The sequence below is a fragment of the Pinus tabuliformis genome, chromosome Q (genome assembly GCF_031772625.1).
Source record: "Pinus tabuliformis cultivar Carrire ecotype Pingquan chromosome Q, CPIR1, whole genome shotgun sequence".
Taxonomy (NCBI): domain Eukaryota; kingdom Viridiplantae; phylum Streptophyta; class Pinopsida; order Pinales; family Pinaceae; genus Pinus; species Pinus tabuliformis.
This window is the reverse complement of record NC_142296.1, coordinates 1,261,942,631-1,262,014,719: the sequence shown is the minus strand read 5'-3', so window position 1 is coordinate 1,262,014,719 and position 72,089 is coordinate 1,261,942,631. Positions and strand designations below refer to the sequence as shown.

At 35.6% G+C, this 72,089-nt stretch overlaps 1 protein-coding gene across 3 annotated transcripts; it reads right to left on the bottom strand.

The window, feature by feature from the left end:
• Positions 1 to 19,817: 19,817 nt before the first annotated feature.
• Positions 19,818 to 35,551, bottom strand: LOC149224393 (uncharacterized). Of its 3 annotated transcripts, none has more exons than XM_089386106.1 (7): positions 34,937 to 35,551; positions 21,982 to 22,795; positions 20,854 to 21,102; positions 20,643 to 20,753; positions 20,482 to 20,538; positions 20,147 to 20,387; positions 19,818 to 20,040 (listed from the first exon to the last, which is right to left on the bottom strand). In XM_089386106.1, the coding sequence occupies exons 1-7, from the start codon at positions 35,191 to 35,193 to the stop codon at positions 20,027 to 20,029; spliced, it is 1,743 nt and encodes a 580-aa protein (XP_089242232.1). In that variant the 5' UTR covers positions 35,194 to 35,551; the 3' UTR covers positions 19,818 to 20,026. The 3 variants fall into 3 exon arrangements, with proteins under 3 accessions (XP_089242232.1, XP_089242231.1, XP_089242233.1); XM_089386105.1 differs by lacking the exon at positions 34,937 to 35,551 and adding an exon at positions 25,448 to 26,071; XM_089386107.1 differs by lacking the exons at positions 19,818 to 20,040; positions 34,937 to 35,551 and adding an exon at positions 25,448 to 26,085 and having other exon boundaries at positions 20,274 to 20,387; positions 20,482 to 20,534.
• Positions 35,552 to 72,089: the final 36,538 nt, after the last annotated feature.

Here is a 72,089-nt window from a genome sequence, read left to right as displayed (position 1 = left end):
TATAACACATCGAGGAATTTAGGGTATCAATGCACCCAAGAATTAAAGGAAAATCATACTGTTGCCTGAAATGTATATCTCCCTAGTGCATATTTATTTTACAAACACAATATGATACCATATTTTATTATTGTAAATATCATTGTCGAAAAACTCATATTCAGAGTGGTGCACGTTAATATACAATGTCCTGGTATCCATTTTCTCTTTTTTAGAAACATCGACTTGTGACAGTGCAATTATTGTGATTTTTAAAATTTGTTATTCATAAAAAAATCAACATATATCTTATAACAATATTCATATAAATTAAATTTAGATTAGTGCATTTGTATATGATATTTGGATTAATTTTTTATATCATCATATTTCACATTTCTTCATTATAATATTTAATCATCCATATATTTAATTAGTGGTGTAACATTTCATAGTGACATTGGACAACACAATATAATAAATTAAAAAGCATTTTATTATATATGAATAAGAGATTCTTTGTCATACAAAATGGGATAGATATTGATAAGCACTTGTCTTTCAATTGTCTTATTTTCACAAACAATTATTTCAAAAGATACAACAACTTGCATTAATATCCAAATAGATCATCATTCTTCATTGGAACTGTTGTCATTGTTTACGCTACTTCCATGAATTGGGTTATTTGGACGAATGTCTTGTTGATTGCATTGATTGTTTTCATCTTCTTCAAGTTTCATTTGCAAAAATTAAAATAAAGTGTAATGAGTGTATCTACATTGTGAAAATAATGAAAATTGAAATAAATAATATTCATCATTGTAAGTAAAAAACAATGTACCATAGCAAGAAGTGAGTCTTGAATTATACATATTCTTTCAAAACCAAATCTCATGCCTTGTTTCAACATCTCTTCTGTTGGCGTAGTTCCATACTTTGTTTCTTGCAAGCTTTATACTTCATAATAAATCATAAATTTAATATAAATGATTTTTTTGTTCTATTAATTATAAACTCACAGAAGTAAAACAACACAGATACTTACAAATTCCACAATTAATTTTTGATATGCCAACAGATACTCACAACTCATATTTAACCCAATGTCAATCAATTCTTTTGATGAATTTTCTTTGTATGTTAAAACCTATTTGAATACATTCAAGGATAGTTGTTGTAAAACCACTTAAAATATATAAAAATGAAACCTTAAATTGTTATAAGGAAATATCAACAATTACTCACAAACTTTGATATCAACCATTTTTTTTCATTTTCATCTTGTTTATGTGTTGAATGAGTCCCTTTTTTTTCTTTTCCACAAGAAATGACTTGATATTAGTTCATTCCTATTGACATGTTTCAGATATTAGCTCATTGATCCTTTGAGATTTTCATAATCTTCTTGAAAAACATAATAAGCTATTTTTATATTGATGTATGAAAACTAAATATAACAAGATTGATAGTAATAAATGAATGATTTGTAGGAATATATACATATAATTCTAGAAAATAATTTTGATTAGGAATATTACTTTTTGAATGTTTATTTTTGTTGTTGTATGTTTTTGCTATTGCAAGTATGACAGGTCTCTTTGACCATTGCTATGGAAGCACTTCCTATAATTTAAATATAACTTGGTTCTTGGAATAATTGGATTGATTTCTCTATTGCAAGTGGAAAGTACTTCTATATATTTGTTCCACTATATCCCTCATAGTTTTGTAAAAGTTTCCTCGCCTTTAATTAACCTCCAACACCACTCCAGATGAATTAAGGACCAATTCATCGTCATTTACATGTTCTATATTTTTTCATTATTAAAATGACATTCTTTTCCTTCATCGTTGGTCCATGTAGAACATTAAAATATGTAATTAATAGATTGTTTGAAACGTGTTATCTAATATTCTTAAGTGTATTATTAATGAAAATATAAAAAAAATCATATTGAATAATATTTTTTCATTCACCTGATTCATCCTTCTGCAGTTTTTTTATCAGACTTTTACGCTCTTCTACACTTAGATTAAAACGAATCTTATCGAGCTTCCTCATTTTGTGGCTCTGCATGACACATACTAACCAATACATATTAGTTAAACTTACATATAGTTCAAACATATTAATTTTGTAAATAATTTACAAAGAACTTGTCTTTTCTGTTTTTTTGGATGTGATATCATTGTGTTGATCAATATTTTGTTACTTGACAACTTCTTAGACATATTTTTATCAATATACAACCAGTACCATTCAATACAAAAGCCATCAAATATATTTTATAAAAAATCACATAATTTGCAGCCAAAAAAAGGTTTGGTAACTGGTGTGGTCATGTGAATAAATGCATCAATGCATTTCATTTAGTAAATGCACCTACACGTTTAATTGTTTAGCACCAAAAACAAATATATATATATAAACTATGACGGTGCAACATGTAACGACAAAAGCATTGCCATCACAATAAAAAACTAAAAACATAAAAAATTAAACACACATTTTTTGGGCTTAACGATGTTATTTGGCAGAGGCACACCAATGTGTTATATTACACATGGCACATCAATAAACATAAGTCATATAAAAAAACAAACAAACAGGGTTGACAAGGTTTGGATCTGATTCAATAAGTGGTCCTCCTGCTTTACATGTCAAACACCTTATATATAGTAACACAAACGCATTTAATCTAAAATGCCTAAAAAAGCCCTAATTGTGAAGTGGTATAGGGAGTTAAACCCTAAGGTGAAATTTTTCGGTCACTTAAGCAAGAAGAAACAAGGTATAAGGTAGGGATTTTTTTTTTTTTTTTTAATGAAATCTAAATATGAATAGAGATTGTAAAATTTTTTATTAGTAAAATCAATAGTAAATTTTTTACTGTGTAGGGTTATTATTTTTGTTTTTGAATTTTGATTAAATCTAACATAAATTGTAATTTTTTTTATTAGTAAAATTTAAAATTTTCACTGTGCAAGGTTTTGAGGGAATCACCATACCTTTCAAATTTTGATCTTCTGAATATTTTTTTTGTTTTAAAATATTCTGTTGCTCCATAGTGCTCCTAGAGTATCTCTTTTACAAATCTCTCCCTTGAAATTTTGGGAAAAATAATGAAATAGTGAATAGCTTCTTATTATTTATAAGACTTTATGAAATTAGATTTCGAAAAATAAATTACAGCTCACCTTCTTTTTCTTTTTTAATTTTTTTTGGAACATTAGTTTGTTTCATAGTATAAAACACCAGTGCGTTTAAAAACAAAGCACACTGATTAAGATGACTTATTGGTGTTTTAAATTTTTTTAACGCATTGATATGATAGAATTCCTTTTTTTATTTTCTACATCCCAAAAACCGGTGCAGTTATTATTTTAACACATCTGTGCGATTATTATTTAAACACATTTGTGTGATTAATTTTATGAGAGCACCGACATGCTTTAAAAGTTATCTAAATTTTTAATTTCACATAAAATGGGATATTCATCTCAAATTATCCTTTATGATACATCACATGAGTTACAATAGTTCACCGTATACATTTTCCGCTTAAAATCGCCTTATTCTTAAAAAATGGTTTGAAAACTATATAAAAATTTGTATTTTGATTATATGGTTTTCAAAATTAATTTTAGGTATGTACACAAACATTTATTGTTGGTTTTGCTCAAATATAGGGAGGAAATATCATAATATGAAATGGTCAATTCTTCAAATGCTAGATCGTTCCATATTGCTCAGAGTCCATCGCGGAGTTCTCCCTTTCCATCTTCAGTAAGTTCAGATTTTATTTATATTTCAATTATTTAATTGAATTGATTTTTTTTTATCCATATCATTTTGAATAAAAATATATCCAAATTTGCAGGATTCTGATTCAAGATTGAGTTCAGGTTCAGAAAAGATTCCACTAGTTCAAAAACATTGGAAGTTCTTATTAGGAGCAACATACTGCAAGCAATTGGTAGATGAAATTAGACAGCTGCCTTACCCTGCCAATTGTAACATGCCATCTTCGAGCCGCAATTCTGGGTCAACAAATGGTAATAATTGTTTAATATAATGTAATTTCAACAAACTAATTACATTATGCTTACTAATATAATTGAGGTACTAATGTTCAATATTTTTCGAAATTAGGATTCTAGTGATGATGAGCAACCCACCTACCATCTTTCGATGCACCCCACTACAATGTCAAATTGAGAGAAGATTGTAGTAAGAAAAAAATCAGAGAGGAAGCATACTAAGAATGGTTGAATCAACCACCTATTAAATTCCCACTACATCCAGATTCACCAATTAGGAATGACTACAACAATAGTAGTTATTCATCACAAGTTGGCAATCGAGGCAATCAAATAAAGGTTTGTATGGATGATTATTTACGAGATATAATGCCATGGAGAGAATGTTGTTAGATGCATTCCATAACAATGAGCTAGGGGGTGATGCTCATATCATTGATACCTTATTCAAAATCCTGAAATCTACTTCCACCACCCCTCTCTTTGGACCTGACAGCCAGTCAAAGTCTACCCAGTTGGGGACAACGATGTTACTGTAAAACTTGAAAGCAAAGTTTGGAATGTCGAATGCATGTTTCTTGACAATATTGAGTTAATTGACCATGATCAAGTCCCTTATATTTTGTCGAGAAATCTTGTCACACAATTAACATAAAAAATGATCAATTTTATGAACATTAAATATTGACATTGTACATTTATATTGCTCACTAACTACAGGTTATTCAAATATAAGGTTATTTCAAGTGATAATGTATTTTGTGGTACCTGTGAAGAGGCAAATAAAGTGTTGAAAATGTTGGGTGTTGAGTACATATGCTATCATGCATGTCCGAATGATTGTATTCTATATAGAGGAGAATATGCAGACAAAGAGATATGTATAAAATGTGGTCATGACAGGTACCATAAATTAAAAGAAGGGGTAAATCACATGGTCCTCCTCATAACATATTGAGGCACATGTTTATAATATCAAGAATTCAAAGGCCCTTTCATTGCAAAGCATTAGCTATGTTACAGGGATGGCATGCTTCACACATAAGTGACTAAGGATTTATGTGAATCCCAAAAGATTCAATAGCCATGAAGCATATAGAGGATACATGGCCCAAAACATTCAAGGATGAAGTAACAAGTCTACAACTTAGCATAGCCATGGATGGCATCAACCCATTTTCCCTCCAAAACACCAACTATTATTTTTTGCCTGTAGTAGTTATCAATAACAATATCCTCCCATGGTTGTCTGTGAAGAATGAAAATTTCATGTTGGCTCTCACAATCCCTAGTAGAAGACAAGTGAAGAATATGGATATCTACTTACAACCATTGGTAGATGAATTGAAGGAATTATGGGAAGGGATACATGTATACAATGTATCAAGACCCATAGAAGAGTTTCATGTTGTATGGCATATGTGCTTACACCACACATGATTATCCATGCTTAATATTTTGCTTTAGTAAATTACATGTTTATTTATTTGTTTATATACGTAACAATATTGTTTCACATATTAATTTAATTCACTGCAATTGTTCCGATCTTCATGATCGCTAACGTGCCATGTATACAATAATTTCGTCTGTCTTGTAACAAAAGGGCATCATAGATGTAAATGTTTTGGACCTTCTCTGAAGGCTAGGTGTTCCAACCACCTATGAAAGCCAATGTATGACTACTTCAGGGTATTCATCTAAGAAGAACACTCTTACAGAATAACAACATTTGCATTCAATGGTAAACTAGAGAGAACCCAAAGGCTTGCAATAATGACACCAGTTGAATGGCTTAAAGCATATGAGAGAGAGAAGGAGGATTTTACATAAATTTTCGATTCAAATGGGAATCCTATGTTTAATGATCCAAAATTCTTCGACACCTATGTTGAGAAATTTCCCATTGGGATGAAAAGGAAATTTTTCTTTTATGAGCTCCCATATTGGGAGCATCTTAAGATTTTCCACTTACTAGATCTCATGCATATATTTAAAAATGTTTAATATTCTTTATGGAAGCACATATCATCAAAATAAAATGTCACATTAGTTGTTAGGATAGATCTTATTTCTTCAAAACTAAAAAGAAACATTGGCTAAGACAAGAAAGTAGAGGGGAGGCTGGTCCCTGTTGGTATTTCTTTAGCAAAGGTTGTTATAATGGGTGTGAGGATGCCTTCTTTATATGGGTTTTCACTAAGACGTTGCTTTACATGTGGAAGACCATTTGTCAGGGTTGAAATAACATGACCATTTGAATCTTCTAAGAGTACGCATGTCAAAAACATGATTTTATTATTTTTTATGCCATGGGATAGAATATGATTAATTTTTGTATGTGTTTACTTTGTAGTTTCATTATCCTCTGCTCGTGTGTAGGTGTGTGAACCATGATTTCCCCCAAGACCTACGACGTGCCATATATAAATTATATGCATTTGTACGATGAATGACATCAAATAAGATTCATATGGCTAGCATTCCATTGTGGCGCCAAGCGATAGCTGAGATTGTTTGTATGTTTGAGAAGGAATTGCCGACAAGTTTCATGGACTGGTAGGTTCATCTTCTAATTCACCTAGTAGACGAGGTTGAATTAGTTGGGTTGGTTTCTTGTTGTTGGATGTTCTTCTTAGATAGGTACATGAAGAAATTGAAAGGTTTTGTTCAACAAAGGGAAAAACCCGAGGGGTATATGACATAGGGGTACATATCGTATGGGTATTTCTATTATGCCAGTGAGTACAACAAGCAAATCAATAACACACCAGGTGCGATGATTTGGGACGACGAGAAAAGAGAAGGGGATCTTCTCAAAATGTATGGAAAATACGTGTAATAAAGAGTAAGCTACTTATCATTGTCAAATTTCTACACAGTAACTATTCACACTGAACTTCGTAATGTATATTTTGATCTCATGCATACTATATATGTCAGTTTGATTTCATCAACGAATTTAGAAATTGAAGCCATCAACAAACTCATTCCTTACAATTCAGAAGTGACACAACCATGGGTTGCATTGTAAAAACATAAGAGGGGGAAATGGGACAATGACATGAAAGAATTCAGACGATTGAATGGTAGAAGTGTGTCTTATACTCTTGATCATTTAAAAGAAAATATGCCAATGCCATGCTCCAATATTTGGGTTGCTGACCATGTCACAGAGAAATACAATGCATCTGGTTGTTACTCGCACACTGAAAAGGATACGCAAAACATAGGGATTGGGAGCAACAACTCAGTAAAATCTAGTTTTGTATATTTTTAACTTCATAATGCACCTTTGAATTGTAACATGTATATTTTATGTTTTAATTATGTTTGGGTTATTAGACACATGACACTGAGATTTTTCACCTTTTTATAGGTGCATTTGTTCCCATCTATGTGGGCATACAGACATCATTTTCACACATAGGATGCCGATGATGGATGCATGACACACGACTGTGGAGCGGAAGTTGAGTCATGCTAGCCACCACAATCAAAACCTAATACAGGGGATGTTAGGTTACGTCAGAAAGATACAAGAGATCATTGAAGTGTACTTCTCTTTGTTTCAATGTGTTATTTTTAGGTGCAAGTGGCAAGACACCTTTGATCAAAATAATGTAAAGGAAGATTGCAATAGTGGGTTGACATCTATCATTTCTAGAATGACGTGTCATGAAGTTAGGGAGCCTTATGTTTTCCCCAAACACTGCAACTAGGTGTTTTTACACCCATATGAGTTGGATAGGGATTAGTGGTTCGTATTAGGACACAACCCCAGATCAAAACATTTTTTTGAGAACAACAATGTTATCATGCCAAGCGAAGAAGATAATCAGGGTGATGACAACAAAGAGTGATATGTACTTGTGTTATTTCATCATTTATACTAATATTGTATGTTTGTGTTGTCTTTATTTCGCTAATTATATTGTTTTTTATTTGTCTTCTTGGCATTTTATATAATTGGTAAGACTCACAAACATTTTTACATGTTTTTTTTCTAGTGGATTTTTTTTTACACTTAAAACTAAATATTTCCAATTGTGTAATTTATAATTTAAAATTGAAAATTTAACATATTTGTTTAATTCTAAGTTTGTGATAAGTTTAATTTGGATTTTGTGATAATTTGGTTTTCAACTTAGTTGTTGGTTAGTTTACATACTTTTATAATTGCTTTTGGAAATATTTAAATTATGCTCCAATGTCCACTAAAACCAAAATTAATGAAGTAATTTAAAATTTTGATAGCAATCAACTTATGAACTAATGACTAATCGATACAATAGAAAAATATTTATGGTAATTTTACAATTATAGTTTCAACCATATTAAACTTTGTAATTTATAAAAATATCTTTGCAAATTTTTATTTAAAATAAGTCTTTTTGCATGTAATTTCATATATATAATTTTGATATAATTTCACCAATATATAATATAATAAATTATATATCATTTCATAAAAACAAACATCATGATGATAACCCTCTAACAAACATAAACATAATCTAAAATACACATTCAAATTCACTAACATCCTCTAATTATATATACCTCTAGCACATATAAACGTAATTAGCTAGCACGCAAATCTAATAATTTAATAGGGCATCATCATCTTGATAACATCTAACAATATCCCATGTTAATAGATCCCATGCTAATAATATTGTTTTTATTTGTCTCATTGGAGCGTTATCTTAATCAGGGCAGGACCTCGGGGTCTGAACCGGAAGGTATAGACAATCTTCCATGCTCTCAGGCCACAACACCCATCAGTTCCACATCCTCAAAAGACCTGCCGGAGTTTCCAAGCAACATGGCTTTTGTTAGCTCCCCAATACCTGAGCCCTTTGAGAATTCATCTGTCCCCCCCACCGACTATGGAAAAAGGTGATTTTGTCGTAGGAACACATCCTATTCCGATTCCTTCCAGGTCTCCATCTCTGGAATCCCCTTACGTTGATAAGATGAAAGGAAAGGAACCCTTGCCTTCGCCTTCCCCGCACAATTCTCCTGTAGGGTCGCCTGTCAACAAATCCAACAACGACCTTGACCTTTTTCTCCAAAGGAACCCCTCGGTTCTAGAACCCCTTACCATTCACAAGCCCGCTTTTCCTCCCCTCCCATCCATCAGCCCCAATTCTGCAAGAAACATCACGGTCCGGAAAAAGCAAAGGGGTGGCAGCAGGCATTTCAGAGGAAGGTCCATCGCCTCTGATTATGGTATTACAAACCTGTCGCTAGTTGAAGTCCCAATTATGGAATCATCTGAAACACAGTCCCTTAGAGCATGGGAGGCTGGACAGCCTTCCACATGACTTTCTTAATCTCCATGAACATAAGGGGCCTGGGCGCTGCCCCCAAATTTCTAGCGCTCAAAAAAATCTTCCTCTCGGCTCTCCCCAAAATCATTTTCATTCAGGAAACAATGCATTCAAGCTCAGTTACTTTGGCTTTTTTCAGGAAGATGTTTCCGTCATGGCATATGGTTGCCACGGAAGCAACTGGCCAATCAGGTGGATTGGCTGTTCTTTGGGACCCTTCATGGATTAATGCGAAAGCTTACAAATGCTGCGCAGGTATCCTCATATCCGCTTTCCACAGGGGTCATCCTCTCTCCATCAACATGTTAAACATTTATGCTCCATGCAGGGATCGGCACACTTTCTGGGAAAAGTTATTTGACTCTGAACTATTGGACATTGAATCATTAATGATTGCTGGGGATCTCAATGTCACATTACAATCTGATGAAGTTTGGGGGACGGGCAGGAGAAATGATCCCCTGGGAGAAAGACTCAGACAGGAATTTTTAAGTAGGAACTTGGTTGATATTCGGCCAAGGAAAAGGATGCCCACATGGGACAACAAAAGGTCGGGTGTTGCCTTCATTGCGAAGAGGCTGGACCGTTTTATTGTAAATTCAAGGATCATTGATGCATGGGGAATGCCGCTATCATTCACCGGTTCTGATTTCACTTCGGATCACAGGCCCATCTATCTGGAATGGAAGGAACTGGATCATCGGTTGGGTTACTCTTTTAAATTCAATAGAGTTTATCTAGAAGATCAAGATTTCAATGATGCCATTCGGAAAAAATGGAAGGAAATAAAAGAATCTGACATGGCTCTTTTTACTACTTTCAGAGAGAAGATTCAGAGTATAAGGGTGGTAGCAAAGGAATGGCAAATTCGCAAGAAAAAAAAAGACAAACAGGCGCTTGTAGATATTCAAAAGGAGTTGTGTTTTTTTCTAAACACCACCAGCCCAGATTGCATGACTTTTGAAAAAAGGAATCATATCAGAGAATTAGAGAAAGCTAAACAAGCGTTATTGCAAGAGGAGGAAGCCTCATGGAGGCTCAAAAGCAGAGCGCTTTGGCTCAGAGAGGGAGATCGAAATACAAAGTATTTCCATAATTTTGCCAATGCCAGACGTAGTAAAAATTCCATCTGGCAAATTGTGGATGGAAAGGGAGGTTTACTTTTTTCTCAGCATGACATCTCTGTTGAAGCCACAAATTTTTTCCAGAGACAATACAGGCGTCAACAGAGTAACATATCTGACATTTTATGGGCCGTAGACCTCATGCCTGAAATGTTCAATGATAATGCAAATGATAACTTCTACAGTCCCATAAAGGAGGAAGAGCTACAAGCGGCAATCAAAGCTTTTAAAAAGGACAAAAGTCCCGGGCCTGATGGCTGGACTATTGAATTCTTCTCTCATTTCTATGACATCTTCAAGGATGACCTGTTAAGGATGGTGGAGGCTTCACGTATATCTGGAAATATAAACAGTGCTATTACCTCTACATTTATTGCTCTTATACCAAAAAAAGACCGGTCAGAATCCTTCCATGACTACAGACCGATTGCTTTATGCAACATCCTTTTCAAAATTATCTCCAAAATCATTGCAGAAAGGATGAAGGCTGTATTAAATTCATTCATCTCTGATCACCAGCATGCCTTCCTTAAAGACAGGAACATCTTGGACGCGGTGGCTATGACCCAGGAATGTTTATTTTCTATCATATCAAACAACATTGATGCTGCCATTTTAAAGATTGATCTGAAAAAAGCTTATGATTGTGTCGACTGGGGTTTTCTTCGAATCTTGCTGGCAAAGATTGGTCTAAGACCTCAAGGCATCAACTGGATAATGGCTTGTGTCGAAAATGTAAAATATGCTGTTATAATCAATGGTATTCCATCATCTTTCTTCCAAGCTGAGAGAGGTCTTCGGCAAGGCTGCCCTTTATCTCCATTACTATTTATTCTTGTGATGGACACCCTCAGTAATCAGATCAAAAAAGCTGTCTCGGAACAAAGATGCAGGCCGATCAAAATCTGTAAGGATATCTCCTTATCCCACAACTTATTCGTTGATGATGTACTCATCTTTGCTATGCTATGCAGAGTTTCTTGGAGATGTTTATATGATATCCTTGCACAATTCCAAGCGGCATCGGGACTGGTAATAAATAAGGAGAAATCCATGTTGTATCATAATGAATCTAATATGGACAACGTCTTATGGATTTCTGATTTATTTGGCATAAATCAGTCTACGATCAGAGAGGGTTTCAAATATCTCGGCTTCTCATTGAAAGCCAAAGGGTACTGCAAACGGGACTGGTGTTGGCTAATTGATCGATTTTTCAAAAAAATCTCAAGATGGGAATCGAGATTTTTATCTCTGGCAGGAAGATTCACCCTGGTACAGACCGTATTATCCCAATTATCGGTGTATTGGGCTCATTTGTATCACCTCCCGGCTTCAATTATAAAAAAAATGTGTTCTTTAGCAGGGAATTTCTTATGGGGTGGAAGATCTTACCAGTCCAAGATTCATCTGGTTAAGATGGATGCCATCTCCAAGACGAAGAAAGCAGGTGGATGGGGGCTCATCAATATGAGAATTTTTGGAAAGGCCCTTCTTTGCAAATCACTTCACAGGGGCATATTTGGGTCTGGACCATGGAGCGGGATCATTCAAAAAAGATATCTAAAAGGACGCAGCTTGTTTTACTGGTATCGTAGATCTTCTTTAGGTATCAAAACAGGATCAGCCATTTGGAACAGTTTCAGGAAAATTCTGCCCTTCTTCATGGAAAATCTTCGATGGAGATTTTTTTCGGGCTCTTGTATTCATATTGGTATTGACCCAATTGTTAACGGATTGGATTTGCTGCTTCCCCGATGTCTAATATCCTATTTTCAAACAAAAGGCATCTTCACTTGGGACAAGCTGATAAAGTCATGGGCATCTTCATCCCCTGTTTGGATGGATGGGGAGGATTTATCTCTGCCTCCTTCCATGAGACCTATATGGTCTTCGGCGATTCAGAACTTTTCTAGCAAAGGTGTTCATCGCTTTGGCAACAAGGACGAGTTGGTATGGACCCTATCGAAAACAACGCAGCCTATTCGGGTCAAGGATATTTACAATGCTATGACAGTATGCCTCCCAGCTGGCACTGATCCAATATATCCTCTTTCTCTATGGAAGGTGACATGCCCTCTCAAAATGATTCTATTCTCCTGGCTGGTCTTCACCAACAGGAACCTCTCTTGGGATGTTCTTCAAAAGAAGGGGTGGAATGGTCCTGGCAGATGTTCTATGTGCCTTTCCAACCTCGAGTCAAATGTCCACATGTTTTTCCAATGCGCCTCAACTCTTCAAATCTGGTATGATTTGTCATTATCTTTTTGTTTCCCTCACCGAGTTTTTTCATCTGTACAGGAAGGCTATAAATGGTGGAGTGAGCAATGTCCACCTCTGCGCTCCATGTTTGTATTGGTTGTCTGGCTTTTATGGAAATGGAGGAATGATAGAATTTTCCAAGACTCCAGGACTCCCCTGGAATCCATACTGCTGCGGGTTACAGAGTTATCATATGATCCTGATGCGTAGGGCTGATGAACACTTCCTTCAGGCTTTTTCGATGATATCATGAACACAATATGTGGCGAGGGCTATCACTGGGCTGTTTCTTCATCCATGTGTTTGCAGTTTCTGTTACTTTTTTCTAAGATCTGAATGAACTATAATATGTCTTTTATCTGGCATAGGCCTCTTATTTCCAGAGAGACGACATGGTGTACAATACTTTAAAGTCTCGTTTTTCCTGGATAGCTGCGGTTTCTAATACGGCAATATGGGTTTATCTTGTTTATGTAATCCTGTTTTATTATATTCTCTTAATATAATCTATCTGGTTTTTTTCTTTCTGAAAAAAAAAAAAAAAAGATATTAAATTTAAATAGCTTGAAAACCTCATAACTTTAGTGATAAATTAAAATTTATCAAAATATAATTTTTTAAGTTATATTAAATCTAAATTAATTATTAAAAATTGTGACTTAAGTTTTTTAAATTTAACAATAGATTGAATTTTATACATAAAATTAAAAGATTATTTATATATATATTTTTAAATAGATATTATTGATAATAGTTTATTGATTGTGTTTTCTTATTTATTAATTTAAACATTAGAAATTAAAAGATAATTATCATTAAAATTTAAAAATTATATTTTAAATAATATTAATAATTAATAAATATATTTTTTTAACGACACTTCTTTCATAATTATTATTAATAAATAAACTTTAATTTGTATGACAAGAAATCTTTTGGTAAAAATCACACAGGAGAAAATTTCGTTGATGCGTTTCAACCAGCGAGTGTGGTTCATCTTCAGGAGAAGATTTCATTATAGTTGATTTTATATACCAATTAGTTATATATTTTAATCTTATTATAAATATTTTGAAAATTTTATTTATTGATTACACGTTGTAATATACATTTTGAAAAATAATTGAAAAAATTAATTAGATAGTATTATAGGTATAAGTAAGAAATTACTAATTTCTACGCTTGACTATGACAAGACAGGTAGTTTTGTTTTTTTTTAAATTTCTATGTTTGCTATAGACAGGGACCTCACAACCCTTGTTTGAATAATAATTTACTTAGAATGAATATGTATGAACTATCTATGCTATAGAAAAATATTTATTGTAATTTTACAATTACAGTTTCAATCATATTAAACTTTGTAATTTATAAAAATACTTTTACATTTTTTATTTAAACTAAATCGTTTTGCATGTAATTTTATATATAAAATTTTGATATAAATTCATCAATACAAAATCTATAATAAATATCATTTTATAAAAACAAACACATGATGATAAGCATCTAACAAACATTAACATCATCTAAAATACACATTCAAATTCGGTAACATCATCTAATTATATACACCTCTAGCACATGCAAACATCATTAGCTAGCACATAAATCTAATAATCTAACAGAGCATCATCATCGTGATCACATTTAACAAAACGTAAGCATTGTTTAACATCATCACCACACACATCCTCAAATATACATTTCATATTGTCAAATAATTGCTATAACATACACATCTATATGCAAGCACAATAAATGAACATATCTAACATGACCTAACAATATACACATCAACACCAACATATAAATTAAGTACATCAACATGAACAAAAAAAATGCAATATATATACAAACAAACAAGTCAAATAACTACATCAAGTCAAATATCTGCTATAAAATATCTGATACAATAGTAGTAGTGACATCTTGGTTTGTAGTAGAAGACGATGGATGGTCAACTACATGGTCAACTCGATGGTCAACATGATGCAATGGGTGACCATGACGTGAATGAGGAGGTTGATTACTACTAGAAAGATCACCAACACCTTGATCATCATCCGATGGGGTAGTACTTCTGGGTGAACACTGTGTATCTGATGCATGGCCATCCCGAGGAGGAGTACTACTAGAAGGATCACCACCCTAATCATCATGATCTAATGGGGTAGTACTAGGTGTTGAAATTTCTAAGTATTACCCGTTAGAATTTTTATATGTATACTCTGGTTTATTTCTCCTACTTATTGATTACGAACAAGTTATTTCAACATATAAATATCGAAATAAACACAATACAGTCTCAACCATCTACAGATCAACAACTGAAAGAAATAACAAACACACAAGTGACACCGTTATTTGTCGGCAACTCGTCCTCAGAAAAACCCAACTTGGGAAAACCAGTGCAACAATTCTGAGGGTTATTTATTATGCAGTATATCCTTGAGTACAACTGGGAGCCAAACTAGCTCACCCAACAGAGAATAATCCGACAGTAATACCTCTCTATTCAGAAGCAGATATTCAGAAAATCTGCCCCACGAAAACCTCTCTAACACACTCTGAAGCTCAACATCAGCCCAGAACCCCATGCGTCAGCCCTTTGAGGCATTGCATAGCCTCTACGACCCTCTGCGTCACTCCTGCAGCCTCTGCGTGGATGGCGCAAACTCTTCTGAGCTTTGCACAATCCCTGCTAGCTCTGCGTGGTTCTCTCTGGCTCAACGTCTGCCTCTCTCTACATCTGCGCTGGTCTCTCGACACTATATCTGCCTCTATGTCTCGTAGTTGCTGCCCCTTGCTACAACTGATCACTGATTCAACTTTTCTTAACAAACCCCACTCTAGAAAATCGAATGACTAATCAATTTGGTGTATCTTCCAACTGACCCTCAAGCCTCTTCTTCTACTTTTCCTATTGGTCCTTCAACGACCGAGATTAAATCTCTAATCAACGACTAAGATTAGATTTGGCTTGATCCTTATCCTTTGGAACCTTCTAATCCAATTTTATATTAATACCCATTAATATTTTATTTTTCCTAAGTTTAGAGTTAGGAACTCCAATAAAAATATTAATTATTTTAATATCTCCTTAACCGGGTAGAATCTGCCCAAACCATTTCTGGGTCTTGAAGATCTCATGCGCTTTAGCCTCTCCACCAATTTTCATGGATAGAGCACATCCGATGCTACGCCAAATCAACACTAGGTGATGAATGTGTATCTGTTACATGGCCATGATCCCTCCTTAATGCTAGTATAAACATGATAGCATCGACGCATAAGACTCATCCTATCACGCAACATGCCTGTCCAGAGTTCCATGAGCCTAGGATTTTCCCTGATGTCTCGAGATGTCGCAAGGCAAACTCCCGCCTCAACCAAAAGTCTAAAGAGTTGGTTGCCCAACTCCATCGCAAATCTAATATCGATTGTAAAAAAATGCATTCAGACATCTAATTGAAAAAAAATATAATCTATATTGTCTACGAAAAAAATATAAAAAATGAGTGGCAAGGGTAAGTTTCTCTATAATTCTCAATGACAAATTGAATTTGATAAACCATAGAATTTAAGCAACTAAACTGTATACTCTCCTCCAAAGCTTTTAGCTACATCATTTCCGATCATAACCCTTAGTATACTAGATGATTCTAAAAATACAATTTAAGTTAAATATGATTCTAATAATACAATTTAGCAATTAGCTCTTAGAACTTTTCTCTCACACTCAAAATTAATTTATTTATACAAAAGAATATTATAGAACTTATCTCCGATCACAATCATTCAACCCCAATCATTCAAGTTAAACTATAATTAGGGCCCTTAATAGTATAATTAATCATTATCGAGATGTCCTATTGATTACTAAAACCATGAAAATAGGACCCTGAGAAAGACATCAATCCCATAACTCATGAATACAAGTAAAGGTGTTTGGTTATGAGTCAGGGTGACTTGTGCATTGACCAGGTAATCATACCTGTAATGAATACAAGTAAAGGTGTTTGGTTATGAGTCATGGTGACTTGTGCATCGACCAGGTAATCATCCCTGTAATTGGCATGGAATAATAGATGAGATATTGGAGAACCAAACTAAGGTGCTAAGGATGATGAGGACCAGAAAATTAATTCGAGAATCATTCGTTGTGTCTACATGAGTTGATGGGATATCAAGGCGACTCGGGTGACCATCCATATAACACGGATTACTATTTGAATTTGGAGTGATGAATACATATACGGATAAGCTTGAGAAATAATAAGAATTATAATTTAGTTTTGGAGTATTGAATACATAGGGATAAACCCTAAGGATTAGGGAAATACCATAGCTAGAACACGGGTGGTAATGGTAACACATGTAGAGCTTGGTAGAGCTTAGTAAAATGCATGGCACACAATTTATCGAGGGAGGATGGAGGAAATCAAGGGAAAGAAATGATGGACGGAGAAAAAGAAGAGGATGATGCGTTAAGCATGGGATTTAAAAGTTGAGGAAGCAATTGAATACTTTGAACAAATATTAATTATACGTCATAAATAACTCCAAAAGTTTAACATCAAATATTAATTACACATCATAAATAACTCCAAAAGTTTAACATCAAACAACATCAAACTTTAGTGTAGCTTAATAGAAGGAAGTCTAAGAGCAAGGAAATCAAGCATATCCAACCAATTTTGTGCAACTTGCTCAAAACATGGTAGTATTAAATGATTTTTTTTGTTAGTTAGGCAATATAAGTTTTAAAATGACTAATATGTCTAATCTGTAGCTTGAGTACCTGCGACTCAAAGGTACTAAGCAATCAAATCCCCGAGGGATCACACCAGACCTAAGCCACACCATCCTTTAATATAGATGGATTTTCGCCCAGAATTAATGACAAAATTACATTAACATAACACCTTATCATCACTTACTTTACACTCCATAAACTCTCAATTAAAAATTTGATCGATGATTAAGATTTTATCAACTCAATATAAATATATCTTAGATATATTCACATTCCTATTATATTTATATAAATATAAATAATATAAATATAATTAAAACATAATAGTAAACCAAAAAAAATCCAAATGCACAAAACAATTTTAACTTTTAAATCATATTAGATGAAAATTGAATATACTCTGTATATGCTTCTGCACAATTTTATTAATATAATTTAACAAATTATTAAAAAGATGTTGACAATGATTGTAAAAAAAAAATGATAGTTTAACAATTACTATAAACAAAATTTATGATATGTCTACAATCAAATTATTTTATGCTAGGATAATGTCTCCCTTCCTTCTGGTTCTTTGTATCAAGAAGTTGGTTGTAAAAAGGAATACATTCAAAGCAGACCAAAAAGGTTTATTGCCATTCAAATTGGGTATAATAAGGTTTACATGCTTTTTCTGAAGTATTAACCAGTCATGTTGGAAGATCTGATAAGTTGTTAGGTATATTTTGGAATATTTTGAATCACGAATCTTCATGCAGGGTATATAAATGTAAATTTTGGAATACGATTAGTTATGTTTACGTATACAAACTGTAAATTTTGAAATAGAGATTAGAGATTGTTAGGTATATTTTGAAATTTGATTAGCAAAATATTTTAAAATTTTATTTTCTGAAATTTGATTAGTAAAATATTTTAAAATTTGATTGGTCATGTAAATGGTAAATTTTGAAAATATTGGTCATGTAAATGGTAAATTTTGAAAATATTTTAAAATTTGATTGGTCAGAAATATGGCAAATTTTGAAAATATTTTAAAATTTTATTGGTCAGAAATATTACTTTTATATAAACTAAATTTAAAATATTTTTTAAAATTTGATTGTTCAGCGATTATTAAGCTTTTAGATTTTTAAAATAAGTTAAAATTTCTAATAAAAAATAAAAAAATCAAAATATTGTTAAAATCTTTCTTCAAAAATCAAAATCAAAATAAAAATAAAATAAAAAATAAGTTGAAATTTTTAATAAAAAAAAAAAAATATTATTAAAATCTTTCCTCAAAAATCAAAATCAAAATAAAAATAAAATAAAAAATAAATTAAATTTATAATAAAAATTATCTTAACCCTAATCCCATCCCATTGAGAAATATTAATATGGGATATTAATCTAATCCCATCCCATTTAGAAATATTAATATGGGATGGGAAATATTAATATGGGATATTAATCTAATCCCATCCCATACCCATTTAGAAATATTAATATGGGATATTAATCCCATCCCATATTAATATGGGATATTAATATGATGGTATTTAGAAATATTAATATTTCTAGAATTTAAATAAAGCCCATCCAATTTCAAAATATTATTGAAATCTCTTCAAAATCTGAAATAGAAATAAACATAATCCTAATCCTAAGACTCAATTAAACAAATTAAAACGAAGTGAAAAGATAATGATAATCCCAAAAAAAACCTAGATTTAAGAGAACCAGAGCATGTATGCAGAGGATGTCAGAGGTGAGATGAAACTTTCCTTAACGATGAAACCCCCAACCAATGGACAGGGCTGGGCACCATGGGACCTCAACCGGGTATGCACAATCATCATAATCTAAGAAAACTCCATTGGCTCCCCAGCGAGAAGGATAGATCACGTTATAACCATAATGGCCTAGACCGGGAAATCTCCAATCAACTGATAACTCTGAGATTTTGTACGTTCCTACACGTGTTGTTGAAATCTTTATCAATCATTTATACTAAACCCTATTTTGTTTTTTTCAAATGAGGGGGGTAGTCCCTCACTAAACCCTATTTCGTTGCCTGTGAAAATTCCCGGACAAAGTGGAATATGAAATTAAATTAAATGATTAGTTTTCAATGGTTTAATATTGCTCCCTACCTTTAAATACTTCTGGAAATTTTGGTACATCAATTCGTTCAAATTTTATTTATTTCAATGAAAAAATTGTAAACTAAAATTACTTATTTTAAGATTGATTTTTGCATACTTGGGAGAAAATTGAATGGTCGTTAAATTTTAAGGTTAGCACAGAGTTGATCAGATCAGAAGACAAAAGGAATAGAGCAATAAGTCCAACATGCGAAACTATGAGAGAGGGTCAAATTTTACAGATCATTCATCTCTTTGTTCTGTCCGAATCATACATTCCAATTGATTCATCTTCTTCAATTTCAATTTCAATTGCTCATACATTCCAAAGGATTCATCTTCAATTTCAATTTCAATTGAAGAGCAGCGCTCCTTGAGAGCCACCATTGGAGATTACTAATTTTTCGACCCTGTCAACAAATACATGTAAAATGTCAAAATTTGCAGCAAAAATCTAATGCTAATGAGAGGGACCTTTACAAATTTTCGCACGTAGCAAATGGATTCGATGTTTACATGCAATTGGCTGTTGGGATTGCGATTTGCCAACTTTGGCCTCCAATTCTGCTACCAGTCTCTCCTCTGTAAATGATGTGGCTTCTGCTAACCTGTTCCCTCCTCCTTTATTAATATTGTTAGAAACTGTTGAAGATTCTTCATTAGAAAACAACGGGGGATTTAGCTGTGTTGGATACAGTTCTTCAAGCAGCTTGGGATCTGGATTAAGCGACCGGAACAACTTCAAACCAAAGCGTCCCTTTTATAACCATAAAAAATATAAGCAGCTAACCAACTTCCATGCATGAATACAATTTAAACTGATAGATAACATGAAGAAGAGTTGTGAATACCTTTGGTGTTATGAGCTTGCAAGCCAAACCATCAATTGCCATGACGGCAAGAACTGTCTGTCACATAAAAATCATGAATAAATAACCAAGGCTTTAATGCTGGACTATCTGAAAAAGTATTGAGTATATGTGGAAGAATATTGAAATTTATCTGTAATTACCTGCATGTAAGCTTCAATAAGGTCGTCCAGTCCTATGCCTACACGGTTAAAATCTCTGCTATCCATTAACAATAGTCTCTCTGTCTCAATCCCCCAAGACCCATCTGGATTCTGTGAATGACATGAATGTTTAACCAGAGATCATCAAACAACGCAAACCAATAGAAAATGAAGAAAATTGGGTGTAGTACAGATGATAATTAGGCCTTACCTTGATGGATAAATTGGTTCCCAGCATATCCCAGGAAGGGGTTCGTCCTTGATCATCGAGTATTTCAGCCAAAGGGAGACGAGCTCTACGTCCATATATAGCAACTGGGAAGAACCCTTCGGGTGAAGATCCGACCATCATTCTCAGGTCTGCAGCATATATGTTTCCTTTGAGATTTGGTATAGTGCCCACATGATACAGTCTCCCATGACGAGACACAGAGCTCCACCCATTGTTCCCTATCAATGCCTGCATATGGTAACCACCCAAATAAGATTTCATGAACCATTATATTTGCCATTACCTACACAAATATCTATAGAAAAGCCACCCATATATCAACCCACCAATCCATCAATCTTACTAGCGATGAACCATTGTGTTTGCCATCACCTACCTGTCAGAGAGAGAACCACAAAACACCCATTGCCTATGGATGACTACGTAGAAGCCAGGCACAAATATTACATAGAGGCGCCGCACAAATATATCGATCCAGTAGGCAATCAACTGTTATGTTTGCATCTCACAACCCAGTAGCCAATCAACTGTTATGTGTACCATTATCTCACAGGCCGCAAACATATAAATCCGACTACCAATCAACAATTATGTTTACTAATATGCATATAGTGATATAGTATTATCCATATAGATGGTCACAAACCTATCAATCTAATTATTGATATATTTGTCATTGTTTTTACCATTCCTATCCATAAATTTGTCATTGGTTTTAATATTCCAATCCATATAGATGTCCAGAGATGTCAACATAGATAATGACAAATATATCAATCAAAGATGGGTAGATAGATAATGACAAATATATCAATCTAATTACGAGTCATTATACTTGCCATTGTTTTTTTCATTGAAATAATACATATAGTATTACTATATCCATATATTTGTCATATAGATTCTCGATTCTTATTGTTATATTGCCAGTCTATTGCTATTGGGATTTTTTTCAAGCCTAGTTCAAGAATTAAAAAAAAAAACTACTGGACCGATTATGATCTGTATTTTACGGTCTAATATGCTCCTAAAGTTCATAATTTTGGCTAGCTTAAGAGTGTGTGTTAGTATGGCATTACAAATTAATAGTTAAACCAGAACATTTACCTGAACAATGAAGCGGTCGTAACGGTGATGGAGGTCCATGAAATCTCCCAATTCTCTTTCGCTGGTAATGGTCCAGACCCCTTGTCCGGCATGAGCATAAGGCACCTTAACCACCGCCAGCCCGCCCATTCTCCGCACCCAGAGCGGGATCTCCGGTTTGGCGACGTCCCAGATAGTTTCCGGCGTATATATGCACAGACCGGACGGTTCAATCTCCGCGTTAAAAAGATCATAAGCCTTGGCCGCCAGCATTTTGTTCCGCCCCCCGGCGAGGCAAGCCAGCACCGGATTAAAAACTAAGGTCCGAGTTATGGGGGGAATCCGAGACCACGGCCTTTGCGTGACGTATCGGACGGCGGCCCTCATCGGTTCCCAGGCGTCCGTACGCTCTGACCCGTCGCCGTCGAAATCATTAGCATCTTGATTCCTCCTCGTACGGATCTCCAGAACGCCGTTGTCTTTGACTCTGAACTTGGGATTCAGATCATCTACGTAACAGGGCGTCAAGAAAACGGTCTCGGCCGCGAGATCCGCCAGGACAGCCGCGTAACCGGAGGCCTCCATTCGATTCTTGTCGTAAAGCACGGCCAATTTTCCCTCCGGCAGCGGGTTCCCGTTGTATGAATTGGCCAGCAGGTGAGGCATGAAGGATTTTTCCAGTAGAGTCCGGTAGCCGGCGTGCTCCATCTCCTCGTTTGCCAGAGGCATCGATTTCTGGCCCGACGGACAGGAGTTGGTCTCCACCACCACCATGCGCTTCTGCCCGCGGTCCGTTGTAGTTAAGAACAGGTCTGCGCCGGCCCATTGAAAATACCTGCATGTATTTTTCACAATTCAAATGCATTAGAGACCACTTAATTCAATTCACTAACAGCAATCAATCTGCACCCACCAAGGACCAATTTCAATTTCAATGGAAGCAGATGGTAATGTCATAGATGCAGCGTCTATTGCTTCAGATTCAAAGGAGCTAACAGATGCAGAATCCAGATGAAGTGTAACCATGTTTTAAGTGTAATATATATATATTCTGGTAGGTCTACTGTTTACACCTTGAAAGCAAGATGTGATACATTCATAAATTCATCTCAACATATTTTTTTAAAATGAAAATTAGCATAAATTCATTTTAATTTCACATAGTTTGCTGGCATCTTTAAAGTTTACCTGGTATGCTAACATATCTCTCCTGAGTAGTTTGGAGTACTTAATTTAATAGATGTAAGTGCCATGGTACAGCAAATTAAATAAACTATTAATACTTAATAGATCTATCCTAGGTTTGGATTATTTAACTTTAGCTATAAAAGTAGATATCGATACTTGATGTATTTAGCTAGCTATTAAACGAGCTGTATTTAGCTATTAAACTAGCTATTGATACTTGATATATTTAGCTATTAAACCAGCTATTGCTACTTGATATATTTAGCTGTTAAACCAGCTATTGATACTTGAGACATCTATGCATGCCCCGTTTTGGAGTATTTAGCTTTTTAAAATGTACAACACAATTTTGGTTTGAAATAACTTAGCTATTGATACTTGATGTATTTAGCTATTAAACCAGCTATTGATACTTCAAAGATCTATGCATGCTCGGTTTTGTAGTATTTAGCTTTTTCAAATCTACAACACAACTTTGGTTTGAAATGACTTAGATTAATATATATGAGTGCAAAAGTACAACAAACTCATTATGACCAAAATTTGTAGGCTTGAAATGACTTAGATTAATATATATGAGTGCAAAAGTACAACAAACTCATTATGACTAAAATTTGTAGTATTTAGCTTTGACTAAAATTTGTACAACACAATTTTGGTTTGGTTTGAAATGACTTATAGATTAATAAGTATGAGTGTAAAAGTACAACAAACTCATTATGACTAAAATTTGAAGTGAAAAGAAATTTAAATTCTACTTGGTTTGAAATAACTTAAGCTTAAGCCTAGCTTAATGCACATGAGTGCAAAAGTGCAACAAACTCATTATGACAAAAGAAATTTAAAATCCACTTGGTTTGAAGTGACAATGAAATTTAAAATTTACTTGGTTTGAAGTGGCAATGAAATTTAAAACTTACTTATCCTTGTTTTGAAGTGGCAAATTTATTGAAAGTTTACTTAGTCCTTAATAGACCTATATTTATCCTTTGTTTTGAGTACTTGTCTTAATAGATATAAATGCAATAGTACAATAAATTAATTGTGAATGAAATCTGAAGGGGCAAAAAAAGTGTAGGCTTAGTAAATTGAAGCGGGGACTATGTATGGAAAGTAGAACTGGTAAAAAAAGATATTCAAGCGTAGCATATTGAAAACTAAGAGTACTCTACTTAACAGATATAAGTGAATCCAATTCATCTTAACCTAAAAGCTAATAAGTTAATAAATCAAACCTAGCCTAATCGAAGGTTAGTACTTAATAAGAGGTCCATCCTTGGTTTGGAGTACTTAGCCCTTAAGAGACATATCCTTATCCTTTGTTTTGAGTACTTGTCTTAATAGATATAAATGCAATAGTACAATAAATTAATTGTGAATGAAATCTGAAGGGACAAAAAAAGTGTAGGCTTAGTAAATTGAAGCGAGGACTATGTATGGAAAGTAGAACTGGTAAAAAAAGATATTCAAGCGTAGCATATTGAAAACTAAGAGTACTCTACTTCAACAGATATAAGTGAATCCAATTCATCTTAACCTAAAAGTTAATAACTTAATAAATCAAACCTAACCTAATCGAAGGTTAGTACTTAACAAGAGGTCCATCCTTGGTTTGGAGTACTTAGTTGAGAGATCTGGATCTAAGTGCTTCGCTTAATATATTCATTTTTAATTTGGAGTAATCTAGAAGATTGGACCAATGTTTAATAAATCTCGATTTAAGTGCTTAGCTTAATATATAGTCTGGAGTAATCTAAGGGCCGACATAGCCTAAGAGATGAACTAATGTTGTTTAACAGTTGACAAATTTCAAGTTAAGTGGCCTTTAACAGACCTGTTAATTAGGCTTCTGTTGAGAGGGCCTGTGGCTCTGTTCTGTGTTAAGAGGGGTATATGTGCCCTCCTCCAATTCCAATTCCCTGGCTAATTTTCCTTGTGGATCTAGATTCTAGACTGATAATAAAACATTGAAATTTAATATGCACAACCCAATCCCTAAAAAATCCAAATAAATCCGACTGATAATAAAACATTGAAATTTAATATGCACAACCCAATCCCTAAAAAATCCAAATAAATCCGATTTGGATTTCTTGCGCCTATTACGGTTTCAACTGTAACATAGTTATTACATTTATTGCATACCATTTATGAGTGTCTTCAATTAGTTAATGTTTTACTAGGGGTACTTTTAGAATCCCATTAACTGTTTGTGAGGCCTGAAAAATCATAATAATTCTTTCTCAATCTTAAGAAAAATCTTGTAATTAACATATAAAAACAGACAAAACCAATATACCGAGTATGGTTTTTAAGAACTGCGGCCACCGCGGCGGGATCTGCTTCAGGATGCAGGTGACAGAACCTCTTGCCTATGCGCTCGTTCCCCAGGTTGAGAAAAGCTCGTACTAATGGATGAATCTGTGCGTTGAGAACCCGGGGATAAAAATGCTCAGACGCCTCGAACGAGCCCGGCTCTATGGTCTCCACTTCTCGGCCGTTGCACCTGCCCGGTGAATATAATGGCGGGAGGTGCTCCTCGCTCTGGCCAGCCATAACAAATAACGCTATGCTAGACGACCCCAGATGGCATCATCTGAGAAGTACGTTCGGTTTCTACAGGATAATGGGTCAAACAAAACTACTCTGATCAAAATCTCTGCACAGTTTTCCGATGGGAACTGGATTGAGTCTCCGTATATTCTCCATTGTTGAACATATCAGAGAAGAATGAATCTTTGTAAGCCAAACCTAAATATGAAAAGTACAAATGCTTAACCAAAGTATGTGACACTTGCCATGAACGTGTCGACTGGTGTCAACAAATGGCCATGGGTTTAAAAGCGTTGTGCTGAGACGACTTAAGAATGATGATAACAGAAGAGCTTGAGGATAATTTTTTAAGGAACAAGACACTGTCGGCTGGATCACTTTGGAATCCTGCATCCTCTCCAGTGTACCCATGCCATCTGCGCTGTGATTGTATTCAACGCATTAACTTCGGCATTCTGCGCCCTATCCAGCGTGTTGTCATTATCAATAACGTTGTTATTCATTAAGGAACAAGACACTGTCGGCTGGATCACTTTGGAATCCTGCATCCTCTCCAGTGTACCCATGCCATCTGCGCTGTGATTGTATTCAACGCATTAACTTCGGCATTCTGCGCCCTATCCAGCGTGTTGTCATTATCAATAACGTTGTTATTCATTAAGGAACAACACACTGTCGGCTGGATCACTTTGGAATCCTGCATCCTCTCCATGCCATCTGCGCTGTGATTGTATTCAACGCATTAACTTCGGCATTCTGCGCCCTATCCAGCGTGTTGTCATTATCAATAACGTTGTTATTCATTAAGGAACAAGACACTGTCGGCTGGATCACTTTGGAATCCTGCATCCTCTCCAGTGTACCCATGCCATCTGCGCGGTATTCAACGCATTAACTTCGGCAGTCTGCGCCCTATCCAGCGTGTTGTCATTATCAATAACGTTGTTATTCATTAAGGAACAACACACTGTCGGCTGGATCACTTTGGAATCCTGCATCCTCTCCAGTGTACCCATGCCATCTGCGCTGTAATTGTATTCAACGCATTAATTTTTTTTTCTCTGTTAATTTAGTTTAACTTAAACCATTTCTAATTCTAATATTAATTTTTTCTATAATTCAAATTTGACGTAAAGAATAAGAATCTATCTAATTAATATTATTATATTATTTTGTTGTTTCATTTAAGCTTTTCTTATTTAACTTAACCATTCATAACTACCTAAATTAAATTTATTTAATTAAATTTTGACTCTTATCAATTTTTTGAATTATTATTAATTTACCAATTGACTTGAAGTCATTCTTTATGGTTTCAACTCTTATTATTTATAATCAATGATCTCTTCATCCTCGTCCTCCCAAATGACTATATTCTAATTCCCACTCTATTTAATTCAGTCCAACACTCTTCTCATCATAAGAAAAACCTAATGTCTTTAAAGATGGGTGAAGCCTTCACTAGAAAAGTCTTCTTCCCTTGGCATACTAGCAATAACACACAACTTTCCATAAAGTTTCATCTACATCGTGTTAATGGCTTTGAAAATCTACATTCTAATATATAGTTTATTTTTTATTTAATATAAAGTTAACAAATAATATAGATATATTAAATTAATATAAGTTTATTTTAAACATAGAGTTATTATTTAACTATGCTTAAATTAATATAAGTTTATTTCAAACATAGAGTTATTATTTAACTATGCCAATTTGGGTGCGCTTCCAAACTTCCTTGTTTCTTTTTGGCATCATTAAGTGTCTGAAGAAATAGGTAATACTCTAGGCAAATTAAATTTGGCATCATTAAGTGTCTGAAGAAATAGGTAATACTCTAGGCAAATTAAAAAAAATAGACCTTGGAAGAACAGATAATGGGCACTTTACATTTTCTAGGCAATGTGTGGAGATTGATCTTACCAAAGGGCTCCCAGATGATATAAACCTAAAACACCACAACTTCTACTAGTCTCAAGTCGACATTTTAATTTTGTGAATGTGTTCAAACTAGACATTTACATAATTCATGTCCACAAGAAAAGAAAAATCCAAGGAAGAAAAAGAGGAAGTCTACTAGAACAAAAAGATGGTAGTTCCCATAACATCGCAGTTCTGAGGATGAAGAATAGGAAAACATGGAAATTCAACCCAAAAAAGAAAGAGGTGAATATTACAGCGAACAAGAAGACAAACAGATTGGGTCGTTGCGTTTTTTCCAGGTATAGACTCCCCTCATCAACAGGGAATGCATTTAGAGGCCTTTCCAACGTTAGATGGGAAAGGAGGTACCGAAAGAGCTCATGTTTTAGAGAGCTTGGATTCTGACAAAGATATCCCTCAAACGGGACAAGGTTTGGCTTTGGGAAAGGAGGTACCGAAAGAGCTCATGTTTTAGAGAGCTTGGATTCTGACAAGTCCTTCAAACGGGACAAGGTTTGGCTTTGGAAAAAAATAAAAGACGAATGCTTATTTTCAATCATAGCTTTCTTTCCTTTTTTGTTTCTTTTTTGTTTTTTTTTCATGGCTCATTCTGTGGGGTTCATTGTGATTTTCTAAAACTTCTTATGATACTTCCTTGTTTTTTTTGCACACTCATGTACTTTTTTGTCTCTATTATGCATAGACACTTTGTTTTTTTTTGCACACTCATGTACTTTTTTGTCTCTATTATGCATACACACTTTGTGTGTCTACAAAATGTAAATTTTATATCATTAATAACAATTACCATTTTTTTTAATAAAAATATTTAAGATGGTTGGATACAATGGTGGAAAGCCAGGAGTTTTTCATCCTTGGTTAAGGTGCAATTCCCACAAAGGTTTAGCATAGACGTCAAGTCACCTTGAGATAGTGGTTGGACACAAGAGAGACGATATTGATTACGTGTCTAATGCACATATAAGTGGATCAAATCTCACCTCTTTGTCTTTTAAATAAGTCAATTAGATGTGTTTCCAATGGTTTAGAGAAATGTTGTTATCTACCCCAACCAGATTCAATTTGCGCATGTGGCATGTTGAGGTCATAATGAGTATATAATTGTAATGACTTTGAGTCTTGACAAATATTATTATCATAGAAGCGTTTTGATGCTTGATTGATGTCTATCAATATTTACCATTTAATTTATATAATTACCCTAATAAATAAATAATAAAATATATATAGTAAAGAAAATAAAATAATAATAATAAATACTAATTATGACTAAAAATAAATAAATAATAAAAAATATAACAAAGAATATATATATATATATATAAAGAAAGAATAATTAAAAATAAATAAATAATAAAAAATATAACAAAGAATATATATATATATATATATATAAAAACAAAGAATAAAAAAATAATAGAAGCGTTAATAAAAAATTCAAAAATTCTAATAATTAATGTGATAAAAATAGTTAATTTTTAAATAAGTATGTCATTTAATTTCTGTTTGGGGTAGTTCAATTGGCAATCGCTGTGGAAATGAAGTCTCACCTAATTGAAAGTCTCCAGTTCAAATCTTGTGCTATCCCCAATTGGAGTGAGAAATTAGACATGGTGAAAATGAAAAATCTAGTGTCGAAATGGTCTCTGTCGGAGAACTGTGGATCAGGAGCTTCGGTGAATGCTCCCGTTTTAGGAAACATCTATGCTTTTGAGGAGGGAGGGGGAGGTTGCTTTGCTTTGTTGGATGGCTGCAGTGGTGCTTTTTTATATCTTGACTCGGAGGCGACGAGGGGAGTGTTATCTGGTGGATTACAGTTGTTACAGACTGCTCGAGGACCGAAAGATAAACATTGAGGCCTGCATATATTTCAGTGTGTCAGCATCGAGCCCCAGGTGGAAGATCACATGGACTTGTAGTGGAAGGTCTATCTCTGCTCCAGGTTTGGAAGAAGAAATGATCGTCGCTCGCTTTATCTTCAACGAAGACTACATTGCAATGCTGAAGGAGGTGTTGGTGGAGATGGAGGAATGCTCCACGATTGTTCTGGACGATTTGTTCGCCAAGACCAATGTCAAGAGCTTCAATATTTCTGGAATGGGTTGCATCACCAACTTGATAGTCGTCGGCATGGCGAAGGATCTCTTCAAGATCTTCCATGACTCATATGCTCTCATTATTGGCATCGAGAACAAGATGGTCAATGCCAATTACAACGACAGTGATAAGGTGATGATGATGCTCACGAATTTTTTGTTCAGAGCTGGGGAAACATCGTGCTTCTGTCGAACAAAGCCAGAGACGCAGCGCGTGCAAAGATGATGTAGATTGAATTTTTTCAACGTTGTCACACTTTTTATACTAATATCTAGGTGATATTTCTGAATATAGGAAGCCTATTTGATGTGGTGCTCCTATTAATATAGGAAGCATATTTGATGTGGTGCTTATATTATAACTTAGTTTGAGAATTTCAAGAAAAAAAAAGGATGATGGTACATATTGAGTATAATCTCTTTCCCAAATCGATAATCTCAACAATGTTTGAGAACTTAAATGGACACATAAAAATTCTTGTTAGAAGCATTATAACATAGCTCGACGTCAAACAAGCTTTCAAAATGGTAGGCTATAATGGCCACCTTACTTAAGTACTGCACATACTGCACATATAGTAAAATTAAGATGTAACAAATTCAATTACAAAATATTATTTTAGCTATGGGATATGTGGAACTAGGGTATATAAAAAGACTTATATTAAGTATAATAAAGTTTTTATTAGCACTAGGTATTCAAGAAAATAGTTAATTTTGGAAAGGATAAAGGGGGAGTGGGGATGTGATTGGTGTGAAAAGCGGGGAATGATTTCCCTAAAATAAAATTTTGAGATTAGAAGCAATGCAAGGGGCTAGCCATTCCAAAAGAAACTTCACGTCGTTTTGTGGATTAGCAAGAATGCCATCTTGTGTAATGAGAAAGCTAGCAAGAATGCCATCTTGTGTAATGAGAAAGCCGTTTTGTGGATTAGCAAGAATGCCATCTTGTGTAATGAGAAAGCTAGCAAGAATGCCATCTTGTGTAATGAGAAAGCCAATATAGCAAACAAATTTTGGGTTATAAGAATATTTTTATCTTTTATGAGGTCAATATGTCATCAATACATATGATACATATGATGATACATATGATGAAACAACTATCTTAATTTAGAATAATCGTATCATAATTTGAGGAGGTGCATAAAAGGTGACAGGATTATTTGTTTCCAAAAGACATATGACAACTATCTTAATTTAGAATAATCGTATCATAATTTGAGGAGGTGCATAAAAGGTGACAGGATCATTTGTTTCGAAAAGACATATGACAACTATCTTAATTTAGAATAATCGTATCATAATTTGAGGAGGTGCATAAAAGGTGACAGGATCATTTGTTTCGAAAAGACATATGACAACTATCTTAATTTAGAATAATCGTATCATAATTTGAGGAGGTGCATAAAAGGTGACAGGATCATTTGTTTCCAAAAGACATATGATACATATGATGAAACAACTATCTTAATTTAGAATAATCGTATCATAATTTGAGGAGGTGCATAAAAGGTGACAGGATCATTTGTTTCCAAAAGACATAAGTAGTCACTCAAAACTACAAATTAAGGCAGTGTCACTTTTGGCCACGTACATATGATAATAGCTAGCTTAGAGAGCTAGCTTGAGCTAGCTTAGTAAAATAGAAAGCACCATCAAAATGATCCAACAAGGATCCAACAAATCCTTGTGTAGAGATAAAATAATGATTTTTAATAGTGATTTATTGAGTGTTTTCTATTAATTACTAGCATCAATTTACACTATTTCTTGGAAATGAAAAATTTACACTATTTCTTGGAAATGAAAAATCTACACTATTTCTTGGAAATGAAAAAAAAACCATAGTAATGGAAGCAGATGGTAATGTCATAGATGCAGCGTCTATTGCTTCAGATTCAAAGGAGCTAACAGATGCAGAATCCAGATTCAAAGGAGCTAACAGATGCAGAATCCAGATGAAGTGTAACCATGTTTTAAGTGTTATATATATATATATATATATATATATATATATATATATATTCTGGTAGGTCTACTGTTTACACCTTGAAAGCAAGATGTGATACATTCACAAATTACATATTTTTTTAAAATTAAAATTAGCATAAATTCATTTTAATTTCACATAGTTTGCTGGCATCTTTAAAGTTTACCTGCTATGCTAACATATCTCTCCTGAGTAGTTTGGAGTACTTAATTTAATAGATGGAAGTGCCATGGTACAGCAAATTAAATAAACTATTAATACTTAATAGATCTATCCTAGGTTTGGATTATTTAACATTTAACTTTAGATAAACTATTAATACTTAATAGATCTATCCTAGGTTTGGATTATTTAACTTTAGCTATAAAAGTAGATATCGATACTTGATGTATTTAGCTAGCTATTAAACGAGCTGTATTTAGCTATTAAACCAGCTATTGCTACTTGATATATTTAGCTGTTAAACCAGCTATTGATACTTGAGACATCTATGCATGCTCGGTTTTGGAGTATTTAGCTTTTTAAAATGTACAACACAATTTTGGTTTGAAATAACTTAGCTATTGATACTTGATGTATTAAACCAGCTATTGATACTTGAGACATCTATGCATGCTCTGTTTTGTAATATTTAGCTTTTTAAAATGTACAACACAATTTTGGTTTGAAATATATTGATACTTGATGTATTTAGCTATTAAACCAGCTATTGATACTTGAGACATGGTTTGAAATGACTTAGATTAATATATATGAGTGCAAAAGTACAACAAACTCATTATGACCAAAATTTGTAGGTTTGAAATGACTTAGATTAATATATATGAGTGCAAAAGTACAACAAACTCATTATGACTCAAATTTGTAGTATTTAGCTTTGACTAAAATTTGTACAACACAATTTTGGTTTGGTTTGAAATGACTTATTAACAATTTTGGTTTGGTTTGGTTTGGTTTGAAATGACTTATTAACAATTTTGGTTTGGTTTGAAGTTTGAAATGACTTAGATTAATATATATGAGTGCAAAAGTACAACAAACTCATTATGACTCAAATTTGTAGTATTTAGCTTTGACTAAAATTTGTACAACACAATTTTGGTTTGGTTTGAAATGACTTATTAACAATTTTGGTTTGGTTTGGTTTGAAGTTTGAAATGACTTAGATTAATATATATGAGTGCAAAAGTACAACAAACTCATTATGACTCAAATTTGTAGTATTTAGCTTTGACTAAAATTTGTACAACACAATTTTGGTTTGGTTTGAAATGACTTATTAACAATTTTGGTTTGGTTTGGTTTGGTTTGAAATGACTTATTAACAATTTTGGTTTGGTTTGGTTTGGTTTGAAATGACTTATTAACAATTTTGGTTTGGTTTGGTTTGGTTTGAAATGACTTATTAACAATTTTGGTTTGGTTTGGTTTGGTTTGAAATGAATTATTAACAATTTTGGTTTGGTTTGAAATGACTTATAGATTGATAAGTATGAGTGTAAAAGTACAACAAACTCATTATGACTAAAATTTGAAGTGACAAAAGAAATTTAAATTCTACTTGGTTTGAAATAACTTAAGCTACAAAAGAAATTTAAAATCCACTTGGTTTGAAGTGGCAATGAAATTTAAAATTTAATGCATATGAGTGCAAAAGTACAACAAACTCATTATGACAAAAGAAATTTAAAATCCACTTGGTTTGAAGTGGCAATGAAATTTAAAATTTACTTGGTTTGAAGTGGCAATGAAATTTAAAATTTACTTATCCTTGTTTTGAAGTGGCAAATTTATTGAAAGTTTACTTAGCCCTTAATAGACCTATACTTATCCTTTGTTTTGAGTACTTGTCTTAATAGATATAAATGCAATAGTACAATAAATTAATTGTGAATTGTTTTGAGTACTTGTCTTAATAGATATAAATGCAATAGTACAATAAATTAATTGTGAATGAAATCTGAAGGGGCGAAAAAAGTGCAGGCTTAGTAAATTGAAGCGGGGACTATGTATGGAAAGTAGAACTGGTAAAAAAAGATATTCAAGCGTAGCATATTGAAAACTAAGAGTACTCTACTTCAACAGATATAAGTGAATCCAATTCATCTTAACCTAAAGTTAATAAATCAAACCTAGCCTAATCGAAGGTTAGTACTTAATAAGAGGTCCATCCTTGGTTTGGGGTACTTAGCCCTTAAGAGACATATCCTTATCCTTTGTTTTGAGTACTTGTCTTAATAAATATAAATGCAATAGTACAATAAACTAATTGTGAATGAAATCTGAAGGGGCCAAAAAAGTGTAGGCTTAGTAGATTGAAGCGGGGACTATGTATGGAAAGTAGAACTGGTAAAAAAAGATATTCAAGCGTAGCATATTGGAAACTAAGAGTACTCTACTTCAACAGATATAAGTGAATCCAATTCATCTTAACCTAAAAGTTAATAACTTAATAAATCAAACCAAGCCTAATCGAAGGTTAGGTTAGTACTTAATAAGAGGTCCATCCTTGGTTTGGAGTACTTAGTTGAGAGATCTAGATCTAAGTGCTTCGCTTAATATATTCATTTTTAATTTGGAGTAATCTAAAAGATTGGACCAATGTTTAATGAATCTCGATTTAAGTGCTTAGCGTAATATATAGTCTGCAGTAATCTAAGGGCCGACATAGCCTAAGAGATGAACTAATGTTGTTTAACAGTTGACAAATTTCAAGTTAAGTGGCCTTTAACAGACCCGTTAATTAGGCTTCTGTTAAGAGGGCCTGTGGCTCTGTTCTGTGTTAAGAGGGGTATATATGCCCTCCTCCAATTCCAATTCCCTGGCTAATTTTCCTTATGGATCTAGATTCTAGACTGATAATAAAACATTGAAATTTAATAAGCACAACCCAATTCCTAAAAAATCCAAATAAATCCGACTGATAATAAAACATTGAAATTTAATATGCACAACCCAACCCCTAAAAAATCCAAATAAATCCGATTTGGATTTCGTGCGCCTATTACGGTTTCAACTGCAACATAGTTATTACATTTATTGCATACCATTTATGAGTGTCTTTAATTAGTTAATGTTTTCCTAGGGGTACTTTTAGAATCCCATTAACTGTTTGTGAGGCCTGAGAAATCATAATAATTCTTTCTCAATCTTAAGAAAACTCTTGTAATTAACATATAAAAAACAGACAAAACCAATATACCGAGTATGGTTTTTAAGAACTGCGGCCACCTCGGCGGGATCTGCTTCAGGATGCAGGTGACAGAACCTCTTGCCTATGCGCTCGTTCCCCAGATTGAGAAAAGCTCGCACCAATGGATGAATCTGTGCGTTGAGAACCCGGGGATAAAAATGCTCAGACGCCTCGAACGAGCCCGGCTCTATGGTCTCCACTTCTCGGTCGTTGCACCTGCCCGGTGAATATAATGGCGGGAGGTGCTCCTCGCTCTGGCCAGCCATAACAAATAACGCTATGCTAGACGACCCACAGATGGCATCATCTGGGAAGTACGTTCGGTTTCTACAGGATAATGGGTCAAACAAAACTACTCTGATCAAAATCTCTGCACAGTTTTCCGATGGGAACTGGACTGAGTCTCCGTATATTCTCCATTGTTGAACATATCAGAGAAGAATGAATCTTTGTAAGCCAAACCTAAATATGAAAAGTACAAATGCTTAACCAAAGTATGTGACACTTGCCATGAACGTGTCGACTGGTGTCAACAAATGGCCATGGGTTTAAAAGCGTTGTGCTGAGACGACTCTAAGGTCTGAATGTGTTTCTCGTAGAGCTGGAAGAATGGTATTTTTTACAATTGAATGTGATAAGTCCGGATAAGGCTAGGTATTCTGATTTGATGTAGCTGCGGAAGGTAGTATGAAGAAAATGCCACTTATATATATATATATTTATATTTTCAGTTGAATTTTAATTTTAATTTATTTCAAAAGATACTATATTTAATTTTAGATTCAAATTTTAATAATGACTATATATTATTATTACAATCTTTCCCATATATATATATAAAATAATTTTTTCACATATATATTATTACATTTAATATATATCTTATAATAAGTAAAATTTTCGCTAACTTTTTCCATCAAATACTTTCTATGCATTCGCAGCCTTTGTTTTTAAGGTTAATTTAACAAATTTGTTAAGATTTACCTTAGAAATGAGTTGTTTATATTTCCATAGATTTAGAATATCCTTATATAGTTTTGTTTTGTTTTGTTTTGGTTTTTTTTTTTTTTTTTGAATTTGACTAATTCTATTATCATACAAAAACAAGTTTACAAAGTAGAGTACAAAGGGCAAGGCTTAAGGATATGTGCTTATCAGCCCTGTCCTTGCCCACTTATCAGCGCCAAAATTGAAGGGATTCAAAATTGGGCATATCGCTGAATCACTGCCGACACTGTTACATGACATAGATGGATGGAACATAGACAGACACGAAGACACCAGGGCCATGGAGTAGCCTGGACAAAGACACATAGACAACTGGACAATGACAATTGACATTTGGACAATTACAAATGACACTGGAACAATATAGCCGACATAATGACCGAGAACAGGCTGCCATATAGCTGAATTACATAACAAGATCCCAACAGAAACAGAAATTACCAGAACGAGTTCAGTCTTCATCAGTGTTTTGGCGTGCCTCAACAATCCTGTACCCGAAATGAAGCGAAGTCTCAGAATCAGAAAGTTGGATGATCTGATCTGGGTTGCTTTTACGGGCCAGCATGCTCGGACCAGGCGGTGAAGCAGCAGCATGCATCGACGGGCCGGCATTCAGGTCAAGATTAGTATCGGGGCAGCCCAGGCCTTTTCCATGTGCGCGCCGAGGCTCCATCCTTTCCTGCTCAGGATCACGCTCAGGCAGAGGCAATCCTATTTCTGCACCGACCGGAGGGCAGGCAATTGGAGAGTCTTCTCTGCTGGAGCGCTGCCCCTCTGGCAGAGGGTCGACTTCCATATTCTCATTATCACCAGGTTCAACAGTAATAGACACAATTAAAGTGGAATTGATTTGAGGGCAGGGGAGCCGATACCGGATCGTGGGGAACTCCCTCTGCCTTTCTTCCGCGATTGGGCTGCTTACCATGTACCTCCCCTCCTCATCGTTGCTGTCCTGAAACCACCGAGGTCGCGAGGTAACTTCAATGGAGGAGGAGGGGGAATAATAATCATCTCTCGGAGGAGCTCTACCCTGAATCCCACCCCTTCGGCTGCCCATTCTCGGCCTGTCCCTTGGCATTGTAACTCTCCTGCTAATTCCAGGCCTCCAAGCTTCAGCAGAGGTCAGAGCACCCACCTGCTTCCAGAATGAACCCCAGCACCAGGTCTTGACGCCACCCTCGAGAAACAAATTCGTTAACACGAACTAGCACCGAGAACCCACCCCAGCATCACACATTAGCACCCAGAAACAATCCCAACAGCACGAGACAGCCAATCCCGGCAGCCTCCAGGCCTTGGTTCCTCCCAGGAACAAACACCAGCGCCAGGCTTTGACTCCCCCTCCGAGAACCAACCTCGGCAACAAGAACCAGCACCGAGACCCCTTCTCTGCTACACGAACCAGCACCCAGAAACAATTCCAGCAGCAAGAACCCACCCTTGGAGACAAACCCGACAGCAAAAACCAGCCCCGACTCCAGAGACTACCTCCAGTCTCCCAAACCCAGCGCCGAGAATTCGCTTCCGTCTCGCAGTCACAGCGCCAAGAGCTACCCTCCGTCAGCTCTGCATTCTTCTTGCCATGCTCACAGACATTCCTCAGACGTGCCATCCTTCGCAGTTTAAACTTCCTCACCACCCCGTCGCTCAACTGCCTCCCTCGAGCCAAGTAGACAGGCATTAATGCCTTCTCCCCTGCGCAATTAATCTTGTTAATATCCCTCCACGAGTGGTACAGCCAGGGTCCGTGGGCGTGCCATCTGCCCACGTGATGGCGCGTGCCATCCCTTTGCCCTTTATACACCCGCATCCGGGAGAATATCCTTATATAGTTAGACAAAGCAAAGATTCATTTTGGTTAATTATATTATTATTATTTATTTATTTAGAGAAATAAAAGCAATAAATCATTTTTGTTTATTTATATAGTTAGATAAATAAAGGAATACATTTTATATAAGTAGACAAAGTGAAAGGTTCAAAATTCTTATCATCCGAAATAAATAAAACGAATAGAAATTTGATAAGGAATTTTTTAATTTTTATTATTTTGATGAATTTTTTTAATAACGAAATATATAGTCTATGATGTGGATGAATTTTTTTGGAAATATTTGTTGATGGCATTTTTGCCATTTGGTTTTATTGTTTTTTAGCTCTCCAAGTTTTCTTTACCTATCTTAATAGCATTTCCCCTCATATCTAGTTCACTATAGAGCCCGAAGATAATCATTCCCTTCTTTTTCTTGATGTTCTTGTCTCTCAACTTCGTGATAATCATTAATTTGTTTTTTTTTGTTTTGTTTTGTTTTGTTTTTTTTTTTCCTATTGAGTTTAACTTAAACCATTTCTAATTCTAATATTAATTTTTTCTATAATTCAAATTTGACGTAAAGAATAAGAATGTATCTAATTAATATTATTATATTATTTTGTTGTTTCATTTAAGTTTTTCCTATTTAACTTAACCATTCATAACTACTTAAATTAAATTTATTTAATTGAATTTTGACTCTTAACAATTTTTTGAATTATTATTAATTTACCAATTGACTTGAAGTCATTCTTTATGGTTTCAACTCTTATTATTTATAATCAATGATCTCTTCATCCTTGTCCTCCCAAACGACTATATTCTAATCCCCATTCTATTTAATTCGGTCCAACACTCTTCTCATTGGAAGAAAAACCTAATGTCTTTGAAGAAGGCTTCACCCCATTCTATTTAATTCGGTCCAACACTCTTCTCATTGGAAGAAAAACCTAATGTCTTTGAAGATGGCTGAAGCCTTCACCGGAAAAGTCTTCTTCCCTTGGCTTACTAGCTATAACACACAACTTTCCATAAAGTTTCATCTACATCATGTTAATGGCTTTGAAAATCTACATTCTAATGTATAGTTTATTTTCTATTTAATATAAAGTTAACAAATAATATAGATATATTAAATTAATATAAGTTTATTTTAAACATAGAGTTATTATTTAGCTATGCCAATTTGGGTGCGCTTCCAAACTTCTTTGTTTCTTTTTGGCATCATTAAGTGTTTGAAGAAATAGGTAACACTCTAGGCAATTTAAAAAAATAGACCTTGGAAGAATTGATAATGGGCACTTTACATTTTCCAGGATAAATGTGGAGATTGATCTTACCAAAAGGCTCTCAGATGATATAAACCTAAAACACCACAACTTCCACTAGTCTCAAGTCGACATTTTAATGTTGTGTATGTGTTCAAACTAGACATTTACATAATTCATGTTCACAAGAAAAGAAGAATCCAAGGAAGAAAAAGAGGAAGTCTACTAGAACAAAAAGATGGTAGTTCCCATAACATCACACTTCTGAGGATGAAGAATAGGAAAACATGGAAATTCAACCCAAAAAAGAAGAGATGAATATTACAGTGAACAAGAGGACAAATAGATTGGGGTCGTTATGTTTTTTCCAGGTATAGACTCCCCTCATCAACAAGGAATGCATCTAGAGGCCTTTCCAACATTAGATGGTAAAGGAGGTACCAAAAGAGCTCATGCTTTAGAGAGCTTGGATTCTGACAAAGATGTCCCTCAAACGGGACAAGGTTTGGCTTTGGAAAAAAATAAAAGACGAATGCTTATTTTCAATCATAGCTTTCTTTCCTTTTTGGTTTTTTTTTCATGGCTCATTCTCTAGGGTTCATAGTGGTTTTCTAAAACTTCTTATGATACTTCCTTGTCTTTTTTTACACACTCATGTACTTTTTTGTCTCTATTATGCATACACACTTTGCGTATCTACAAAATGTAAATTTTATATCATTAATAACAATTACCATTTTTTTTAATAAAAATATTTAAGATGGTTGGATACAATGGTGGAAAGAGAGGAGCTTTTCATCCTTGGGTAAGGTGCAATTCCCACAAAGGTTTAGCATAGAAGTCAAGTCACCTTGAGAAAGTGGTTGGACACAAGAGAGACGATATTGATTACATGTCTAATGCACATATAAGTGGATCAAATCTCACCTCCTTGTCTTTTAAATAAGTCAATTAGACGTGTTTCCAATGGTTTAGAGAAATGTTGTTATCTACCCCACCCAGATTCAATTTGTGCCTGTGGCAGGTTGAGGTCATAATGAGTATATAGTTGTAATGACTTTGAGTCTTGACAAATATTATTATCATGGAAGCATTTTGATGCTTAACCTAGATTGATGTCTATCAATATTTACCATTTAATTTATATAATTACCCTAATAAATAAATAACAAAATATATAGTAAAGGAAATAAAAAAAAATAAAAAATATTAATTATGACTAAAAATAAATAAATAACAAAAAATATAGCAAAATTGTTAATAAAAAATTCAAAAATTCTAATAATTAATGTGATAGATATAATTAATTGTTATATAAATATGTCATTTAATTTTTGTTTGAGATAGTTAAATTGGCAATGGCAATTGAAACGAAGTCTCACAGAATCAAAAGTCTTGAATTTAAATCTTGTGCTATCCCCAATTAGAGTAAGAAATTAGACATGATGAAAATGAAAAATCCCGTATTGAAATGGTCGAACTGTGGATCAGGAGCTTTGGTGATATGCTCCCGTTTTCGGAAACATCTATGCTTTTGAGGAGGGAGGCGGAGGTTGCTTTGATTTGTTGGATGGCTGCAGTGGTGCTTTTTTATATCTTGACTTGGAGGCGAAGAGGGGAGTGTTATCTGGTGGATTACAGTTGTTACAGACCGCTCGAGGACCGAAAGATAACACTGAGGCCTGCATATATTTCAGTGTGTCGGCATCGAGCCCCGGGTGGAAGATCACATGGACTTGTAGTGGAAGGTCTATCTCTGCTCCGGGTTTGGAAGAAGAAATGATCGTCGCTCGCTTTATCTTCAACGAAGACTACATTGCAATGCTGAAGGAGGCGTCGGTGGAGATGGAGGAATGCTACACGAATGCTACACGGTTGTTCTGGACGATTTGTTCGCCAAGACCAATGTCAAGAGCTTCAATATTTCTGGAATGGGCTGCATCACCAACTTGATACTCGTGGGCATGACGAAGGATCTCTTCAAGATCTTCCATGACTCATATGCTCTCATTATCGGCACCGAGAACAAGATGGTCAATGCCAATTACAACGACAGTGATAAGGTGATGATGATGCTCACGAATTTTCTGTTCAGAGTTGGGGAAACATCGTGCTTCTGTCGAACAAAGCCAGAGACGCAGCCCGTGCAAAGATGATGTCGATTGAATTTTTTCAACGTTGTCACACTGTTTATACTGATATCTAGGTGATATTTCTGAATATAGGAAGCTTATTTGATGTGGTGCTCCTATTAATATAGGAAGCATATTAATATAGGAAGCATATTTGATGTGGTGCTTATATTGTAACTTAGTTTGAGAATTCAAGAAAAGAAAAGGATGATGGTACATATTGAGTATAATCTCTTTCCTAAATCGATAATCTCAACCATGTTTGAGAGCTTAAATGGACACATAAAAAATTCTTGTTATAAGCATTATAACATAGCTCGACATCAAACAAGCTTTCTAAATGGTAGGCTATAATGGCCACCTTACTTAAGTACTGCACATATAGTAAATTAAGATGTAACAAATTCAATTACAAAATGGTGTTTTAGGTAAATTAAGATGTAACAAATTCAATTACAAAATAGTGTTTTAGGTATGGGATATGTGGAAGTAGGCTATATAAAAAGACTTATATTAAGTATAAAAAGTTTTTATTAGCAATAGGTATTCCAGAAAATAGTTAATTTTGGAAAGAATAAAGGGGGAGTGGGGATGTGATTGGTGTGAAAAGTGGGAAATGATTTCCATAAAATAAAATTTTGAGATTAGAGGCAATGAAAGGGGTTAGCCATTACTTCACGTTTTGTGGATTAGCAAGAATGCTATCTTGTGTAATGAGAAAGCCTATATAGCAAACAAATTTTGGGTTATAAGAATATTTTTATCTTTTTATGAGGTCAATATGTCATCAATATATATGATGAAACAACTATCTTAATTTAGAATAATCATATCATAATTTGAGGAGATGCATAAAAGGTGATAGGATCATTAGTTTCCAAAAGACATAAGTAGTCACTCAAAACTACAAATTAACGCAGTGTCACTTTTGGCCATGTACATATGATAATAGCTAGCTTAGAGAGCTAGCTTAGTAAAATAGAAAGCACCATCAAAATGATCCAACAAATCCTTGTGTAGAGATAAAATAATGATTTTTAATAGTGATTTTATTGAGTGTTCTCTATTAATTACTAGCATCATTTTACACTATTTTTTGGAAATGAAAAAAAATCCATAGTAGAAAAAACTAGACTTTCTTAAACTTAAAGAAAAAATTAAAAATTAAAAATATATTTAAAAATAAAAATATATTATATATTTTCTAACCTAATAAAGTAATCACACCAAATATATCAAATACATTATTAAAAAATTACATTTAGAAAAGTAATTAAAAATAATATTATAATTTAATTATAAAATTGTTATTTAACATAAAAATTAAAAGTTATTCAAAACAATCTATTATAAATTTTTCAACATAATAAAATAATCAAATCAAGTATATGATTAAAAAATTTACACTAATTTTTTCGGAAATAATAATATAATTTAGGTATAAAATTGTTATTATTTAACATCAAAACTATAAGTTACTTAAAAATAAATGAATCTACACAAATACAAGTTTTGAATTGTAAATTAAAATAAACTATATATATTTTTTAACATTATAAAATAATCATACCAAACATATTAAATATATCATTAAAAGTTTACACTTGGAAAAATAATTAGAAACAATAATATAATTTATTATAAATTTAAAATGATATATTTTTGGTGACTTAGATCCACACCAAAATGAAGGATTTTTTAGAATCGAATCTTTGACCAAAGAAGACACGACAAAGGCTTGGCCATTGGGCTTATAGTGTCCTCTACGTGGGTGACTTATTTTATCTCTTAAATTTACTAGTTAATTTATTAATTGGCTGAACTAGTCACCTCGTTAGATGGGGTTTTGGTTTCTTTCCTATTTATGGTATCTCTGATGGTCGTATGATTCCAAAATATTGTGCTGCCTCCGGATGCTGCATTTTGAAGCCAAGGAGCAATATACCAGGGTGACCATGCATGATACTGCTTAAAGCGTCTTTGTTATGAATATATGCGTTAATACGGGTGCGGATCTCATATTCTGCTTAAATTCTCTCTACCTCATACTAGTTTTTCCATGATGGTTTGATTTTCCGATTATATTAGAATGCAACATTTTCTATTCCCCCTACTCTCCATCCCTCACTCGGAAATTACCCACATTTTCATCCTCGCATGCATCGCAACTTATATTCTCTTTAGTATCATCAAACTCCATTTTTTCACCCCCCGACGCCGACCACATGCTCATCTGGAGTGACTTTTCCCACCTGTTTTGCTCTCAATCCCTTCAAAAAGATATTGACTGCCTCAACACGACCAGCTACGACACCCTGTTTCACCGCCGGATAAACTCATTCATTGTCTCGCGTCCATGCAACTCTGTGGGCTTCAAACTCTGGGATCGGTGGTGGACATGCCCCGGGTGTTGCTGTTGTTGCTGCTGCAATGGCATAAATTTAACCCAATCCTACTGATTATTCTCACCTCTCCCCAACCACTGGAAATACTCTTCTACCCGCCATTATTCCTGCAACAATTTCCGACAACCCTGACTATCCCGAAAACTGGCCGAATTCAAATTTCCCGGTTCAGTACCTGTCACTTTACATTGACACATATTTGGAACTCTCTCAAAATCTCTTACTGACAGATGTAATCTAACCTTCTCAAACCTCGGATCACTCTTTCTGACCATATCCATTTCTTTATTCCTTTTCTCTTATTCCCATAAACCTTCCTATTTTAGACTTCATATATGACGGCGTCCATATCAGGTTTACTCTTATGCTCTCCTTTTCCGAGGCCTTGGGATGTGTAATACCTGTCAGTGGGAATTCCTAGACATTCCCAGTACTGACACGATCACTCTCCATCTACCATCTGACTTCTATTTTAATAGCGTCTACATTCTCCAGGCTGCATTTATCCTTTCTATGTACCCCATCATTTATGGAACAGGTGGACTCTGACACTTCTATTCATGTTGCCCTCATCCATGGCACGATGGCGGCTGAACGGGCATATGGAGGGACCTCTATCCATGCCACGATGGCGGCTGATCGGGCATATGGTGGGACCTCTATCCAGACCACGGGTCACTGACTCTCCCATCATCCACTTCGCCACATGGCCTTCATGTGCCTTCATCGTCGCATGCTCTACCACACTTGGTGAATGAACGACGTGCTCACCACCCTGCTCGAGCCATAAAAATAACAGAACCGACACCTAATTTGGCTTTTGGGTTCGAGGAACTATTTGATAGAGTTATCAGTCTACAAAATCGTGCTCTGGTTGGGAAATGGCATTTCGCTGAGATGGAAGACTTAGACATGAGGGTTTGGCTACATTCTAAATGGCATGTTCTTCTGGACTACATGCCAACGGTGGTCAGGTTGCTAAATGGTTGGTACAGTTTCCACTTCTTATGCCAGGAAGACCTCGAGAAGATTAAGTCCATTCCATGGGTAAAAGGCTGCAGTTTCCTTGCATTGTACTCCTGGTATATCGGTTTTAACCCACTAAGAGATACTCCACAGAATAATCTTATCTAGGTTAAACTACCAGGGCTCCCAATTGAATTTTGGTCGCTGAAGGTTTTATAGGACATTGGGGATGCCATTGGAAAATTTGTATATGTGGATCCCCGCTGTCTGGGGGCACCTGACAAACGAGTTGCCTGGATCCTCATTGAAAAAAACTACAGGGGGGCTTTCCAGACCACATCTCTATATGCTGGAATGACTCAAAGCTGGTTCAACATCTAGACTACTGGGGTGTCCCCTTCTGATGCCTGAATTTCCACCGGACCGGTCACCTGCTAGCACACTGCCCCCGTCGATGGAGCACTCGACCTACAAATGCAAACATGCCGCAACAGAGAAATTGGCATTAGAATATATTCCGGAGTGTTGAAAGTTCATCACACGGCGGATCCGAGACTCCCTCTCGTGGAAAAAGTTCTCCACCTCACACAGGTATTCCTCCACTCTCCCCACCTGGATTTTCTTCTCATTACTCTATGGAACATCCACTGAAATCTTCTCACATTCACATATCCTCCTCCCCACCATCGGTTGACTTGGACCCCCTCACTGCCACCTCTCCCATCGAACAGTCTAATCCCTATCAAGATTTCCCATCCCCGCCACCAAACGCTCCACCTCAGCCTACTCTAAATGACCCCCTATCAGCTACTCATATCTGCTATGTCCGGGCATTCTCCCCGCCACGTGCTGCCCCCACTGTACCGACCTCTCATCTACCTATTCAATCCACCCCTACCACCCCAACCTCTTCGATAGCATCTCCCACAAACTCGGTGGACAACAACTTAGATTTCCTTCTACAGAAAAAACCCTGGACCTTTGGTCCCTCACAATACACAAACCACCGGGTCCTCCATCACCACACATTAGCCCCACATTTTCAGGTAACATTACTGTCCAGAAGAAAAAGCCACGTGACAGCCGACACTTTTGTGGCCGTCCACGTAAACCCCCTGCACCTTGCCATTTGGATGCACCCTCCCTCATAGACATCCCCATTGCTGATTCTACATCTCGGGCCCTTGGAGCACGACAGCCCGCCAAATGGCACAGATGACTTTTATCCTCTCATTGAATATGAGGGGACTTGGGGCCACCCCAAATTTCTGGCTCTGAAGGAATTATTCTCCATAAATTGCCCATTCATTATACTTTTACAAGAAACTATGCATCCTGCCCTCCATTCAATTGGATATTTTCGCCGAATGCTTCCGGCATGGCACATGGCGACCATTGACGCAAATGGACTCTCAGGGGGTCTGATTGCCATCTGGGATCCTAACCATGTCTGACTGCAGGAATTCTCATGTTTTTCCGACATTCTACTTGCTGGGAACATTCGCGGCTTATTGGGTCGTATTCACATCCTTAATATCTATGCTCCTTTTCGTGACAGAGAGCATTTTTGGCAAAGGTTGGTTGAGTCAGAACTCCTGAACCTTACATCCCTCATTCTGGTGGGGGACTTAAACTTCACTGTTGGGGCTCACGAATATTGGGGTCGCAATTGTCGCGGGGATCCTATGGTGGATTCACTAAAGACCATAATCATGGACCACAATCTGGTTGACATCTGCCCTTCAAACATCGCACCCACTTGGGATAACGGTAGGACGAGTGTTATAGACATTTTTGGGCCCTACAACCCCAAGCATGAAATGTCCATAAACCAAGGGCTCCTAAGTCCCTAAAAGTGTTGTTCTAACCCCTAAAGGAACAAGGTCAACAGATTACAGCTTCTCCCAGAAGTTCTCCATGAGAAACTGCTCAAAATTGGTCAAAACAGGATCATTGCAGCTGCTCCACTAGCTAAGTGCGTTGCATCTCACCCAAATACACTGTGAGGGTGCGTTGCATTTCAAAAGTCCCTTCTGTGGGGTGCGATGGGCGAAAAATGACAAATGGCAGTGTCATTCCGCGAGGTGGAGAGGCAATGGAAGCTTCCAGAATCTTCTCCTATGACACTTGCCTCACTGAATTCGACCAAGGATGAGTAAGAGGACATCAGTCTCCAAGTGGAAGAAACAACTATCAGAGAGAAGACACTAATCAAATCACAAGCTGACTCATCCCCCTTACAGATATCTATATATGGATCCCTCATCCCAGAGATCCAGAGGCTGGAATTTTGCATATTGTAAGGAATTGCTGTTGGTTTCTTGAGACAAACATCAAATTGTTGGGTGATCTAAGCTTTGTTTGAGGTGAAGAGGGGCTTCTTTGCTGGGAGGTTGATGCTGGGTCAGAACAACTAGTTGTAACTCCTCCTGGCTCTTTTCTTGTTTATCAATAAAAGCTATTTGAGTTTTCCTCCATGCTTTTGTATCATTGATGCTTGTTACATTTGTATGGTCAATTTACATCTGATCCTAAATTGTTTATAGTTATAGATCCATGTCTTTGTATAGTGCTATGCTTCTGTGATCTTACAGGTACTTTGTGAAGCTGGGCGTGCAAGGGAGTAGGTATCTGAGGACTATCAAAGAAGAGAGGGATCGAATCAAGAGATTAGCGCAAGACAGAGGTTGGTCTTTCTGTTCCTCTCTATCTATAATTCATAAAGGAAAAACAAAAGTAACTTTTCTCTGTTTGTTTCTAAGGCAGCTGTCACACCTTAGTGGGATAGAGCAGTTCTATATAGACACTTTTCCCTGTAACAAAATGGTGACTCCACTGGGGAACTTAATTAGTTTGTTTGTTTATCATTCTTTGTTGTTTGTTTCATAAACTTACAAGTAGCATTCGAACTGTATTTGCCATAATAAATGCAAAGTAGACAACTGCTACTTCAAATCCATCTACTGGATCTGTTTATGATTTAAACAACTGATTCACAAACTGTCTGATTGCCCTTGTGATAGCTCTTAGATCCTCCTTAGATCTACCCCTAATTGTTGCATTACTGATTGCTTTTTGCTCGACCAAAACCCAAGAACTGAACTGCAAACTGTGACCTGGAATCCGAACAGAGTCTCGTTTCTGGCCCAGCGCAGGTACTGTTCAGAGATTCTGAATTTCAGCGCACTTCCCGAGTGGACAACCTGCGCTGCATTTCAGGTTCTCTATGTTACAGGTGCTAATCAGACTAGCTCTGTGCAGTTGTGGCTTCTGTGGTTCATTATTTCCAGTTCTATTCTTGAATTTTGCTGCCTGTGATCAGTATATGTCTGTTTGAAACCCCTTTTCCTTACTGTTATTCCGCCTCCTTTGTAAAAAAGAACTGTAGATGTTTTGTGTGTTTGTTGAGTCATTTACAGTTCTCCTTTGCAAAAGTAGCGTAATCGTACTGTCGCCCTTTGATTTGAAACTGTCGCAAGTTTTGATTTCAATCGTAGGAAAGAGTTTGATTGCTGTTGATGGTCGATTATCCTGTTACTATTGCTTTTGGTCTGAATTTGTAATTTTCTAGTGTCGAGAACAAGTATTTATTTCAAAATCGTAAGGTGTTGTGATCGTCTCCATTTTTTGATTTCGAAAAGAAACTTGTTGATATTTGTCGCTTGAAAAGAAATTCAGATTTGTGCATCAACTTTCTTTTTAGCATTCATATACTAAGAAAGTCGAAAACAAATACATGCATGTGCATTTGCATATAGAAAGTCTGATTGGCTTGATTTAGGAAAGTGCATATTGAGTGTGCTCTTTGCTCTTTGTGAAAAGATTCTGTCTTTCTTTTCCCTAGTAGCTAGGATTTTCATTGCATAAAAGGAGATAAAAAGTTTGTTTATCATCTTAGATTGTATTTTAGGAATTACATCTACATCTCGTGGTGAAACCGAAAGGCGAACTTCATAAACAAGATCAACTTAAAATAAATTCAATGAATCTAACAACGCTTTGGAACTTAACACACAACATTTAGAAGTCTAGGCTAGAGACGTATTCCGGCATCGTAAAGCCTGGTAACTGTTGTTCTCACAGATGGTTGGGTGATTCCTCCACTTTGAGACGATAAGTGCCAGTACGGACTTGTGCTCCCACGTACCGTCAAGTATATTTTGGAAGACCCCAATAGGCTTAATCCTTTATCCATAGGAAGCCGTGTCTGCCTGCCTATTGATCACAATGCTAGAATATTTTACTATGCATAAAGTCGCAGCCTAAACATGCCGCCTTCTGATCATAACATCTAAATATGAATGTTTTGCAGAAATCCAGGATAAAACTAACCATAAACCATGAACATGGTCTCTCTTGTGCGCAATACCTCATAATGGTGCTCATATGACACATGTAAATAGATGGTAAAGTATCAACACACCCAATTAATGAATATATTAATTTGATATCCCTTGTTAAGGAAACGATTAGCTCTAAGCACTTGTCTTAAATAAATTGAAATGAAATTTTTATTAATGTCCTCAGAAGACCTTATAACATCTATGGGGTAGGTGAAAGCTAAAATAATTAACATCACGATTCCCTGAGACCGCGAACCATTGGCATGAAGATTTCATTTTGCTTGTTTTTCTTCAGATATTCTGCCACAAAAATTTTAAATTCTCTCCCATAGAAAAATATAGTTTTGTTCCTGCATAAATTCTGCATTTTAAAAGGTCCCTGAACAACATAATGATGAGGTATTTTGAATGATTAGCAGAGACTTGTGAATTAGTCTATTTTCTCACCTTTGACGATACAAAACCTGCTTGAACAGTTATCAACTTGCGACATTTCGTCGTGCTGAGAACATTGGCCTTTTCGAATAAACCTGCAGGGCTTTGTAGAAGTTGATTGTTTTACATTGAGAATCATTATTTTTGCAGCCTTAGTTATTCGGTTCAATAGGTTGAACGAAGAAGGGAAGCATCTCATCGATATTAAGAGAAGTTTTCAGGATCCACTGAACCATCTGAAAGGGTGGCTTGCGTGAGATACTCGTTCACACATTTCGATACTAAAAATAAATAAATGGACGCGTATTACATGCATTCCCATACCCAAAAAGGTGTAAATAAAATTACAAATAAATGGAAAGTATGAATTTTTGTTTTCATGTCAGTGGGTGGAATCACAGATGTCGTGGAAAAAGATCCACATTTTGTTTTGCATGGACACGATTAAAAGAAATTGGATAGCTACCCACTGGATATACAAGGCAAGCTTGTTTATGTGGTTTCTGGGCCAACATGTAGAGCTAATTAGTATGGGCGAATACAAATGCCCATATACATGCATGTCGATACTGAATACGATGTCCATGAGAGATATGTTGACATAACTGCCAACTACCACATAGCTTCCGCGCCCTTTCAATTTCCTGGTTCTTGTCTTGAAGGGACTGGATATGGATATTGCTACGCACCAGCAAGCTGCAGAATTATCATTTTAGAACCATAGATAACATGCAGAGCGAGCAGAGTGATTACTTTCATAGCAAGCCAACTAGGACCAGTAAAGGCCTTATGTCGGCGCCCTCTCCGCTCGCCACTTGCATCCTCATGCAGGCCAGGCCACCTCGTCTTTATGTCAGTGCCCTCTCCGCTCGCCACTTGCATCCTCATGTACTGTTGCGGAGGAAATGGATCTCCTCCCGTTTAGTTTAGTTACTACTATGAATACTATTTCCTTCTTGGTGATTACAATGCATGATGGGCGTTAGAAAGAGCTCTGAAATAAAGTAAAAAACTCAATCACTGCTATACATCATCCTTTCGTGTTATTATAACACACGCGCTGGAGTTAAATGAAGTTACCATTTTTATTGTTTGGTGAACACCTTGGGTATTTTTTTTTTAACTGCGAGGCCTAATCTAGGGGAGACCCAGGATCAAACTTCATAGCTGCCACTATAACGCCAAGAGCATAACCAACCACCTGCAAGTCGGGTATACTAAGTTCCTATGATTTTAGCAAGACCATACTCAAGGGAAATGGGAATCTGCCCCTCTAGCAGCCACCACAGCAGGTCATTGTTGTACTCAAGAGATTTGAACTTCGGTCTGCCCGGGCTTCGCCCTTATGATTTACCCTCAAACCACACATCACTCTACACCATGGATATTATTATCACCAATACACAAAAATAAAAGCAAAAGACACGGGGAAGACCAGAAAAGAAAAGGTCTGGAACAGAAAAGCATAGTTGAACCGGAAATTCGATGGGAAGGTATGTATCGACATTACCAATGTACCTTAGCTTGTCCTGTATTACGTGGATGTTTTTGGATGTTTTTGTCCGACCTGAAACACAGCTTGAATGAACGAATAAAAACCCAATTAAGGAGCGTGAATGACTGAATAATGTTGGAAATTTCTGGTAATTTCAAACAAATATTGAACAGAGGAAATACTCTATTTTTGCCACAGGATCTTTAACACAGGGAAGCTAATAAAATTTCTGAGAACAAAGATTTTTCACACCCATAATAAACTTGTATTAATTTATAAAAGGCCTGATACAAATTTCTTCCTCTGCTAGAGGGATTCACCAAGAACTTTCACCAAAACAAAATACTTTGTCTCTCTTTTACAAATGATTTTTACACTGCTGTGTAAAATCTTCATTCACATTTTACTGCTGTAAAAAAGGCTTTTACATTTACTGCTGTAGAATAAGAAATTCTTACATAAGTTTACTGCTGTAAAACAATTTCATTATACGCTCATGCGTATTACAAAACCCTCCAACAAAACAAAATTACATACCCACTTCTTGTTTCACACTGCTGTGCATTTTCAATTTGCTTTCCCTAAAAAATTCACACTGCTCTGTGTAAATTTCATATGCCGTGAACAACAAAAATGACTTACATTTGTTTTGTGCTGCTGCACATTACATTTTCTTTTCAAAATTTCCCTTATTCTTCATTCGCTGCCGCGAGCCCTTTTCATTTCATTCATTACATATTACATTACATACACGAATGAGCACACACAAAAAACATATATCAAAAACCATACCAAAAACCAAAAGGATTTAATAAGGCATTGACTTGCCCATACCTCCGTGGTTTTTAAAAACTATTAAAATTAAAATTTTTACCAAACATTCTACGGACTACGTTAAATTACATTAATTGATTTACTGACAACGTCGGCGGTCAAACCAAAAACGTTCATGCAAGTTGAAGAAGATCCTGGTCCGTTGACTTGATCGGACGCAATTCGCAAGCTCAAGTCACACAACTCAAACGAAGTTTAATGTCCGGGGAATTGGTGGTTTCGGAGTTGTACATTGGACGCGTGGTAGCAACGGATTGTGTCGGAGGCCTCCTTACGGATACCACTTTGCCAATAGGTGGTGCGGGGAAGTCTGGGTGGTTTTTCCAAACCACGCTGCAATAAATGTGCGGTTGAAATTAATATTTCAACACTCCCCTTTAATTTCAACTGCTGGGTTATCAGTCATACCCAGACATTTCCTCAAAAATTCAAAGCTTTTATGGTCCAATGGCTTTGTCAAAATGTCTGCAACCTGTTCCTGAGTCCTGCAATGTTGTAGAACAATTTCTCCATTGCTCACCAATTCTCTGATGTAGTGAAACCTTGTGTCGATGTGTTTCGTTCTCTTATGAAACACCAAATTCTTGGATAATGCAATAACTGAGCTATTGTCACAAAAAATCACCATTGCTTTTGCCTGCTCTTGGCCTAAGCTCCTCAACATCCTTCTCATCCAAACTGCTTGACATGCTGCTGCTGTGGCTGCCACATATTCAGCCTCTGCTGTAGACAATGCTACAATAGGCTACTTCTTAGAAGCCCATGAAATGGCTCCTGAACCCATGTGAAAAACATAACCGGAAGTGCTTTTCCGATCATCTACACTTCCAGCCCAATCACTATCAGTGTATCCAACCAAATCTGAACATTCTGAAGTAGTATATAAAATCCCAAATCTTTTAGTACCTTTGACATACCTCAGAATCCTTTTTGCTGCCTTCCAATGTGCTTCCTTTGGCCTCTCCATGAATCTGGAAATTAAACTAACAGCAAACATAATATCCGACCTAGTTGCAGTTAAATACATGAGGCTGCCAACTATGCTCTTGTACAAACTAGGATCAAAGTCCTTGCTGCTGTCCTCTTTGCTGAGTTTTAATCCCATTATTGTGGGAGTGATTGCTGCCTTGCACTCTTTCATATGGAATCTTTCCAACACTTCATTTACATATTTTGCCTGTGAGATAAAAATTCCATTTTCATTTTGATCTACTTCTATTCCTAAGAAGTATCTCAGCAAACCCATGTCAGTCATTTCAAATTCCTCTTTCATGACTGTTTTGAACTGTTCAATGAGGTAGTCATCATTACCTGTAAAAATAACATCATCAACATATAACACAACAATTAGCAATTTACCATCCTTTTCTTTGACGTAGACAGCGGGTTCTCCCTCACATTTGTCAAATCCATTCTCCAGTAGATAGGAATCTATCCTACTGTACCATGCTCTTGGCGCTTGCTTCAACCCATGAAGAGCTTTCTTCAATCTGCACACTTTGTGCTCTTCACCTTTCTTCTCATAGCCTAGAGGTTGTTCAATGTAAACCTCTTCCATTAACACTCCATTTAGGAATGCTAACTTCACGTCCTTGGTAAACTTTCCACTTGTTTTGTGCTGCTATAGACAGCACTGCTCTCACGGTTTCCATTCTTGCAACCGGTGCGAAAGTATCCTCATAGTCTCTCCCATACTGCTGCTTGTATCCTTTGACAACCAGCCTTGCTTTGTGTCTTTCTATTTTGCCTTCAGCATTACTCTTGGTCTTGTAGACCCATTTGACTCCAATGACTTCTTTACCTTTTGGTAGCTCAACCAAATCCCATGTCTTGTTTCTCTCTATGGCATTGATCTCCTCATCCATAGCTTCTATCCATTTCTTATCCTTAATTGCATCTTCGAAATGAATAGGGTCATCAACATGACAATATAAAGCAAACAAGGAATTCATTCCTTCATCATAAATGTCACTTAAATTTCTGAATTTCTTACCTCTTTCATTTGGTGTGTAAGTGCTTGAAGATGCACTTGAATTTCCTCCTGGTGGTGTGATTGGAGAAGCACTTTCATTTATCCTCAAGGGTGTTCCTTGTTGTCCTTGTGTTGGTGCTGCTGTTTGGGGATGTATTTCAGCCATCTCCTCATCATCTTCATCATGAGACAAACAATTTTTAACATTCACTGTTTTCTCTATGCTTCCATCCCAAGCTTCCTCTTCAATGAACTGAACATCTCTGCTAACAAAAAACTTCTTGGTGGATGGGATATACAACCTGTAAGCTTTGGATTCCTCACTGTATCCAATGAAAATACATTTCTCCCCTTTGCTGTCCAACTTCTTCCTTAGCTGATCTGGAATGTGTGCATAAGCCACACATCCAAAAACTTTCATGTGGGTGACTCCTTGCTTTTCCCCACTCCATGCTTCTTCCGACACTTTTTTCATCACTGCTTTTTTAGGACACCTATTCAAGATATATACTGCACAATGTACAGCTTCAGCCCAATAATCATTTGGCAAATGCTTTGCCTTCAACATGCTCCTCGCCATATCCATGATGGTCCTGTTCTTCCTTTCAGCAACTCCATTTTGCTGCGGGGTGTACCTAGTTGTAAACTGTTTGTGTATTCCATTTTCTCTACAAAACCATAGGAATTCCTTGGAGATATACTCACCTCCTCTGTCAGTTCTTAGAACTTTGATATGCAGCCCGCTTTGGTTTTCCACAAGTGCTTTGAAATTTCGAAATTTTTCAAACACTTCACTTTTGTTCTTCAAGAAATAAGCCCAAGTCTTTCTTGTGAAATCATCAATGAATGTTAGAAAATATTGGTTGCCTGCTAGTGATGGAGTTTGCATCGGTCCACATAAATCTGAGTGGACAATCTCTAAGGGTGCCTTTGCCCTTATGCTTTTCCCTGATGGAAAACTTTCTCTGTGTTGTTTTCCCAAGATACAACCTTCACAAAGGCTGTCCGGTTTCTCTATCAATGGTAATCCTCTTACCATTCCTTTTCTGCTCAACAAGTTAAGGCCTCCAAAGTTGAGATGTCCAAATCTCAAGTGCCATAACCAATTTTCATCCTTTGGTACACTTTGGAAAGCCTCTTGGGTAACTGCTGCAATTACTTCTTTGTTTTTCAAATCTGCCCTTATTCTGAGAGGGAACATCCTGTTCCTTGTCATCTTCACTTCAGCAATGCATCGTTTGCTGGGTGCTCTATCCATAATGGTGCATACATCATTCTCAAAGAAAACATTGTAACCATTTTGAACAAGCTGTCCAATACTCAAGAGGTTACATCTCATTCCAGGGACATAGTAGACATCTGCTATGGTTTTCTTCTCACCTTTCTTTGTAAATATTTTTACCTCTCCTTTTCCCATAACAGAAATTTTGCTATCAGTCCCAAGTGTGACTTCTGATTTCACATTTTGATCTAGGGCAGAAAAGAGGGCTATGTTTCCTGTCATATGGTTGCTACAACCTGAGTCTAAAAACCATATGTCTTCACTGTTTGTTTCAGCCATGTTACACGCTAAAAACACATTATCTTGACTGATGTTTTCTCTAGTGACATTTGCATTTGGTTTATTACTCATATCATGCTACTTCTTCCTACATTCATTTGCATAATGCCCATATTTTTTACAATAATAACATTGGACATTGGATTTTTCATACCTTTGTCCTTGAGCATGATGTTGTCCTCTTTGTTGGCTGCTGCCTTGGCCTTGATTCTGATTTGGATTGCTGCCTCTTCCTTGAGCATTTGCTAGACTGTTCCTTCCACCTCTGTTTTGGCTTCTGCCTCTTCCTATCTTGTTTCCATTGCCTTGACCTCTTCCTCTTCCAAAGGACATCTGGGTCTTGAAGGCTTGCTCTAGAGATGAGTTTTCATTTCTGCTCAACCTCTGCTCATGTGTTATCAGTGATGCATGGAGTTCATCAACTGAAAAGTTTGAGAGATCCTTTGTCTCTTCTATGGTGGTGACAATCACATCAAACTTTGAGGGTAGGACCCTCAATATTTTCTCCACAATCCTCCTTTCTTCAAGAACTTCTCCATGAGTCCTTATTTGTGTGACCAGACCAATCACATGTGTGAAGAATGAGTCAATATTGTCTGACTCCTTCATGTTCAGATTCTCAAAATCTTTCCTCAGCAACTGTAGTTTTGCTGTCTTCACTTTCTCCATGCCTTGATAGGCTGTCTTGAGGGTTTGCCATGCTTCTTTGGATGTCTTAGCTGCTGCTATCCTTGGAAACACACTCTGGTCCACTGCTTGATACAAAAACACACGGGCTTTTGAATCATTCTTCCTATTACTCTTCAATAGATCCTTCTCTGCCTGAGTTAATCTATTAAACTGATTTTCATCTGCTGGTTCTTCAAAACCATCCTCAACAAGTTCCCATAGATCTTGTGAGTCAAACAGGGATCTCATGGTTATAGCCCAGTAGTCATAGTTTTTCCCATTAAACAGTGGGAGTTGAGTATTAAACATGCCCATGCTAATGCTTGTGCTAGCTCAGCTATGCTTTTAAATCCTTGACTGTATATTAAAAAAAACTCACTGTTTCTTCAGCAGTAACAAAAAAAACTAGTCTGAGAAATACCTGGATCCTTTTGCCTGAGACTTCACTTTGCTGGAGAGGATTTACTGCTGCAACAAAAGGAACCTTCCTTCAGCTTCTTTACACCTTCAAAGAGCCTGGATCTGCTTTGATACCATGTTGGAAATTTCTGGTAATTTCAAACAAATATTGAACAGAGGAAATACTCTGTTTTTGCCACAGGATCTTTAACATAGGGAAGCTAATAAAATTTCTGAGAACAAAGATTTTTCACACCCATAATAAACTTGTATTAATTTATAAAAGGCCTGATACAAATTTCTTCCTCTGCTAGAGGGATTCACCAAGAACTTTCACCAAAACAAAATACTCTGTCTCTCTTTTACAAATGATTTTTACACTGCTGTGTAAAATCTTCATTCACATTTTACTGCTGTAAAAAAGGATTTTACATTTACTGCTGTAGAATAAGAAATTCTTACATAAGTTTACTGCTGTAAAACAATTTCATTATACGCTCATGCGTATTACAAAACCCTCCAACAAAACAAAATTACATACACACTTCTTGTTTCACACTGCTGTGCATTTTCAATTTGCTTTCCCTAAAAAATTCACACTGCTCTTGTAAATTTCATATGCCGTGAACAACAAAAATGACTTGCATTTGTTTTGTGCTGCTGCACATTACATTTTCTTTTCAAAATTTCCCTTATTATGACTTACATTTGTTTTGTGCTGCTGCACATTACATTTTCTTTTCAAAATTTCCCTTATTCTTCATTCGCTGCCGTGAGCCCTTTTCATTTCATTCATTACATATTACATTACATACATGAATGAGCACACACAAAAAACATATATCAAAAACCATACCAAAAACCAAAAGGATTTAATAAGGCATTGACTTGCCCATACCTCCGTGGTTTTTAAAAACTATTAAAATTAAAATTTTTACCAAACATTCTACGGACTACGTGAAATTACATTAATTGATTTACTGACAACGTCGGCGTTCAAACCAAAAACTTTCATGCAAGTTGAAGAAGATCCTGGTCCGTTGACTTGATCGGACGCAATTCGCAAGCTCAAGTCACACAACTCAAACGAAGTTTAATGTCCGGGGAATTGGTGGTTTCAGAGTTGTACACTGGACGCGTGGCAGCAACGGATTGTGTCGGAGGCCTCCTTACGGATACCACTTTTTCCAATAGGTGGTGCGGCGAAGTCTGGGTGGTTTTGCCAAACCACGCTGCAATAAATGTGCGGTTGAAATTAATATTTCAACAAATAAAAACCAATTAAAGAGCGTGCCCTGACAACCCCTTTAACTATATCGGTTGGCCTCCTTATGTTGTTTTTTATAGCAACCCGGCTGAGCAAGGTTAATTCATGCACGGAAGCACCGAAAGAGTAACCAACACTTTGAATTCCGTATATGGAGCGTATCCATTAGCAGGGATAGCTGACCGAACTTACCCATAATAAGAAACCGGGGACAGAGGTAAAAGAAGTTGTTTCACCGGTTGAATTTTTTTACCTCACATATAAAGCAGCAGTTCCAAATCCTCTAGCATCAGCAGCAGACTAGGTGGTAGTGTTAGGGGGTTAGCTACAACTCTTTATTCGGCCATTGATCCAAGCACGATTCGAGAACATAGATTCATGGGAAACAAGTATAGATTCGCATCGAGACCAGATTATACAGAGTAGCAGGAGGAACAAAGGCAACAAACGAAGCGCCCCCCCCGGTTCCAAGCCCCCCCCCCGGTTCCATCGCTGGCAACTTTGGTATCATCTAGTATTGGGTGGTGTAGCAACAAATAGGTAGTGTAGCAACAAATAGGTAAGATTGCTATTATCATCTTATAGACTATTGTATAAGGGTTCTTTTTGGAATTTCTTCTCACACACCCTATTGGTGACATAACATGCACATGCTAGTTATGTGTGTACACACAAGTTTCTCTCTCAAAGAGTTCATGTACCGAGGGGAAGAATTTTATTTTTCATGTTTTCCTTTGTTTCTTATAGTTCTCTTTTCTTTTCTAAGTTCTTGAGTCTACCTTAGTTAGATTTGCAGCTGAAAAGTGTTTAGATGCTTGTATGTAGCATTCATTATCAAGAAGAAAAATAACATTTTAGGTGTCTTTTTCTTTCCATATTGTTTGTGTGTTCTAAAGTAGTTTCTTTGGTGCAATTTCTTTTGGCTTTCTTACTATATAGGGCTAAATTGTTATAATTCAAAGTCTATGTCTTGCATTATAATTTCATATCAAGTTATTCATGTTTTAATTAAATACATTGAAGAATAAGTGCAAATTTGAATCTACCAATGTTCTTAAAAAATTATTTCTACAAGACTCTAAAAACACAATTAGTTGCATCCTTGTGTCCTCAATATTAAATAGCCAATTGAAATGAACACATAACTAAATCAACTAGATTTTTCTTTATAAAAAAACAACACAACTATAAAAAGTAGGGCCTTGGAATTAGATTGGAGAGTAAACTCACCAGGGCCACAAACACAACTAGAACTACTTAGTGAGATCAAAATCTAGTAGTTGCAAGAAGCACTTGCCAAGAAAGCACCTCTATTATAGGTGTCAAGCTCAAGGTTGCATTAGGGTAAGTGGAAATGATATGTCCTCTTTTACTTGCTTTAGTGTTTGTTGGGTTACTATGTGTACGAGGATTTATTGAAGTGTTAGGTCCTATGGGTGACATTACTTCTTGAAATTTTAAACCTTTTTTCCCTGCTCATGTCATCTCAACCCATCATTGTTCTTCCCGATCACCAATTGTGAATTGGTGACTTTAGTGGGAATTCATAGGATATCTCATGAGTGGATGTGAGTAGGAATTTCTTGTGGCATCTAATGCAAATGCATAATCACCATCTCAAACTCCCCTTAAGGGTGTTTTCCTTTGTGAGGGTACTTTCACCTTAGCTGGTTGTTACAACTAGGTTACTATAACTCTTTGTCATTCCTTCATTAGCTAGACGAGAACCTAATCATCTCAATACAAATTTCCAGAGGACATACTCATAAACTCTTCACTTCTTTAGATTCAAGTATTAACCACCTTGGCCTAAGATTTGGAAGGGTTGTTTGTTGATGCTTCTCAAAACCTTTTTATTTATGTGCTATATGTTTTTTGTTTATTTAGCCTTAAGTTGTCCATGTATTCCTACTTTTTAGTCTTTGATTCAAAGTGACCATCCAATTGCTCCACTGGTCTAGAAAGACTCAAGGTCTTTGTCTTGAAATTATGAGCTATCTCCTTAAAGGCATAGATTGACTGACACTCGTTTGTGAGAGCTAGTTGATCAGAACTAACCAAACATGAGAAAACCCATAAGGGAATAACTCAATAATGAATAACTTCCAATTGAGGGATTTTAAGGGACTTGGATAGTCATATACCAATTCCTGTGAGGGTTCCATCTCCTCCTTTGCAAAACAATCTCAGTGCCATCAAGGATGAGGATCTCTCTAATCCAACTATGGTGAAATTTAGCCAACCCCTCACTTAACCTCCTAGTCCTCTTCCTTTGCACTCTTATACTATTGAGAATTTGGACCACATCAAATTCTCTTGATCAATGGTCCACAATGCACAACACTACCAAGACATGATGATCAAGGCGCACTCACACCCCCACATCAGTTGTCTCTGAAAGAAGATCCAATCCTATTATCATGTGTGCCACATTAATCAACAGAATCTCAACCACCTCAAGGGCATCAAGTAGAGACTTGGCACCTCACATGTATGTCCCCAGTAGAGAAATGTCACCCTATCCTTCTACATCATATGATGGAGGCACATTTTATTTTAGGATGTCAGCGATTAGGATCTCACACACTGTGGCTAGAACACCCCCACTCTTCCCTACTTCCAACATGTCCATTGTGAGTTTGCAATGTTATGAACCATGAAGCCTAAAAGTGACAAGAAGACAATAATTACAATCCACTTCAAGGGGGAAACCTCCTTTTACAATGAGTATAATGTATAAGACCAAATATTCCTTTAATATTAGGTCTCTTTGGTGTATATATAGGAGACAAAGGGTACAATGAAAGGTTATAATCTATATAAAAATATAAATGTAATAAATTAATGTCTAGGGATTAATAAGAGGATTTAGAGTTAATATGTGGGAATAACATGCCCCTCACCTTCAAACAATTATTGTCCTAAAAAATTGACTAAATAAGATGCTTCTGAATGAATAAATCATCTTCCCATGTCACTTATTCCACTGGTAGGTTCTTCCATTTGATGAAGTACTCGTCAATTTCTCAATCTCTCAACTCCTTAATCATTTTATCTATGACTATTTCTAGTTCTATTATGACTTTCCCTTCTTCATCAATATTTTGTAAAAAAATTGGAATAGAATCTTGCCACCAGTTACCTTCTTCAAGCAATAAACATGGAAGATTGGATGTACATTGGAATATGGATGTAGCTCCAATTTATAACACATACTTCTAATCCTATGCAACACCTTATAAGAGCCATCATTCCTTAGTTCTAATTTATTTTCCTTCTTTTTTTATGTGAAGGACATCTATTTATATGGTTGTAGTCTCAAAAATACCCAATCATGCATTTCAAATTCCCTTTCACCACGATGTTGATATTCTTGTTGTTTCATTCTATTTTGTGCTATGAATAAGTTATCCTTCAATAGTTTGAGAACCTCTCATTGCTACCCTATGTGGTCCTTCATTTTTTTAGCCCTTTTAGTTGCTTCCGGAGGTGATGTGATGGATGGAGGATGATATCCATAAAGTCACATAAATAGGGACATTTTCGATGAAGTATGGAAGGATGTATTGTACCACCATTCTGCCAAGGGAAACCACTTGACTCATTGTGTTTTTTATCAGATGCAAAGATGCAACGAAGATGTCCTTGTAAACATGTATGCACAACATCATTTTTTCCATTAGATTGAGGATGATGAAATGAGTGGTGAGCCAATTGAGTACCCAAACGAGAAAATAATTTAGTCTAAATATTTCTAATGAAAAATGGATCTTTATCAGTTATAATAACGTTCAAGATTCCATGTAGGTATTGGATTGTTTCCATGAATGTGTCTTCCATTGTACTTTCTTTAAAAGGATGATAAAGAGAGAGAAAATGGGCATACTTTATTATTCAATCTACTATTATCACCGTAATATTATTTCCTTCAGATTTGGGTAAATATGTAATAAAATACAATGAAACTTCTTCCCAACACTAGCTTGGCGAGGGTAATGGTTGTAGGATCCTTAAGGTCTTAATTGTATCTCCCTATTCTATAGGAAAACCACACATTTACTTTAAGACCTTCCCACACAAATATTGTTTCTTAATCCTATGGTATGTTTCCAAGAACCATAAATTTCCTCCAATAGGAGAAGTGCGTAATTCCAAAAGGACCTTCTATTTGATTTGAGAATTCTTACCAAAGTATAAGAAATCTTGATACCACAAAAGATCATTCTTCCATATAAATTTTGTCTAATGAATTTGGGCTCTCTTTTAGTTGTTGAATTTCTTGCATACCTTCTAGTATTGCTTTCATTATATCCTTAATTCTTCCACCAATCAAATTGTGGAATGGAAATAGCACATAGAAAACCTCATAATCTTCCTCTTTCTTTGAGAGTTCATCTACCATGATATTTTTTTCTCCCTTTTTGTATATAATTTCAAAGTCATAAACTAGAATATTTGTAACCATTTTTATTTATCTTCTGAATATGGTCTTTGTTCCAAGAATTAATTGAAACTTTCATGATTTGTTTTTACTTTGAAGTGTCTTCCTATTAGTTATGATGTAATTTCTTAATTGCATCTAATATGGGCAACATTTATTTTTCATAGATGGGTTTGAGTAAGTTCTTTCTTTTATGGTTTCTTTCAAAGGTAAGGTCCTTCCTTCATGCATCAAAACTACACTAATGTCATGGCCCGAGGCATCACACTCCATAATGAAGGTTTCTGTGAAGTTAGGTGTGGCAAAGACAGGAGTTGTACACATAGCCTCTTCAAAATTTTCAAAATTTTTGGTTGTTCCTTGACTCCAAAAAAGTGTTTCTTCCTTTAATAATGTTTTTAGAGGTGCTACTATTTGACAAAAATTCTTGACAAACTTGCGGTAATAGTTTGTCAATCCTAAAAATACTCTAAGTTTCTTTAAGGTTTTGGGGATTTTTCGTTCCATCATAGCTTTAATTTTGTTAGGGTCCACTTTGACACCCTCATGAGAAACAATATGTCCCAAATATTCCACTTTGCATAGTTAGAAGGTTTTACATATAGTTGTTTATCTTCCAATAGTGTTAAGACCCAATCAATATGTTGTACATGCTCTTCCCAAGATTTGTTGTAGATTAATATGTCATAAAAAAATACTAACACAAATTTTCTAAAGAAAGGTTTAAAATAGAATTCATCAAACTTTGAAATGTTGAATGTGCATTAGTAAGTTCAAATTGCATAACCAAAAACTCATAATGATCTTCATGGGTTATAAAGGTTTGTTTTGGAGTGCCTTCTTGCCTCATTATAATTTGATGATATTGTGAGAAAAGATCCAACTTAATAAAGAAAATTTCTACATGTAATTATCAAATAATTCATCAATTATAGGAATAGGAAACTTATCTTTGATTGTCATTTTGTTGACTTATTTTTCATCCATACACATGCCATGAACCATCCTTTTTCATAACCATCACCACTAGTGAAGAGAAATCACTCTAGATAGGTTGAATGATGTCATCCTCTAACATTTCTTGAACCATATTCTCATTCTCACTCTTTTATGTGTATGGATACCTATAAGGTATAATGTTAGGTGATACACTTCCGATTTAAACATGAGTAGCGAGGTCATGATCTTGAGTAGGTGGAAGACCCTTAGGCATCTCCCCAACTACCTTGGAATGGTTGTTGTTAACATTTTGGAGATCTAATAGAGTAGAGAATATATGTGTTTGAACATCTAATGAAAATAATTAACTACACCTTAGTGTCCCTTTTTGAGTAATTATAGCTTATCACTTGAAATGGTTTCTCTTGGATACCTTTAGGTTCAATTTCATTACCTTCTTAAAATATCATGAAAACATCTTGAAACTTAATGGCCATTGTTACCATAATTTAATCCATTGGACTGCTTATACATTATCAACACCACCCATTTGAATTGCAATCATGGGACTATCCAATAAATATTCTGATTCTCTCATATTCAACTTAATACTATGGCAGTTTCCTAAACAATTTATGGTACCTCCATCTACACATATTACTTGAAATTCTGGTGGTGTACATATAAAGAAATTGAGAAGTTTTTCCAATTTTTAATTGATGAAGCTATCAATACCACTTGAATCAATCAACATTGTTACCTTTTTGTTTTATATATATCTTGCTATTTTGAGGGTTTGTGGAAAATTGTTACTAACTAATGCATGAAAGATATTGTTGTGGTCATTTCTTCTAGTTATAGATCTTGTGATGGTTCCAATTTTTAGTCCTTTTCATACTCAAAGTCTATGTAGAATAATTTCTTCTCACCACATTTATGCCCCTTACTATACTTGTTGTCACAATTGAAACATAACCCTTTTCTCTTCTTTCATCTATTTTCTAAGGTGTCAACTGTATTGGTTTGGGAGAGGAAGAATTACATTCTCTATAGTTGTTAGTGAACAATATTTTAGTAGCTATATTTTTAGTTTCAACTTTCTTTGCTAGACTAAAAGAATGCTCTAGGGATTTGGGTTCAAGAAGATGCACCTAATTTTGCATGCTTTCCTTTAAATTTCCCTTAAAGAGGTATGAAAAATTATTCTCTAAAATATTCTGAGACTTAAGTTTTGGAATTTTTGAATTTTCTATGTAATTGGACCATTTTGCTAAAGATTTACCATTTGACTAGAAAATCCATTTCTCTTGACATCCCCATAATGTGTTGTCAATTCCTCTTAAAAATGGGCCAAGGTACAATAAAATATTTTATATTTTCCCAAACATACCATTAATATCATACAAATTGATATTTTTCTAAAAACATGGATGCAATATTTACCTTTTGTAATGTAGTCACTTCATGTATGTCAAAGTATTGCTTCATCTTGAATATCCATGTTACAAGACAATAACCATCAAACTTTCTCATATCAATATTTGAAATGAAGTAGTTCCTTGGTGCTAACTTGAAGCACCGATGATTATGGTTATGCTATTCAATATTTTTTCTCTCAATTGTGATAAAATACCCCCCCATATGTGATTGAGTTCCAACACAATCCTTTTCCTTATTGTCATGATTTCCTTGGATCTTCATATCCCTTTTAGGGGGAATCTCCAAGAAAATATTTTCCATAGAATTCATGGATTTTTGTATTTATTTCTTGTTTTCATTCATTTTCTTTTCCATTTCACCCATCATTTCTCTTTTCAAGATTTCTTGAAAATGTGATAATCCACCTTTTTCAACATACTACCATCCATTTCATTATCTCATTTCTCTAATTGGGATTACTTTCATTATAAGTCTTCACCTTCTTGAGATGACATGTTTGAGGTTTTATGAGAAGTGCCAATAACATTTCTTGTAGACACATTTTCCATATTAGAAAGTAAAAATTCTTAGCATTATCACAAATTTTAATCACTAATAATCAAAATTTATGCCACTTGTAAGTTATGTACTTTTAAAAACGTAAATCTGATACTCTTTGGATGGTTGATTTTTGTCCTGATATAAATATGAAAGTTGATCCCTTATAAATATACAATTTTCTCTTGTATTACTCTAATGTCTTCTTTACAATTCCATGGTTATAATTAAAATTCTATGTGCCAACTAAAAGTTATGGTAACTTTCTCAAAACTTGTTAATTTTTGCCTTCTTCCTAAGAGATAAATTTTATAGTGTCCCACATATCCAATTATCAAAATATGATTACGAAAATTTTACCTAAGATAGCTCTGTGTGTATCCTCAAAAGCCCAAAAACTTCACAATATGAAACCTCTCTAGGAGAAAGTTACAACAAATCTACCAAGATGACTCATTTGAAACTAATTTCAAGACCACTAAGAAACCCTAACTTCCATAGAGCATATATCCAAATGTACAATGAGTAAAATATTATATTTTTACCACTTGTACTTGGATATGTTTCCTCAGTATCCTCAAAATTCCATCATCTAAAGATTCCCATTAAAATTTATCACAAAAATTTGTGGATCACTTGTTTGAAACTGATTTCAGGACCATACGAAAACAATAACTTCCATAGGGTATATATTTCAAAGTTTAATGAACTAGAATCTGGAATTTGTATTAGATGTACTTCAATATGTTTCCTCAATCTTGTAAAAAATTCATTCTCTGAAGCTTCCCATAAATATAGTTATAGAGAAAATTCCAAAATGGCTTGTTTGAAGCAACAAAACCATAGATATATATTCTTTGATACCAATTGTTATGAACCATGTGCCTTAAAATTGATAAGGATTCAATAGTTACAAGAAACTTCAAGCGAGGAACCTCTTGTACAATCAGAAAAATGTATAAGACCAAATGATATGTCTTTAAGACTAGTTCTCCTTTGGAGGTGTGTGTGTGTGTTAGAGAGAGAGAGACAAAGGGTACAATAAAAGGTTATGGCCTACATAACAATATAACAATATAAATGTAATAAATCAATATCTACGGATTAATAATGAGTTTTAGGTCTAAAATGGGGGCTTAATAGTCAAATCATGTTCATTCCTTTTTATTTAAAGGAAAACGCATATCCACATCTATTCCTTCACTATGAAGTAGAAACTTTCCATCTTATGTAATTTCAATAGGGATAAATACATTTGAAAGGTTTAAGAATTCTATGAGTGAAGTTATTCCATCCTTGGGTATGTTGAATGGGAGAATTACCTTTCTTGAATTTCGAAATATAATGAGAGGATCATTTTTGTCCTAAAAAATGCCAACATGGGGCAATCCATTTCAAGGATTTGGAAATCTAATAAGTGAATTACTTCCTCCTTATGTCTAGGTTCCCTTGAATTTCAATCAAATATTAAATATCAAGTGAACTCTTCTTCATCACTTGGCATCGATTATACAGTAAGAAATTCTTTTGTGAGTACCAACCAAATGTTAGGGAAGAACCACAAAATTTGGAACTCAGTGTCCCAAATGCGACTTCCATTTTTTGAAACATTGAATTTATCAAATTTAATGAAGCTCATAAATGACCTAATGCTTAAAAATCCTAAATTGTGCCTATTTCTTACCAAACTTCCCTTAAATATTCCAAAAATTTAAAGAAATGGGTAGTGAGGGTCCAAGATATCATGTGCTGACTTTTGACCTTTTGTGCCCATCAAACTTCCTAATGTATGATTCCATTAGGCTAAGACTTTTCCAACATATAGTGATTGGGGTGGTGGAAAAATGTCTTATTGAACTCACAATAGCTTACTTTAGAACCTCTAGTTCCTTAGCAGTGATAATCCTTAACCATTTTTAGATATTGATTTGATATGAAGCATAGACTGATATTTTATCTTCATTTTCACAAGATAACTCCACTCATATCTCTAACAACATTCAAGAGTGAGGATGTTGGGAGTTGGTGGAGATGGAGTTAAGTTTTAAAACCCTATAGAATTTTTCCAGAGATCAGTATATGGTGCAACATGGAGATTGGGACGCATGGCGAAAGGAGTCAACCGACGGTGGATAGGTGGAATGTACCTGTCACCAATGCTGGGTGCATTGGGAATGATGTTGGTGGAAAATGAAAGCTTAGGGTGGAAAGAAAGATGGGAAAGGTTTTTACTATATAGGTTAATCGTTTTGGTTTTAGTTTTCAACTGCACGTGCCTGCAGAAGGAACTAACAACTATCGCAATCTGTGGAGGTCACAAGCAGCAAATATGGGAGGAAACAATGGTCAACCAATGGGATTATGTTGATTTGGACCCCGAGCTTGGTGACATCCTGTTAGTGTGGGGTTTGGATGTCACGGAGCAAAATATTGAGAAGTTCATTCGTCTAGGTGGGTTTCTAGATGGGAAGTGGAAAGGTCCGGGGGAGGGTTGGAGCCAGGGAAGCGTTTTAGGGTTTTTGGAGGAAAAAATATGTAGCTCCGAAGAAAAGGCATGAGGAACTGACGAGAAACCATAGAGGAGGCATGAACTAGAGCACATTTCAACAATCTGTGCAACGAAGGCGATATATGGAAAACCTGTAAGTGCTAAAAACCCCATGGTCTATTTTCAGGCAGACTGGAAGTAATAGTTATTAGTTGCGAGTATAAGGGTAAGGAGGGTTTGAAATCGTTCCCGGTAGAGGATCTGGGGCACTCAGAAGAAATAAAAGGGAAAAGGTTGGATAGTGTGGATACAGGCAGGAGTCTGCTAGAGAAGAGGACCGGAGAGGCCTTAAGCCAAAAAGAAAACCCTATCCTGGAAGGTATTGTAGAAGAAGGCTCGATCGAGGTGTTAGGGGTTTTACTAGAGGGTTCTAAGAAGGGGAAAGGGGAACAAAGTGAGCAGTTCAGAGGGGATTTTACCTCTTATCTCTCGGTAGTGCTGGGAGTGTTCAACCAGATTCCCTTTCGATGGGAGGTAAGGGAGTTCTCTCTTTCTATGGGAGAGGTAGGACTACCAGTAGAAGGAAAAGTATTAATCCATCGAAGCAACTAGGCGAAGAGGCAGTTAGAGCCGCTCTTTGCAGAAGGAATCAATGTGAAGGAGACCAGAATAGAGGCAGGGTAAGGGGGAAGGAATGAGATTACAAGGGAAAAGAGGAAGAAATCTAAGCTGATAAATAAAAAGTAGGTAAGCCCAAACCTTGTGCTTGGTGTTGATATCCAAATAGACGAAGCAATGGAAGTGGAAGAGGCCACTTTGTTCGGGAGAGCCAAAGGAAAAAAGTATTCAACAAATTATATCATAGAATGGGCTTCTAAGGTATGGAAGGAGGCACCATATCAACAATTTGAGGTATCCACTCTAGCAAGGGGTTGATTCATAGTAAAATTTAGAAAAGGTAAAACCATAGAATGGGTTTAGAATTGGAAATGGTGTTTTGGCAGAGCCCCCATTCTATTTAAGAGATGGAATCCCTCGTTTGACGCTCAGAGGGAGAATATGGCGAAGACTCTTGTCTGGGTTTGGCTTCTAGGAATTCCTCATCCTTTTTGGATGGAGACAATGTTCAAAGATATTGGGAACACACTAGGATGGTTTCTGGAAGCACATATGTCCTTATAGAAAACAATGGATAATGGTTTAGCAAGAATTTTGGTAATTTTAATCCTAAGGGAAGGTCTAGCAGAGGAAATGCACCTAAAATACAAGGATTTAGCTTTCACCCAGATGATATATTATGAGCAGCTTCCTTTTCACTGTCATCAATGCCACAAATATGGGCATCTCACTAGAGAGTGCCCATTGGGATTTAGAAGGAGAAGAAGGCACAAAGGAGATCTAGGTATGGCAGATCAGACTCAGAGAGATGAGAAGGGAAAGGTTCAAGCAGAGGATTTTGGGGATAGGAAGGAGGGGGATCAGATGTAGATGGAATCCGAAGGTATGCAAGATATGCAGATGGAGGATGTGGCGGAACAGGAGAAAGAATGGCAGGGGGAGTCGACTTAGGCAGAGACAATGGAGAGTGGAGAAGTTTTTTCTGCATTCAAAATGGAGGGTACTATTCTTGAACCTACCCATTCTATTCATAATTCCTTGTTGTCTCTACTCAATTCGATCCCGAGGTCTGGTCCTTCCAGGCCTCCTTTTATGGAAAATATTCATGTTGAATATGTAAATGAAGTTTTGGACAATATTATTATAGCTATCCTTGAGATTCACCTGAACCGTCCCCTAGCCTCAGGCACAATGAAACCCCTCTCTAAAGGAAAACTTATAGAGAAACTACATTATAACCTTTGGTCTCGAGAGAAGAAGGTCATTCCCTGGGAAGCAGTGGGTGGGTTGGGTATCTAATTGATCTTGATGGGTCCTTGAAAGACAAGAGGAAGGAAGTCCAACCTATCTAAGGCACAGTTAAGAGAAAACATTGATATAGAAGACGAGAAACAATTTTCACTTTCAGGGGTGCTTAGAGGAGGACAGATCCCAACACAAGTGACCTAATGATTATGTTGTCCTTTAACTGCCGAGGTTTTTCTAGTGCCTAAAAAAAACTAACATTGAAGGCTTTGATAAAACAATATTGTCGTGATGTGATAATGTGTTAGGTCCCTATAATACTAGTGATTCCCCCATTACTATTGTCATTGTAGCCTTTACTGTTATTTTTGTGCCTCTATTGTCCCCATTTTGTTATTATTGTGTGCCATAGAAGCCCACTATTGTTATTGTTGTGCCCTTATATTATTATTGTTATGTCGACTTTGATTATATTTTGATCCCTTAGACTCCTATATATAGAAAGGAGGCTATGTCATTTGTATCATCAAATAATTATTCATTTGTGTAATGGAAAGGAGGTTTCCCCCTCGAAGAGGCTAATTCTGAAGTCGTTGATCTATATTTTCTTCTATTTTGTGAGCTGGTTGTGTAACAATTGGTATCAGAGGTTTAGATTCTAGGGTTTCGCTGCTTCAAACAGGTCATTGTGGAATTTTCACTATAACTTGTTTTCTACGAAATTTCAGAAGCCAAAATTAAAACCCATTTGAGACAAAATCTTGATGCTCCTCGGGTACAAATTTCAGATCTTTTATCACTATATTCTCGGAGATATGATCCAAGGAAGTTAGGGCTTTTGAAGGCTCCCGAATTGTATCTCACACATGTGACATGGGGAAAAACGTAATAACTTTCTCTCTAAGCATCAGATTGAAATTTCATCACAAGTTATAGAAATAGTATGACCTTTAGTTTTCTGTGTAGCGGTTTGAGGACCTAAGGTTGAAACAATGACATGTGGAACTTGGTACAAGTTCTCTCTATTGAACCAGTCTATAATAAGGTCATCGTGGGAGATTTGGAATAATTCTTCCTTGGAGAATCCAATGTTGATTAGATTTGCGGGGTTGGAAAGAGGAATCAGAGGGCTACCGAAGGACAAAATTTTAGACCTTCGAGATCCGCAATTACATAGATACAATAGATTCAATATCAAGCTCCTACAAAGTGAAAAAAGTGTGTAGTTTTTAAAATTTTTTTGCATAAGTTTGGTTTGAAAAATTAGTTTGAAGGAATTCAAAGGGCATAGTGAAGCATAATTATCATTAATTGATGCCCCGAAGAAATAAAATTGAAACACCTAGTAAGAAACCTGAAAGGTCAAGCATGAATCATGAAGAAGAGGAAGAAATGCAACATGATATATCAAAATTACGAGACCAAGTGCAACATAATTCACTCTCACAAAAAGTAACAAAAGCTAAGATGGATGGTTTAAAGAAAGGCGTGAAAGCTAACATGGATGGCATGGAAGCTAATATGAATGGTTTAAAGAAAGGTGTGGAAGCTAAGATGGATGGTTTAAAGAAAGGCGTGGAAGCTAAGATGGATTATTTAAAGAAAGGCGTGGAAGCTAAGATGCATGGTTTAGAAGTAAACATTGAAGATTTGGAGAAAGACATGGAAGGTTTGAAAGGAGGTTTGGCAAAGTTGCTACAAGATATTCTTCCTAATGGTGAAAAGGTAGTAGAGGAAACTCATAATGAGAACAAAATAAATGTTAATCATGATTTCATAGTCTTTATCGTTGGATTGAAGACCCACCATATTTCAAAGATCGATATGATGAAGTTTGATGGCAAGGATCCCATAACATGGATACTACAGATGGAGAAATATTTCAATCTCCATAACGTGAAAACACACAAAAGATATGCATTACAATTTTATATTTGGAATCAAATCAGTTTGTAGGGTATCGATGGCTTTGATCTCGTAAACAAATTGTCACTTGGGAAATTTTTACGGAAGAAATGATAGCACATTATGAGAATACAAAAAGAAACACCTTTTTTGGTCAATTGATAAATCTCAAACAAAAGGGTTCAATGATGGAGCACATTGAGGACTTCCAAAAATTGAAATAAGGGTAAAACATATTCTAGAGGAGCATATGACTGATGTGTTCATAGAGAATTTAAAGGATAACATCCAACATGAGGTTCGCCTTTGGGAACCTGATTCATTGGAGAAGGCATTCAGGTTGGCAAGAAAAATGGAAAGCAAAATTATGGTAACAAGGAAGCCTACCATTCATAACTATAAATATGGAAGTGTTGTTTCCCTTAGCCTTGCACAACCTACAAGGTTGACACCATAACAATTGGAATAAAAAAGAGAAAAAGGGCTTTGTTACAGTTGTGATAGCAAATACCCTAAAGGTCATAAGTGCACTGAGAAGAAATTATTTTACATAGATTGTGAAGAGGAGGAAGAAAAAGAACAAGAAACATCAAAAGAAGAGGATATACACCAAGAACAAACCCTAGAGAAAGAAGAAATGAATCTGACTATATCTTGTAATGCATTGGCCAGAATTACCACTCCTCAAACTATCAAGATAGAAGGGCATATCAGGAACAAAAAGGTAATAATGTTGATTGATTCGGGCAGTACCCATAATTTGATTCATTGTAAGATAGCCAAGGAATTGAATTTCTTCCTATATCCAGCACCAGAGTGTCAAGTGATGGTTGCAAGTGGAGGAACCATAAATTGATTTGGAAAGTGCCATAATATTAAACTATCCATGGGAGAATATGTATTGAATAGCCCAATGCTTTCCATTCCAATGGGTGGTGCTAATGTCGTACTAAGAGTCCAATGGCTACAATTTTTGGGTACG

What these genes read in the sequence shown, in the direction of transcription:
- LOC149224393 (XM_089386106.1), bottom strand. Translation starts at nt 35,193, where the DNA reads ATGGCTGGCCAGAGCGAGGAGCACCTCCCGCCATTATATTCACCGGGC. An exon ending in GAACCAATTTATCCATCAAG is followed by an intron (nt 20,754 to 20,853) that starts GTAAGGCCTAAT and finishes TGTCATTCACAG; the next exon opens with AATCCAGATGGGTCTTGGGG. An exon ending in GCAAGCTCATAACACCAAAG is followed by an intron (nt 20,388 to 20,481) that starts GTATTCACAACT and finishes TGGTTATAAAAG; the next exon opens with GGACGCTTTGGTTTGAAGTT.